At 33.6% G+C, this 54,446-nt stretch overlaps 5 protein-coding genes across 14 annotated transcripts; 3 read left to right on the plus strand and 2 right to left on the minus strand.

The window, feature by feature from the left end:
• Positions 1 to 230: 230 nt before the first annotated feature.
• Positions 231 to 3,455, plus strand: LOC7458065 (uncharacterized). Its single transcript, XM_002318042.4, has 2 exons — positions 231 to 261; positions 2,434 to 3,455. Exons 1-2 carry the CDS (start codon positions 231 to 233, stop codon positions 3,162 to 3,164), a joined length of 762 nt encoding a protein of 253 aa, XP_002318078.3. The 3' UTR covers positions 3,165 to 3,455.
• A 9,937-nt stretch (positions 3,456 to 13,392) lies between these two features.
• LOC7484421 (uncharacterized) lies at positions 13,393 to 21,137 on the plus strand. Of its 2 annotated transcripts, none has more exons than XM_002318043.4 (13): positions 13,393 to 13,779; positions 14,241 to 14,376; positions 14,687 to 14,823; positions 15,382 to 15,583; positions 15,944 to 16,182; positions 16,296 to 16,407; positions 16,627 to 16,771; positions 16,947 to 17,089; positions 17,216 to 17,385; positions 17,829 to 18,131; positions 18,214 to 18,269; positions 18,654 to 18,868; positions 19,607 to 21,137. In XM_002318043.4, the coding sequence occupies exons 1-13, from the start codon at positions 13,570 to 13,572 to the stop codon at positions 20,788 to 20,790; spliced, it is 3,252 nt and encodes a 1,083-aa protein (XP_002318079.3). In that variant the 5' UTR covers positions 13,393 to 13,569; the 3' UTR covers positions 20,791 to 21,137. The 2 variants fall into 2 exon arrangements, with proteins under 2 accessions (XP_002318079.3, XP_024437882.2); XM_024582114.2 differs by having other exon boundaries at positions 13,653 to 13,779; positions 14,245 to 14,372.
• Positions 21,138 to 22,121: 984 nt separating this feature from the next.
• On the minus strand, positions 22,122 to 24,510 carry LOC7484422 (protein NRT1/ PTR FAMILY 1.1). The gene is made up of 4 exons (XM_024582115.2): positions 24,408 to 24,510; positions 23,993 to 24,210; positions 23,274 to 23,830; positions 22,122 to 23,108 (listed from the first exon to the last, which is right to left on the minus strand). The coding sequence occupies exons 1-4, from the start codon at positions 24,508 to 24,510 to the stop codon at positions 22,196 to 22,198; spliced, it is 1,791 nt and encodes a 596-aa protein (XP_024437883.2). The 3' UTR covers positions 22,122 to 22,195.
• A 3,967-nt stretch (positions 24,511 to 28,477) lies between these two features.
• On the plus strand, positions 28,478 to 49,831 carry LOC112323509 (uncharacterized). Of its 9 annotated transcripts, none has more exons than XR_008056864.1 (4): positions 28,478 to 28,908; positions 29,111 to 29,340; positions 49,129 to 49,522; positions 49,687 to 49,831. XR_008056864.1 is itself a non-coding variant. In XM_052445720.1 (4 exons), the coding sequence occupies exons 1-4, from the start codon at positions 28,770 to 28,772 to the stop codon at positions 49,198 to 49,200; spliced, it is 348 nt and encodes a 115-aa protein (XP_052301680.1). In that variant the 5' UTR covers positions 28,478 to 28,769; the 3' UTR covers positions 49,201 to 49,267. The 9 variants fall into 9 exon arrangements, 4 of the variants coding, with proteins under 4 accessions (XP_052301680.1, XP_052301681.1, XP_052301682.1 ...); XR_008056863.1 differs by having other exon boundaries at positions 49,599 to 49,734; XR_008056866.1 differs by lacking the exons at positions 49,129 to 49,522; positions 49,687 to 49,831 and adding an exon at positions 29,897 to 30,614 and having other exon boundaries at positions 29,111 to 29,191; positions 29,285 to 29,340.
• On the minus strand, positions 30,190 to 50,316 carry LOC7458066 (high affinity nitrate transporter 2.5). The gene is made up of 2 exons (XM_002318644.4): positions 49,166 to 50,316; positions 30,190 to 30,755 (listed from the first exon to the last, which is right to left on the minus strand). Exons 1-2 carry the CDS (start codon positions 50,314 to 50,316, stop codon positions 30,380 to 30,382), a joined length of 1,527 nt encoding a protein of 508 aa, XP_002318680.3. The 3' UTR covers positions 30,190 to 30,379.
• Between the last annotated feature and the right edge of the window lie 4,130 nt (positions 50,317 to 54,446).

Consider the following 54,446-nt stretch of genomic DNA (forward strand, 5'->3'; position numbering starts at 1 on the left):
AACAAGGGTAGAATCGTAATTTTACCCACATTCATCTTCTTCTTCGCTACTGCCGGCAATGGGTTCTCTACCCACCGCCGCTAGTTAGCACTGTAAGGGTCAACCCTTCGTGCCATGTAGCTAGAAGATTAGCGATGCCAGCAGCAGCCCTTGGCTGATGTTGGGGAGGCATCGCGTCTGGCGAGGCTGCTGTCTTGCTAGTTAGCTGCGTGGTGGACTGTGTGTCAAGTATGTCTGCAGCTGGTGCCGCCGCTGATGGAGGTGAAACGACCAAAAACTCCTTTTTAAAAAAAAAATGTCAGATTCCGGCCAGAATCAAGGAATCCAACCAGATTTAGCCAAAATAGTACACAATGCATTTTTGGAAATAAATTTTGCACATAAAATTAATTTCTAATTAACATCAATAACAATTAAACATGCGATTAACAATCCTAATTGTTCTAACAATGGCTCTGATACTAATGTTGGGTTCCCAAATATCATACTCACAGCGGAAACAATAAAACAAAAATTATTCGAGAGTCCTTAGGATCGCGTTAAACATATCTAGAGTTGTTTAGGGATTTATCATCTCAATATTTGATCTTCTTCGGCTGTGAATAATTCTTTAAAGGTTGGGTTTTTGCAAACCACAAATCGTCTAATTGTCCGGCCTCCAACGGTAATCCATACGAACCACCAGTGAAAAATCTTCTAAATTCCTATTTAGAAGAACGAGATTACTATACCTAGAGTGTTAGCTCTCTATTATGTGACTTACATAGGTTTTTTGTCTAACAGACAATCTCATGAAAAATAAGAGGCATAACTTTATATTGATATGAAATCCTAAAAGCCCTATAAATGACAAAATATATATATATTTTCCCTTAAATAATATTCATATATTATTTAAGGATAATTTTAGAAATTTAATCAATCAAGTCCTTACTTGATTATTCTAGGACTAAAATTATAATCCCTAGATTAAATACATTATAATGCTTAATTTCTAAAGTTATTTTCAATTAAGTCACACTTGATTAATTATCCTAGTTACTAATGGTTCTTAATATTTGTAACCCATTAGGTTCTAATATGATAGTCGAAATATAAATTATAATTCTAATAAAATAAAATAAATATTTTAATTTATTATCAATTCAATAATTGATTAATTTATATTTTAAGATTAAGTGCATTGTCTAGCAACATGTCAGGATCCCCTAGATATTAAAAAATTCATAAGTGATATGACTTAACCTTTCAATGATTGGTTTCTCAGTGTAATTATTATTCTTTCTTTAATAATGCGATTTAGACATTTTAGCATGAAGTGTGTCTGCCATGTCAAATCATATTTGTTTGCAATATTATAGTTATTGATAATTTGAATAAGATTTAAAACTCTTTTCTAATCTTATTCCACCTTGCGCAAGGATTTAACAATCAATATCATTTGAGAACATGTAGAATATTTTTTCTAATTCACCTAGAGTGATGAATCATTTTTTTTATCACTTAAATACCTTCATATAATTTATGTTATATCTAATGTCAGCTCATTTGTTACCTTTACCAAGATAACATATAACAATATCAAAACATAACACTCATTATATAATATAACCTAATGATTTCAAGTCTAATGATCATTTATATAACCGTTACTTTAGCCTTTTTATAGATACAGATGATATCTCAAGTCTAGGTACCCCTCATACTTCGGTTTATGAGATCAACTGCTTTTTTTTATAAAAAAAATTTATATAATATGTATTAGTCTCAACAACTCTATTCATGTCTATTATTAAAAGAGTATTGATCAGGAACAATACTTTGATGTAATAGGAATCCTATAATTATAACATCTTTATAATTTTTTTTGCAAAATATTTTTGTTTCATGAATTTTATCTTTACTCTAAATTCATTTATCAAACATTAAATTTATAAATTAAATATAAATAAATATTAAAAATAAATAATATTTTTATTAATAAAATCAAATATATTTTACATGAATAAAATAATTAATATCATTTATAACCTGCTGATTCACAACATTTTCTTGAAAAACAAATGATGGTGGTTCTTCTTACATATGCCTTTCTCAAAATTTTTTTTTTATTAATGTATGTATCCAGGTCAGTTTGAGCGCATCTCGACTAATTCTATGAGTTCTGAAGTTAATAATCATATAAACCTCCAGTGGCCCTGAAAAAACTCAAACTCATAACCATTAAAAAACAAACCCAAAACTTGAACATAAACAACCTCATTTACCTTTCTCAAATGTTGATATCACAGGTGATTGTTAAGTTGATAAATTAACTTGGAATTGCCTCAAAAGACCTGGGATAGGGCTTTTTTCGTACTTGTTATACTACGAAATCCATATTCTTGTTATACTATTTGTTTGGTTATTAAAAGTTGTTAATTCTTGATGGAGGGGACTCTCTATCTCTAAGAGGGATAGATGGTGAAAAAATAAGCTCCTCAATGTGTCTTTGTTTGGACTGGAACCCATCAGCCACATCAATCTCAGTGGGGCTTTCTGATAGTTCTGTATCTATAGTCTCCTTTTCGGAGTCCCAGTTAGATGTAATTCAAGAGTGGGAAGCACATGAATTTGAGCTATGGGCTGCTTCATTTGACTTTCACCAACCTCAGTTGGTATACACTGGTTCGGATGATTGCAAATTCAGTTGTTGGGATTTAAGGGATGATCCTTCCAATTTGGTATTTCAGAATTATAAAATCCATAAGATGGATATCTGTTACATTGCAAAGAATCCCAGTGACCCTAATATCTTACTCACTCGTAGTTATGACGAGTATCTAAGGCTATGGGATGTAAGATCAATTTCAAAACCAGTTAATGAAACATTATTTTGTTTAGGGAGCGGAGTTTGGAGAGTCAAACACCACCCATATGTACCAGGCGTGGTCTTAGCAGCTTGCATGCACAATGGCTTTGCAGTTGTGAAGATTGATGAGGAGAAAGGTGAACTGATGGAAATCCATGCCAAGAATGGCTCACTTGCCTACGGTGCAGATTGGCAAGGGGGGGAATTATATCAGAAGGTCAAACAAAACAGCTCTGTAGTGGCTACTTGTTCCTTTTATGATCTGCTTCTTCAGATATGGATACCAGAAAGCTGTATTTTTAAGCGACTTTGATGCAGTTGAAGTACTTCTCCTTACTAAATTCTGAATAAATTCATTGCTGCTACTTCTGGGGATGCTTTATCATATTTTGTTACGCATTTATATATCATTTATGCCATCAAACTGTTACTCCTTTGTATTCTTAATAGCTTCCAATAAAAACTCATAGGTCCAGTATTTTTTCTTGTTTATTCAAAGGAGAGCTCAGACGGCCATCCCTGAAACAAGGGTTCTGGTATGCGTCAATGTTTATTGTTGTGAGCTACCAAGAGCTTTCATTAGGATGCTTACACATAAGAGAATAGCGACATGTCTTTTCATCTGCTCTTATTCAACCACTGAAACTGTTTTTAATTCCTAGGAGCCTATGATCTTTTTATGATTCTGGGTGATTCCCCGCCTGTTCTTGCTCTGTGTTATAGTAGCACTAGCATTATTTGTGGTGTCCACAAACTCTTATGATTAAGTCACTTCTATCATCATCTAATAATAGAAGTCGAGAGCAAGGCATGGACCTATCATTGGTGTTGAAGTGATCGAAATTTTCAGTGGTAAAATGTTTTGACTTTATATTGCAGTGTCGGATGCTGCTTTCCTTGATTTGAAAAGAGAGAGAATCTTTACGACATCACCCAACACTATCGATGGCCATCTAGATTGGTTCACTTTGGTCCGAGTTCTGACCTTTTTTAGAGAAGAGCAACTGCTCTTTTAACGCTTGGAAGTTGCAGTAAGAGCTTCTTGGCTGGGCTGGGCTCCACCATTGCAGACAGCTCTACTTGTGGCCACTACCTATACATTATTCGGGCTTATGGAAATCTGTTTGTGATCAAGGCCTGGTTTGTCGTAGTCTCCTGCCAACCAAATTTTATGGGCTGTTCTATTTATGCTTTGTCGTTATCTGGGGACGATGGCATCTCATGAATCCTTTGTTTTTTGAATGGTCATGTGACTCTGTCTCTTATTTTTGTCCTAAAGAATTTCGTTTTACTGCAGACAAATAAAGTAACTAACAATAAAGGCAGGACATGGGTTTGCTGCTCGTGTTGAAGACAGCTCAATCTATCCTTACCCTTAGTTGCTGCTCCTACACTGCTCAAGAATTCTTCTATGTCGTCCTTTCTTTTATTGGTGTACTATTTTTGTGAGTGTTGTTTTTAAATCTTTAATGTCTATATTCAAGGTTCATAGTAAATGCTTCCAACTGTTTATCATACGAAGTTCACTATTATATACCTGAAAAGTAAGAAAGTGGTTGAGAAATTGATTCTTGAATCCATCCTCTAGGAGGAATTACAGTCAAAACAACAGTCAATATATACCCATAAGACTTAAGAGCACATAATTTACTTTATTTTTGCTTCCCCTTGTGTTTTGACAGGACATGGTGATTTGCTGTGTTGTTGGCGGCATTTTAAAAAAAAAAACACTGGAACGCTCCCACCCAGAAAGAGATTTTGAATGATAACAGTATGATCAAGGGAAAAAAATAAGAAAAGATTGTGGACAAGGACGATACTTGCTTGAGTCACATCAGAAAATGGGCACAGAGGTAGGGTTGGTGGTTCGAATCTGCTGGCAATAAATACAACATATTTGTTAGGGATGCATGATAAAAATAAAATAAAATTTAACTACAATGAAAGAACAACAACATGATGTTTCTCCATGGAAGGTCGTCCATGCACGTGGAACTGTTTTCTTTCTTTCTTTCTTTGAGGAGGAGTTTTTTTTAATCTACTAGCCAAGAAATTGTAAAAAAAAGAAAAAATCAAATAAGATTTTATTTATACTTGTGTGTTTGTGTGTGTGATATTGATTGGTCGACTGAAATTTGAAAATTCCTTTTTTTGTTTTTCCTTTTTTTCTTTTTGAAAAAAAAATAAATCTTAGTAAAGGTTAATGTACAAATAAATCCCACTTATTAGATTTCTTTGTCACCGTTCCATCTCCTTTATGACAAAAGGTTGGTGTAATGATTAACAAAGATGATGCTAGTTCCTAGTGTTTGGCTTATAACCGCAGATAATTTGATTTAAAAAATAATTAATGTATGAAATTTAATATTAACAAAAGCTAATTGATCAGTCATTTCACTGTAGCTTATGAGTTAAATCACTGTTCATAGTTTTTCTTCTAGTTAAAAAAATCTAACGGTGACAATTAGGGGTATTTTAGTTTTTTTACCAGGTTTATTAGTTATTACTAAATTAATTATGAACAAATAAGTATTCTTTCATTTCAATCACTCGGCATAAAGACTAAAACACGTTTGGAATAAAAAAAAAAATTAAAACTAGAGTCAAGAGTCACTTTTGTATTTTTACAATGGTCTTTACATCGTTATCATGTCAGATGAGGGCATTTTGATATTTCATTGGATATAGAAAATAATAAGAGAAAAAACATAGTGAAATGAACAACATGTTAATGGAAACTATCAAATTAAAATTAGTCTCTAGGGGCTTTTCCCTCTTTTTGTCAAGGTTTTTTTTTGTTATTATGTCGTAGGTTGAAGGGAAATTGAGTCTTTTAACAACACAAGAAAATAATAAAAAATAAAAAACTGTTGGTGCGTGCGTAACACGCCCCAAGGTGTGGTAAGTGCTCGCGCACTTTGAGTTGCGCATTCAGCGCCTCCCAGCATCCAAAAATATCATTTTATAAGCACCACGACGTAATCTTCCTATTTGTGTGGTACGTGTCGCCAATGAGCTTTTCTTTCTTTCTTTTCTTCTTTTCTCTCCTCTCCTGAAAATTACAGCTTGACCTCTTTGTTGTTGATTTTTCAACTTTAATTCTTATTCTTTTGATTTTTAATTTTTGGTATCGGCCTCTTTGTAGAAGTTTTATTTATTTTCAATTTTATCATTCAATCCCAATTTACCAAATATTATATTCTCTAATTTGATTTTTATTCTTTTGATTTCTAATTTTTTTTCCTAACCCTTTTGTAAGAGTTTTATTGGTTTTTAATTTCATCATTCAATTCAAATTAATGGTATCATGTTTTCAATTTGGTCCTCATTGTTTTGATTTTTAATTTTTTTTGGTCTTTTTGTAAAGGTTATTGTTCTTTTCAATTTTACACTTCAATCAAAACATTGTTTTTAGTTTCATACGCCAATTTCGATCCTCATTCATTTGATTTTTTTATCCTTTTATTAAATTAATTTTTCCTTTTAATTTTACCATTCAATCAAATATAAAATTTATTTTGTTATTCAATTTTGATTCTCAATCTTTTAATTGCTATTTTTTGAATCCTCATGTATAATCTAAATTATTTTTTTAATTTTATTCTTCAATATTTAATTGATTGAGAATTAGACTTAATTTTTTTAGATTGGGTGATTCGGGTTTAATGACTCGGGTCACGGGTTTGAAAAGTTAACACGTTGTTTTTTTTTAAAGGGCTTTATAATTCTTTTTATTTTTTTATTGGGTTGTTTCAATCGCATGATCTAGGCTGCAGGTTTGGCAGGATATCCCGAGTTGGCTTGACCTTGATTATCAGGTTACAAGTTTATCATGTTAACTCGGGTTGACTAGGACCAAAATTTTATATCTTTTTTACCCCATTTTGTTCTTCCGTGTTTGATGGGCTATTGATTGCAATACATTGTTTGTTCCCTTTTGAATTCCCCCCCAGGTTATCCTAATTACTTTTATTTTTAAATTTGATCCATCTATTATCGTTTCCTATTTTTTTTTCATCTAATTGAAATAAAGTCATCTTATTTGACCTAATCGGGTATATGACCTGAGTCACATCTTTCTCTCTCTTGTTTTTTAAAGAAATGCTTGTGGCAACTTAACATCATTTTTTGCGCAAAAAATAGTTTAACACGTATTTATAGATGAATGAGTTTTTTTTCCACGTTAGCATAATAGCCAAAAGTATTTTCCAAACTAGCACAAATGAAAGAATATTTTCCAATCTAGCATAGTCAAAGAAGTCACAAATATAAGACATGTGCAACCTATTAAGAGACGCATGTAATACATGTGTGATCAAATGGTTGCGTATATGGTACATATGCGACTTATGCATTAAACAGTCACTCATGTACTACATGCATGGCCAATGAAAATATAGTGCATTGACATTTGTCAACCCTTTCGGCCCATGTCAACCAAAACACAATTAAAAAAAAAAGTAACTCAAGCTAACAAGTTGTTGTTCAACACAACAAACTCAATGTAACTAATTCAACACAAATAACAATTTCATAACAAGTAATTTTATAATTAAAGAAACTAAATCACAACACCAAAACAATCCATTACAATAACAATCTCAGTTCAATTACATCATGAAACTACATATAACAAATTAACTCGTCGATGACCTTGTACCATCAAAATCACGAGCATATCATCATCGTGTATGATAAACAACTTCATTCTCCTCTATTGCATTGTCCAAACGCTCAGCCTCCCCAACATCATTAAGTGAAGAACAACATAAAAAGAACCAGGTATTGAATGTGTTATGCACAACATCATCAGTAGTATCACGAACCGCGACCACGACTCTTCGACCCTCACACATTAAGAAAATCACCTAATATATAACAAAAAAATATCATCATTTATAAGATATAAATAAGATTTTTATTATATGCTATAAAAAAACTAATCCATGCATACCAATTTATTATATCTTGGTGTACGAGTCTTATAATTGTCCGGAATACATGTCGGCTAACACAAAGTATCATATGGATGTTTTGTAACACATTTTCATTGTGGTATAATGAATCACCTTGTTATGTTCATATATCAAGACATGTAAAGATAGGACTCAATAGGTGGATATCACTTTGTAAATATGTGATCTCTCTTTGCATGCCAAAGATTGACATATTCTATATGAACCACCGACCAATCATCATCCATTATACCTCGATGATTAACAACATACAAGTCAACAAGTGTGTCAACACCATCAACGATGTGTTGATGCAATCCAAATTGATGCATTAATGCATTACCCAATTAGAGAAATGCACCTCAATAATAGTACAACAATGCATTAGGACCATTGTTGGTCATAAAACATTGCCCTTTATGCATAATAGAGAAGCTATTTTCTATCAAATCCTCAGTGTACAATATTCATATCATTTATGAAACCATAAAATAAATATATTAAAAGAACTTTCACACCAAAAAAATAAAGTCACATTTAGAAATATAATAATTGAGTTCATATATAGCTAGTGAGGCTTATGTGAATCCAACTTGTCCCTATAGAACTCGTGAACATGGGTAAAATTTTGGGTAAAATGCCTAAACCTCTCCCAAACCTATCTAACATGATAGTCAATTTAAACAATTTTTTAATTGAAAATTTATATTTGTAATGTGTTAAAAATTATTATTACCAAGCTCCAATTAAGAGTCTTCTTCCCATAACCATGTCCAGCATCTTATTTCTCCAAACATAAAGATGACTGATGTTAAGATGCTTCCATGACCATAACTCCATATTTATAATTTAAAATATTAGTAAATATTTAAAATAAAAATATTATATAAAATATACTATCAAATTATACATGTAGGAATAATAAATATATGCTATTTTTTCTATATGTATGCGTGACATGGTTGATGGTACAAATAGTCAAGTATCGTCGAGCTTTAACTATAGTTATGAATGACAAAAAAGTTTTCAAGCAGTGATAAAAAGTAACATGACATTGCATTGGCTATCAAACCAGTGAAGATCATGCCCCTAACACATATGCATTATGTATGCTTTAGCATAATAATGCACACACAATCTACGTCGAGCCCTCTAGGGGGTTTCAAAATTCTTCTTTAACCACATCAACCTAATATAATCTCTTATATCCCTCAATAAAAGACACATGTCCCAATAGATGGAGACGCGTTTTATCTTTATTAAAAGTTGTAGGGTCTGTGACAGGAGCTCCATCAATCAAAATACTGACTAGCATGATTACATCTCACAGAGTTAGTGACGTCTCTCTAATATAAACGTGGAACATGTGGGTTTCATGCCTCCACTGCATTACTAATACTATAATCAAATTATGATCAAAATTTATGCTTTTTAGCTGCAATCAAACTGTGATCGATATTTATGTTTTTTAGGTGACTAATCTTGAAAAATCTAGCCTTGATTATATATGAACGAACATGCTTATCTAGATATATGGGTGCATGATGATGAGGTTTAATTGATTCACCCTAAATTTATGTTAATCAAATTTAAACATGATTATTAAAAAGATTTAAAAAATTATCATGTGACTATGTAATATAAGAAATAAAGTTAACTTTTTCATCGAGCCTAGATATCATTGGAACATTTCATGTATGACGGTGAGCTTGCATAACCATTTGATTGTGACATGTGAGAGGCGCTTTCAATTTTGAAATCGCAAATGAACTGGAATTCTCGTGATATCTCCTACACAAATACCATTGACATGCTAGTTTATGCTTACACTATAATTGAACATAAATTATGGTTAAACATTGCACTTTGTATTATAGTGTATTCTTTACATGTAATTGCTTAACTGCATTAATTAAATTAGCCTTAGTTCGGAACATTTATCTAACCTCGAACTCAATAGTTAAGCATGAATTTCTATGACATAAAACCCAACCAAAACTTTTTATATGAGCAGACCCACTAACATCCTCAAATTCAAGAATAAGAGGTCTCATTGTTTGTTTTATTGGCTTATATTGCTCATCTTCCTTATCTTTCTTAACTACATCATCGACATGATAATTATCTTTCTCATCACTTCGTTCAGATTTATTATAACAATATAAAACAGATACCATACATAACTGAGCTTCTATATGTATAATTTCTTAAGTTGATGTTCGGTTCATTTCATCATTATCTATCCTAGAAGGACCTGTTACTCGTGATGCTTGTGTGATCCTTTGATTGTAACTTAGGACCTGAGTGAACTCCAAACTAAATGAGTTTTCTTATTTAGATCTATTATTCAAGTGAGCTCTAACATTTACAAATCATTTACGATGACCAACCCAATCATTGCATTAAAACTTATATCACTAATAATAGGCACAACGACATAACAATTCAGATGGCCTCCACCTAGCATCATCCAAGTAATGTCAACGTTAATTTTAGACAAATTTCAACCAATCCCTTAACATACTAAAACTTTAAGTTCAATAAATGAACTGTCTAATCTTAAACTATAGAACTCAATACTTTCTCCATGGTAAGTGATATCATTATCGATATTGACGATGGTACCACCATAATTACATAATACTCCTACTATAGAAGATATATTATGTGAAAAACACAACAAAACACATGCTAATTTATCAATATAGCAAATTAATTGAATTACAATGCTAGTGATAAATTAAAAAAACCCTAAATTAACAAAAACCCTAAAACCTTAATGTAATCAACACAACATAATTCATCGATTTTTCTCACTAAATAATGAAATTTATACAATTAAATTGACTACTTTTATATCTAATTAAGCTAAATTATAGTTAATTTAAGCAAAATCAACAAAACCCCCAAAACCCTTAATCCTAAAAAATCCATAAATTAGCTTAACAAAATATCAAATTAATAGAGGGGAAAGATGAATTATACCTTAAATTGGTTTAACGGGGCTTTTGTGGGTGGTGGCAGTAACAATGATGAGCTAGAAAGATTGTCGCGGGCAGAGAGATAAAGAGAAAATCAACAATAAAAAGAAAGAGAGAAAGATGAGGTCTGTTGCAATAAAAGGAGAGAAAGGGTTTTTTCACGATGGAGTGAGAGATTAATGGGCTAAGCTTCGAGGGACCCTGTAAGGAGAGAGAAGGAAAATGAAGAAAGAAATAAGGGGAGGGGAAAAGAAAAGAAAAAGTTATGCATTTTAAAATCGAGTAGTCGCGTATGTACTACATGGGTGACTAGTATACGTGCATGTAGTACATATATGTCTTAACTGACAATGAAGAGAGAGAGAGAGAGAGAGAGAGAGAGAGAGGAGAGAGAGAGAGAGAGAGAGAGAGAGAGAGAGAGAGAGAGAGAGAGAGAGAGAGAGAGAGAGATGAGGTCTATCGCAATAAAGATAGATATGGTTTTTTCATAGTGGAGAGAGAGATCTAGAGTTGAGCTTCGAGCGACGCTTAGAGGAGGGAGAAAGAAGGAAAATAATGAAATAAGGGAAGGGGAAAATGAAGAGGGGAAAAGGGTTATGAATTTTGAAATCAAGCAGTAGGTGGTTGCACAATACGTTACATCCGCGACTAGTATATGTACATGTAATACATGCATGTCTTAATAGATTCTGCATGTATTACACAAGGTTGTCAATTATCTTTCTTTCCGCCTGAAATGGCAGATACATCTCATTTTAATTCAAAAAACAGTTTAAATCAAAACATATTTCATCTCGCTCAGAATCTTGGCATGTTCCGGAAATTCCATTCAAATTCTGCCTGGAATGTTTCGATTCTGTCCCGGTCGTTCCATTCCAGTCAAATAGTGTTTTTTTTTTGTTTTTTAAAAAACCTATGTTTTTTTTCTTCAATTTCATCATTCAACACTTGATTTATTGGATATTAGACTTCATAATTTATTGTGATGTGCTTCTATTTTTTTTATGGTTATTTCAGTCTCATAACTCATGTCACGAGTTTGGTGGGTTAACTTAGTTGACTCAAGTTTTTTTTTTTATCTATTTACTTAATTGATTTTTTTTTAGTTTTATTATTCAACATCTTTAATATTTGGTTGAATATAAATTAAGTTTTGTTATTTATTTCAGTTTGTTTTTTATTTTTTTATTCTAATTTTATTATCCGGGTCACAAGTTTTGTAAATTAATCCAAATAGACTATAATTATTTTATTATATTTTTATTAAATTGAATTTTTATTAAATTTTATTATTTAATAATAAATTTATGGGGAATTAAGCTTTGATTTTAATTTGATTTGATTATAAACTGAGCCTCGTAACTGTACTAGTTTTGGAAATACTTTTTCTCCAGATTTCGACAGAAAGCTACTGGCTAGTCTTGAACATTTTCAGTCCCTGACAAGATTTTATGGCAATGATGCTTCTTTGTTATTGCGTTGCCTGTCTTCTTTCAAATATAAATTACTTCCTGAGGAATCCCTCCCTCCCTCCCTCCCTCTCTATCTCACTGACTCTTATCTTTGCTGAAACAGCATTGTCCAACAGTGTCAGTCTCATGTGCAATTTCCTTAAACACAACCTTCATCATCCAATAAAACCTTATTCTAATCCATTCTCTTAGGCCATGTTAGTTTCCGGAAAGTTTTCGGGAAATTATTTTTCAAACTTTTCTATATTTATTTGTCATTAGAAAAGTTGGTCAACGGAAAACACTTTCCGGTCAACGGAAAATACTTTCCAGTCAAAGAAAAATTTGGTTTGGTTTCCAGAAAAGTGTTTTTCCTTTTGACTGTGTTTGTTTTTCGGAAAGTGGTTTCCGGAAAACCAGAAATCACTTTCCAAACTTTCCTGTGTTTGTTTGTCATTAGAAAAGTTGGTCAACGAAAAACACTTTCCAGTCAAAGGAAAAATTGGCTTGGTTTTCAGGAAAGTGTTTTCCTGGAAAATTTGGGCGGAAAACACTTTCTGGAAGTTGTGAAAAATTTAGAAATGTCATTATTTGCTGATTATATCAAATTTGATCCTCAAACTTTTGATTGCTATATATAATTTGTTTTGAATATTTATTTTTTAATTTCATCTCTTAAAATTTATTTTTTATATTAATTTTGGTCCTTATTTTTATAATTGCTATTTACTTTTTCCTTATCATTTTTTTATTAAAAATTTTTATTTATCAAATTTGGTCCTCATTCTTTTGATTGTTACTTATTTTATTTGAAATAATTTATGAAATGTTAATTATTATTATTTTAATTTCTTCATCTTTCATTTTTTTTTAAATTTTTAGATTTGATCTCTATTATTTTGATTATTATTTATTTTATTTGAGATAATTTATGAAATTATATTTTTTTTTCAATTTTATTCTCATTCAACTTTTTAATTTGTAAGATTTGTTCCTCATTATTTTAATAAACTTGAGAAAAATAAAATATTAATAAGTTATTTTCCAGCTCATTTTCCATGACATAACCAAACACTAGAAAATATTTTTCAACTTATTTTTCATTACACTATCAAATATTAAAAAATACTTTTTTAAAATTCACTTTTCTGGAATTATTTCTTATAACCCTTCTCTGTCCTTTTTTACTACATTTTTTCAGTCCTATTTCCATACAATGCCCGTCTCTGATCCTTAACTTCAGACTGTGTCTCTAGACACAAATGTCTCTCATTGTCTTGTAGATTTCAGCCTCTACATGCTACAGTCATCAATTTAGACTCTTTACCGAAATGGGTCGGCCCAAACTTTCATGGCTGGTTCTGCTTTGTTGGGCACTTTTATTTCTGTGCTTTAGAGCTCTCTGTGAAGATGCAGAGGTATTTGTGAAGTTCTTGAAGGCACCTCATGCATTCTCACACTTGAACATAGCCACATTTGAGTTTCAAGTTTTAGTGGGTGGGGATGTGAACTCCTGCACAAACTGTAGCTTCAGTTGCAAGGTTAGTTCATTTCTGAACTTACATTTGTTGCTGCTTTTGCGTACTTTATTTTGGATGATACTTCTTTTTCTTCTTCTTCTTGATTAATAGTTTTTTGGTGCTGCTTTATTCTCTCTTTCCTTTACACAGTTGAATTAGTATCTTAGGCATTATGTTCTTTTGAGGTTAGGCAAGTATTCAATTTGGTGAGTTTGTAAATAAATCTGCACTGGGGATTTGCTGATATGTTGTTGGGTCTTCACTAGTGCTGAGAAGCATCATACCTGTGAATGCAAAAAAAACTAAGACCTTCTTATCAACCATTTGAAGAAAACTCATCCCTGGAAAAAGAACCTGGAGAAAATGTTAGAAAATTCGGCTTTCTTTCTATCTTCTGGTTTAATGGCATTGCTGGTTCATTCGATTGAAACTTTCCCTCTTCTTTGGCTGTAACTTATTGTAACTGAATAACATGCATGCAGCTAGATAGCGGCTCTGAATCTGATTGCGGAGCTACTAAGGTTTCATACCAGGGTTTGCAGGATGGAAACCATACATTTGAGGTCTGCATCAATGGGTCTCAAGGAGTTGGCTGTGCTACGTATAACTGGACTGTTGGTTAAGAAACCTTCCTTCATTCTTTTTGAGTAAATATTGTGAAATTCGTTTATTTTCTTCACAAATGTACAAATTTTTGGCTGATATTTGCCCTGGGAAAGCTTAATCACACTTCAAATTTACAAAACAAGAATACTGAATTAGCTCTTGCTTATAAACAAATGCTGTCAATGAAGAAAGCTAGGTTTATGAAGTTACAAAGCCTGATATTGAGTATGCAAGTCTTTGTAAATTCACAATTGTATATTTAGGAACATGGAAGTTATAGAGACTTTGAATTTCTTGCTAATATCAGTTATCCTTTTTGCAGATACCATACCCCCAACAGCGTATATAACTGCATCAAAATCATTTACAAATGCTCTTAATGTCTCTGTAAATATTTCTTTCACTGAACCCTGTACTGGAGGAGGAGGTTTTGGATGTTCATCTGTGAATGCGTGCAATGTGAGTAGTTGTTCAATGAAATTAGATTAACCTCCCTTTTTTCTGTGTGCTCACTCAATGTTATTGGTATACATTAGCTATTCATAATTATAATTGTAGTATCAGGATAGAAAACTACCTTTTATCTTTCCCACTGCTTAAATATAGTTTTGTTTGATTCACATGAGTGTCTTAAATATAGATTCAAGAAATCCTAAATAATATTGATTGCCAGCTAAGCATTGTTGAAAATGTTGTGTGCTCATCTGCTGATCTATTTTATAGTGAAGTTTCTTACGATCTTCAGACTTAACATGAGTATCTTGGTTCTCATAGAGCAAAATTTAAGGCTCTTGATATTGAGGAGGATTTGATCTATGATTGCATGGAATGGCACAAAGGGATCCATATAGCGATCCCAACTTGTTTGGGATTGAGGCAAGGTTATTGTTGGATGGATCAATATACAGTTAATAGTATTCCTAGGTCTATAAGAAGAGTTGAGATGCTACATACTCTTTGTTCAAGTGAAGTATTGATGAAACTAGTTCTTATGGATTTCTATGCATCTATTTACAGCTGATAGTCTATGGTGCTGGCCAAGTAATACCATCCTCTCTCACTGTTCTGGAACCAAATCTGAAATATACTCTTCTGGTGGGTTTATATCCTAATGTTTTTTATGGACGTGTGGTACTGGTAATGGATAAGAACTTCTGTACTGACGCTGCTGGAAACAGATTTACAAGAGCTGCCAATTCAAGTTTCTTTGTGCATCTTGGTGAGTTTTGTTGTTCATTCCTCAAATTCTTTTTTGGAACCATTATGTGCAGCATTTTTTTGTCAAAACTGTTTTCTGCTTTGAGCTCAACAAGAAGGTTTAAACCAATTTTATATTTTTATGCATGTAACTAACAAAAGTTGAACTGTTAAAATTTTGCATCCCTTTTATATTGGATTCTTGCGTTATAAAATTTTATTTATAGCTATATAGAAGCAGTTTGTTTCTGTATTTCTCACTTAAGAATTGAACATACTGGAAGACTTCAGTCAAGGATCCTTTTCCAGCCTTTTGTTTCATCCATTTCTGTTTCCATGAAAGTTTTCTCATCTCGCTCTGTTCAATTGGTTTATTCTACAGATAGAAGAAGGGTGTTTGTTGACCTGAGGATCCACATTCCAGAGAAGCTACTTCAACTTAATAATGAAATCAGAACAGTCAAGGCAACCAATAATTATGATAACTTGAAGTTTTACTTGTACTTCTCAGAACCTATTTTGAATTCATCTGCCGAAATTCTAAATTCTCTCAACACAAGTGAGGGAGTGCTTCTTCCTATAAGTGGAGAAAACCTTATGAACCGAAAATTTGGCTTTCAGGTCAATCTGTGTCCGCGGTTAATTTGTTTGTCTTGATGCTCATATCTCTGTCTTTGCACCATTTTTTGCTCGTATGTTTTGATGCTTACTGCATTTGTGCTGTCTTCTTTCAGGTTGCAAATTTATCCAGCATTGCAATCATTACAATCAGCCTTCTTTCAATTTCTATTATAAGCAGGCCAGGGACCTCAGTTTCTCCAATTGCCCCATCTACTTTTCTTTATGGTACAATCTACCATAGTTATAAGAGGTTATAAAAAAGGATAAAAAATATGTTATAAAATTTAGGTTTCATATTCCCTCCCTTTCCTGTTGAAATTGAAAACTTTCAGATTGATTATAAGTTTTTTTGTCCCTTTACCATTAATTGAGCTAAACATGTTTACATGAGATATTTGAGATATCATTATAATCTTCTGATATGAGTATTAATGCAAGTTTCAGATTCTCAAAGACCTGTTGTGAGACTGAGTACATTGTCTAATACAAGGACAGGGGAACATAGCATTCCAATATCAATTAAGTTCATGAAGCCAGTATTTGGCTTCAACTCCTCTTTTCTATCTATCGGAGGGGGTCATTTGCAGGGGTAAGCCAACTCTTACCAACTCGTGTGTTGCAATTACGAACCTACACAAAAATGAGCGCATGTGCACACACTCTCATTCTCGCTCACACCACAAACACAATAAAATAGTTCTACAAAATGAATATGTCTAATAGTTTTGCGAAACAGCTTACTCTTTTGTTTTAATGCAATCCAGCTTTCATGAAATAAGTAGGAGCAAATACATTGCAGAGGTAAAAGCAGATGATGATGTTGTTTCTGTCAGTGTTCCTCAAAATGTAACTGGGGATGTTGCTGGAAATAAAAATCTAGGATCTAATATTTTACAAGTGAGACGACGTAAGATATTAATTTTTCTTTATATACTCTCCGTTTCCTATTGCTGTGCAATGTATATATCTTGCAGGTGATTTCCTTGGATCTTTTTGGGTGTTTGCTTATTTATACTCTGAAATATATTTTCAGATTCTGTGCCAATGATATCATCTGTAATCTCTGCTTTTGCAACTGCTTGTTTCCTTGCTACTTCTCTTGCCGCTGGGCTACTCACTCTGTCAACTGCTAGCCTTCTCTCTGCTGGGGCATTTTCAAGACCGTCTCCTTTACTGACAGCTGAACCTACAAGGAATCTTTTTGTATGATACTAACCTAAAAGTTATCTCCTATGGTATTCACATGGTTTTTCATGGCATTTTACAATTTCTAATGGTCTTTTACATTTGGGCTGGAAAGGTTTCCCTCCAAATTTAAAATTTATATTCTGCACTTCCTGATGACTTTATATATCAGAAAGATTTCTAAAAGACAACAATTCTGCACCTCAACTCAAAGTATTTTCAGATACTATGGACATTGTTTCAATATTTTCATAATTGTCTTTTATATTCATGAGATTATAGTTATTACTTGTAATTTGCTAGAGATAAATTGGTGTTGAAATTAGTGGAATGAAATTTATAAAGTGTAAACGCCCATCCTTTATTGAATTTTATATCTGTTGTGAATGGAATAATAGAAGCTTGTGAGCTGTCCATTTCCATCATCATGAAAATTAAGAGAATTTTTTTTATATATACAGAGAAGTGCATGCCATATTCAGGTTTTTGCGCTGTCAAGATGGTTGGCTGTTACGCTGCCAATCGAATATTATGAGTTTGCAAAAGGTTTACAATGGAGCATTCCCTACTTCATTCTCCCATGGGAAACTGGGGGTATTCATCCAATCATGGTGAAATCAAATTCGTTTTCCATATTAAATTCCTACATCTCAAAAACTCATGATATATCCCAGAACATGCAACTGGAAGGGAAGAGTGGGAATAAGTCTTCTCCGGTGTTTGGATTGCCCCTTGCTCCAATGGAGTACATATCATTTTTTGAGGTCAGGAACCATTTTCCAGATACTTGTTTTCAGTTTCAAATAGCTGTTATTATATATGACAGGTTCCATTATTTGTATGCAGAGTCAAAATTTTAAACCAGAAGCAGAACATATTATAGATCCACAACATTCGAATGGGTGAGATTTTGTAATGCTTTTTGTTATTTTTTCAATATGCTCTCCACTCTTCTCATGCTAGAGACATGATGAAAGTTCACTGATATAGAAACAGCCATTATAAATGTGCGTGTTTATCAAAAAGGAAAACTACCAAGAACATACCACATAAAATGCTCATTTATTTGATTATTTTGCATAGGTGCTGCCAAAATTTTTGGTTAACTATCTTGCTTTATTGCAAAACGATGTTCATGATCAAAACAGATAATGTGAATTCCAATTGCTTTATTTTTCCTTCTATTTTTTATGGTATTTTTGTCTTTCTTTTTATCACGAGAAGTTCCTGCTTGGACCTTCTTTCAAGTGCTGCAAGATAATATTTTACTCTTTTATCTCTTGCAGATGGAGGGATTTTGATAGAAGCATGTTCTGGTTAGCTGTAATTGGTGTCAGTTTGGTACTGCTCCATGTCATACTCTTATTTATTATAAAATTAAGGAAAAGAACTGCTGATAAGCAGAGGGACTATGGAGCACTGACCTTCCCAAGATTTGAGATATTTCTCACTGTTCTTGCTTTACCTTGTATTTGCAAGGCCTCAGCTTCTCTAGTTAGAGGTAACCTTCATTTTCATTTTTCTTCCATTTATATATCACCTCGTCTATGCATTCCACTGGAAGCAAATATAAGCTTCCAGAAAAAAATTAGTTGTTTCCGCTCTTGTTATATTTCCAATTAAATCATTTATATCCTTTTCATGTACTTATTTGACCGTCACTTTTTTGGGTGGAAAATATAAAACCATATTTTACTTTCATTTGTTTGAGGTGCTGCATGAGAAATAGTTTATCATTGTTGTAACTTGTGATGCCTTTTCCAATCCCTATATGATTATAGGCCCCTCTTGTTAAACTTTTGCTTAATACTTCAGTGTGGAAACCCATAATGGAATATCTTTGATCTATTGATGATACTAATCTAAACGAATGTTTGGAATCCCACAAATTTATTTCAATAGGTCAGAGTGGTTTTCTTCACAAATGTCAATACCGAAACCCTTTGATGCCATCTTCTAAGCTCCGTCTCCGATTTTTTCTTGTAGTATCTTTCTCTTATAGACTGTTCTTTAGACTATACATCACTACCATTGTATGTACTGCTATACACTAGTTGCATACAAGGTTGAAGATCTACACACTAAACTTCCATTCATTGTTGGAAATGGTGTTGATCCATCACATTGATTGATATTTGTATCTATCACAGCATCCAACTGTATTACACTCTTTACATACCTGTTTCCCCAAACGTATACAACTTGTTACAGTTAATTGATTTTTATTTTATGGTTCAAGGAGGGACAGCATCAGGGATTATAGTTGGCATTTTGCTGCTGGGTGTGGTGGGATTCTTACTGCTGGCCTTGCTCCTGATTCTTTCTATTGGAATCACTTTTGGAAAGCTACTTCAGTACAAGGAAATCCATCAAGAAGGTCAGATATTTCACTGGTATCGAGATATTACCCGAGTAACTTTAGGTCCTGGTAAGAGAGGCCAGTGGACATGGAAGAATAAATCAAACTCTGTATATCTAATCAGGTTAGGTCCTTTATTTGAAGATCTAAGAGGCCCCCCTAAATACATGCTCTCACAAATTGCTGGGGTTCCCCGCAAGCAAGGGGATCATATCATTGCCTCTGATGATGAAACAGAAGATGCAGAAGCACCATTTATACAGAAGCTGTTTGGAATTCTTAGAATATACTACACACTGCTTGAGTCAGTCAAGAGAGTTTCTTTGGGCATTGTGGCTGGTGCCTACCTGGATAACTGGTCCTCTAAAACTCCAACAGTCGTCTTATTGTCCATCACTTTCTTTCAGCTCTTCTTCCTTGTCCTTAAGAAGCCTTTTATTAAGAAAAAGGTCCAACTGGTTGAGATAATCTCTATTACCAGCCAAGTTAGTATTTTTGCTACTTGTTTCATTCTCTTGGAGAAGAAATTATCGACTAGAGAAGAAACCAGAGTTGGAATCTTCATGATTTTACTTTTCTTAATTGGATTCTTGGCACAAATGGTCAATGAATGGTACGCATTGTATAGACAGATAAAGTGGCTGGATCCCTCTGAGCAGTATTTCTTAACAGGTCTGAAAACTGCATCAATTGGATTTCTCTTGTTTTTCATTCCGAGAAGATTGAGCCAAAACCTGGAAAGCAAACTACCAGCTAGACAGCATGGTGATAGAGAAACTGGGGGAGAGACTGGTTCTTCTGTTGACAGAAACAAAATCTCAGGGAGCAAGGGCTCTGGCAAGCCAGATAAACCATGGCAGAAACAACTAAGAGAATTAGCACGGGCCAGCTTCAGCAAAGAAAGAAGTGGATCACAGAATGATCCTTCAACCAGTCGAACTAAATGGAGTGGATTTTGGACAAACAAATGGAGTGGGAGCTCATCTCAAAAGACCTCTTCAGATTTAAAGTCCAAACCGAATCAGTTGTACAAAGATTTAGAAGACATTTTTGCATCAAAATGAGATTAAAGGATTGAGGAACATATCATGGTATTTTAACAGTGACTTCATCCATTGGAAACAGCTGCCGTACACTTGGCGCAAGTTTTCATATTATAATATCTGTGATTCTGGCTCATTGTGCATACCCATCAAATTGGATTGCGCAAGTATTATTGATTAAAGTCTTGAGGAAGCTAGTTTTATTGAATGTAAATCTCAGGAATTTCAGCCAAATTCAAATTCTTCCTTGTCTCCTCAACACTTGAATTCTGCAGATAAACAATAACTACTGTATTTTTTTGAATGTTTTTGAACTCTATTGCAAATTCTTCATTCTTATAAAATTCTGTTTAGTTTTCATGGTATAAGAGCTATTGGCATACACCTAGAGATCTTTCACTACTATTTGCTATGGCTTTAATCTCTTCTGCTGCTACCTCCAATGTGAACTTTGCTCCACCTAACATTGGGCACCTTGTATCAATCAAACTTGAGTGATTCAAACTAGTCATCTCAGATTGTGCCAGTATTAAAAAGTCATGAATTGATAGGCTTCGTGGATGGTTCTGAACCGTGTCCATCAAAGTTCATTGATGATAATCCAGAGGATTCCTCACATTCTCTTAATCCAGATTATATTCTCTGGAATAAGAAAGATCAGTGTGTACTAAGTTGGATCAATGCTACTCTATCTGACAAAGTGTTAGCCTCTGTCTATGATATCACATCTGCACGTGAATGTATGGATAATGTTTTTTAAACGGTTAAAAATAATGTTGTTTTAGTTTTTTACATAATAATATAATGTTTATTTGAAAGTGCTATTTTTGGAACAATTTATAATCATAGAAATGCATGCATAACGGGAAGCTTTGTCATGCTATAAAGTCATTTTCATTTGGCTTGTTTGTGTTACCATTTACAGTAGAAAACATCGACTCTATTTTCATTTTTGGACAAATATTTGTGGACAAGGTTGATTTCCCTCAAAATAATAGAGTATATATTTGTTCGATAGTGTCGATTTTTCTAAAAAAAAGACAGTGCGTAGAATGAATTTCTGCTCTGGTTTTGCTTCTTCAATTGCTTCCTTTTAGTGGAAAAAACCATGATAAAACCCATTTATGTTCTGTACAATCAAGATATTATTCTTGTTTTTAATTACGAGGATCTAGCTCAATTAGTCGGATCTTGAATTTATTTCCCAAAGATCACCAGTTTGAATACCATAAATTTTAGGGCTATTGAAAGCTTACATGATCATCAATTTCAAGATCTTAGAAAATTAGTTAAAATGAGTATAAATTGGTTTGTATATCCAAAGTAAAAAAAAAAAAAGACTCATTTTCACAAATAAAAGAGAGTTCACCATTCATTGTGACATGGAGGACATTAACATCAAGGGTAATCCAATAATGAATAAACATCAAACACCAATATGTCTGATTGGAGATCCCACAGATGGGTGCATTTCTACCTCTTCAATGGCTTCTCCATCATCATATTCCTCCCTATCCTCGCTCCCAAAAGCCCAACTACATAGCAAATAGTAGAAGAAATTCACAAGACTCAGGAGGGAAAGAAGCCAGTAATAATAATCATAGTGACCTTTGTTCAGATTATCTGATACCCAACTGACTTTCCCTCCTCTTCTGGTCACATCATCCACAATTCCTATGATTAGACTGGCCACTAAGTTCCCTACTGCCATACCGAGTGAGAAAAGAGCAACTGCAATGCTTGTCATGGTCTTCGGAAACTGAGAGTAAAAGAAATCTATCTGCCCAACTGCACTGAAAGCCTCTCCTAAACCTACAAGGCAATACTGTGGAATTAGCCAATTTGCAGACATGTCAACGACATCCCTCGGATGATCTGCCAACCCTTGTCTCAATGCAGTAGCTCGTCGCTTGTTCTCCACTGCTCCTGCCGTTGCAGTGGCTATACATGAGATCACTATGCCAATACCCATACGTTGCTTATTGCTTAGTCCTTGAGGTCTATTGGTGAACTTGGCTAACAATGGGACTAAAAGTCGATCATAGACGGCAACCCATATTGTCAAAGCAAGGATTGTAAACACACCATAAGAGCCTGCTGGGAGTTTTTGGTTCCCTATGAAGTGCCTGTCCATGGTGGTGGCTTGGAGTACAGGGAATGCGTGTTGGTTTAGAGTCACTGCGATCATGATGCCAGTGGAACAAATGGGGAGGACTTTGATCAGTGATTTTAGCTCTTCTACTTGTTTAACCGTGCAGAGTCTCCATGGATCTATAGCCAATCCATCACAGTCCAAATCTTTCTCAGGATTTCCAATGACGCATGCTTTGTTCAAAAACCTGTGAAGGGACAGAGATACCTATGACTTCTCGACACTCTAAAGCATAGGGCACCCATATACAGCATCATGATCACTATCATAAATTCAAATTAATGAATGATGACCAAAGAACTTATAGCACTACGAGCACGCATAAAACATATATGATAATATACGATTGTACCGAAGTTTTTCTGTTGGTGCGACAAGCTTTGAGCCCTTGTGATGGTACCATGCAGCATACTCCATTGATGGCAAAGCAAGGTTCTTCTTCTTCCAAGCTGCAACTGTTACTTGGGCGAAGCCAGCTACCAAGCTCTTGTTTGCTTTGACTTTAACGTATAGTGAAGAGCCCAAAAAGAAGAAGATAGTTGACAAGAGCATGAACCCCACCGCAACTCCAAAGCCCACAACCCAACCTGCTGCATCTTGAATTGCTACTATGACTAGCACTGAAATCATGATTGAGATTCCAACAGAAGCATAATACCAATTGAAGAAGGTCTGCAATGTACGCTGGTTTTTTGGGTTGGTGGGATTATCAATCTGGTTTGCTCCAAAGGCCAAGGAACATGGTCTAATGCCACCAGCCCCAATGGCCAATAGAGCAAACGATGAAAATAGAAGCAAAAACTGTCCTAGCTTTGGCGATACACAATCTTTCAAATCATCATCAGTTTGGGCACAGTGGGGAGGCCTTGCATGTGGAATAAGGGCTGTTAACCATAACACAATCATTCCCTGAAAGAAGAAATAGTGACAGTCACATGGGAACGCGCTTATTATAGATCAACAACACAGCAATGACTGTTATTGATACTGTAAGCCACAGTCAACAATTTTCAGATTTATCATAGCAATAAATAAATAAGGTAAAAATAAAAATATATAAAACTTGCTTACAAGAAGGCTGATGACTGTTCCATATGCAATCACACTAAACCGACCTAAGTAAGAATCAGAAATGAAAGCCCCAAGGATGGGCATAAAATATGATATTGCTCCCCACAGAGACAGTATGTAGGCCCCGGAAGCGTTACTCAAGTTGTATTCATTTCGTAAGTACAAGATCATGTTTGCTTGAAGCCCCACCCCTGCAACCTTCTCAAATGTCTCATTTGCTGCATATTCAGTAAGAATTCCACAAAATTCATCAGATGATCCTGTGTTCTCTAAAATCAATTACATAATGTTGTGAATAATGTTGCGAAGATCATTATAATCACACAAACAGAACATGTGCTCGATCAAATTAACATCTTTTGCATTTAAAATAAATTCTAGAGGACTAGTAAAAAGAAAAAAAAAACTAGTTTACCTATAATAAAAGGCATGGTCCTAAGGCCACCCTTTTTGCTTGCAACCTTTTGGGTTGCTTGCTTTTCATCTACTGCAATCTCCATCCTCTCTTCCCCTGACATGAATTGGCATCAGGCAGTGTATATATAATGAAGAATGACACCTAAAAGATGGAGAGATCCTGTTTTGATGCAGACAACAACTTCATTCGGTGGACAAGAACACCATCTCACACTTACTTCGAAATGTATGAAGTTCTGACTCCTGTTTGATTTTTCATGTCCTATATATGACCTGTTCGATTCTTTTGCCTTCTAAAATGAATTCTTAAAAAAAAAAAAGAAGATTTTATGAACGATGTCTTCTGCAGGCATCTTTCTGATACTGCGATGCATCCAATGGTTCAACATTTGTTTTGACATACAAAATAAACAAAAAGTAGTATATATTATTGTCCTAATGAGTTTCTTAATAAATGGATTTATAACACGATTGTAACATGTCTTGAGGCCGACATTTCACACAGAACAATAGCTAGAGATCATGGGACTGATCGAAATTTTGGGAATTGTTTAATGGACTTTATGGACTGAATAATAGAGTGAATATTGGTTGGGAGTTTTTCATGTTTAACATGAACGTCCGTTTGTTTCTAGAAAGTGATTCATTTTAATAATTGATTTTATGAAAAGTAAATTCTAAAAACATATATTATTTTTGATATTTGTTACTGTCATAAGAAATGAGTTGAAAAATATTTTTCAGTATTTGATTATATCATAAAAAATTAACTGAAAAATAACTTATTATTGTTTTAATTTTTTCAAGTTTATTAAAAAAATAAGAACCATATCTGATAGATAAAAAAAGTTGAAGAATGAAATTGAAAAAAATAATCTAATTTCATAATTTTTTTCAAATAAAATATATAGCAATAAAAAAATAGATACCAAATCTAATAGATAAAAAAATTGAAAGAGGATGAAATTGAAAAAGAATTTCAATTTCATAAATTATTTCAAATAAAATAAATATCAAAAAAAAGAATAGGGACCAAATCTGAGAGATAAAACATTTCAATTAAGAAAAGAATAAGAGAAGAATAAATAATAATTAAAAAAATAAGAACTAAAGTTGATATAAAAATCAAATTCTAAGGGATAAAATTGAAATAATAATAATAAAAAAGATACAAAACAAAAGATATAGCAATCAAAAGATTGAGGATCAAATTTGATATAATCAATAAATAATAAGATATTTTTGAATTTTTTTTATAACTTTTGAAAAGTGTTTTCTGTCCAAAATAAAAGGAAAACACTTTCCTGAAAACCAAGCTAAATTTTTTTTTGTCTGAAAAGTATTTTTCATTGACTAACTTTTTTAATAGTAAATAAATACATGAAAATTTAAAAAATTATTTTTAAAATATTATTTTTCATGAAACAAAAGGCCGAGAAGAAATTGAGTTTTTCTAGCATGTGGCTACTTGTTTTACTGTATAAGATGGAATAAGAGTTAATTTCCTAATAAATAATTTCCTTATTTAAGGCTCTCAATGTCAATTATTTTTTTCTATTTTGTAGGACAAGAATAGAGTTGAGTATTTTAAAGAACGCATCTCTTTTTATAATTGTTGGAACCAAGAAAACTCACCCAATATTTTTTTTATGGCAAGGGCAAAACCTAGCTAGTTACGATGCATTACCGAGATGTGATTAGATACATATCAGTATGTGCATCCCATCCTCTTTACACCATAATTTAGCTATCACCACAACTACAATTTTCACTTCTTGGAGTAATATTGGCTCGATCGAATTCATATATACAAACATGAAGAGGATTCTCTACCACAGACCTTATAAGAGTTAGGGGTGAGCAAAAAAATAAAAAAACCTATTAAATCGAGAAAACCGGAAAAAATAACCGAAAAAACCAAACAAAAAAAAAACCGATTAAAATTTTGAAAAAACTGGCCGGTTCAGTTCGGTTTTATAAGCAAAAAACCAAACCGAACCGAACCAAAACCGAAAAAAACTGGAAAAAAACCAAGTAAACCGAAAAAACCGAGCCAAACCGGAAAAAACTGAGCCAAAACCGAGAAACCGAGCCAAACTGGAAAAACCGAGCCAAACCGGTTTGAACCGGTTTTTGCCCTAAAAAACCGAACTGAACCGAAACCGGTCGGTTTGACCCGGTTTCAGTTTTTTTTTAAAAAGATTTCGGTTTGATTACTTTTTTTTATAAAAACCAAACCGAACCGAACCGAAAATGATCAACCCTAACCAGAGTTACTTTTAGGGGCCCTAAAAAAAGGATGATGGTGAAGTTCAAGATCCTATTAAGGACATCAACTTGGGATTGGTCTCTCACTCATGTTCTGTATTTGCGAGCGCATTACTGGAGTAAGCTATAAGAAAAACCTCGTCAGTTTCTGTATAAATTTAAGCACTGGTTTGTGCAGAACTATACCGAAATTCCACGACGGGTAAGAGAATTGTTCAAACACCTTGTTTCCATCAAACCAAAGACTAGACTATTTAAGCAGCCTATGCTTACAATTTGTGCAAAGTTTTTGTAGAAAGAGGGAGGCCAGTCAGCAAAGAAAAGAAGATTGAACCGAAACTGTTTGTGGATTTCTTTTCTGATTTTGCAGGTAACATTGACTCTCATCGTAAGTATTAAAATGCAAAGTGGAAGAAAGGAGCTACCTAATCCACCATGTTTCCTAGTTCAACGGAGACGACGCGTGGAACCACATGTTGTCAGTGATGGTGGAGTGTGGTATACACGCCGTCACTGTTCTGGTGGTATTTTGGTTGATTCTGGCAGATTCATCTGTTCTTGAAGGTGGATTTTGGAGCTTGGATTGATTTTATTAGTCTTCATGTGTTGATGTGTTTATTGTGTGTTTGATTGTGATGTAACTTGTAAATGTGATTGAAGGATGTGTGAGTAAAATAGTAAAAAAAGATGTGTGTGATGCATGAATTTTAATTTTTGGCATGTGTTAGAATATATATCATAAAAATTAAAAAAATATCACAACATATTTTTATTAAATCTTTGTTTTTTTGCAAATTGCATCATGGCCAAAAATCCTAAAAAATATTGGAACATGTCTTAAAATTAAGAAAACATCTAAAAAAAATATGTTTGAATGTTTAAATATATAAAAAGTATTGCATGAATTTTAGTTTGTAAAATTTCAAAGGATTTTAGTCTACATTTCAAAAATATTAAAAATTTATTTTTAGCAAGAAAATATATCATTCATTTTTATTATAAGGATAAAAAAAATCTACAAAAAGGTTAATATTCAAAATATTATTAGGGATAATAATTTATTATTATTCATTTTTAATATAAAGATAAAAAACATGTATGAGGTCAATATTCACTTTTAATATAAGAATAAAAAACATGTATGAGATAAATTTAAAAACGTCTCGAAATAATGTTTTGAACTATAAATCAAGCTTAGAACTCGAATTGCAAATTTTTATAGTTCTAGAAATCCATCCTTATAAGAATCCAATCATTTAGCTGGATTTCTTTTTATCCCTTGTAGTCTTGGCAGCCTCAGTGCCGAATAACCTTTTTGCATCATTGAATGAATTAAGTTGTAAGTCAATTTTATACCTTTCATTTGCATCAGACACCATCATTTCTAAGCATTGATATAATCTAATTTTAATGTAGACATTAACCTTAAAATTAAGATTATAATGATAAAGAAGATTCAAATAATAAGCTGTTGGATGTAAAGGTTTGTAAAATTGAAGTTCTCATCTTGCATTAATAATATTTCATATAGGTATATAACTACAAAATAATAATAAGAATATTAACATTAATATTAACATTAAATTAAATTAAATAATATAAAATTAAAATAAATAATATTTAAATTTTGTGTCTTGAAGGGCAAACTAATATTTATATTGTATATAAAAAAAATAAATGCACTCTTTTGTCTCAAATCATTTTTTTATTGGCAAATGTATTCTATGGAAAAAAAAATCCTATGGGATTAAAAGCTTTTAGTAACAATTTTTATATACAGATAGTGAGTACTATTTTTTCACCAACATAAACCACTTATTTTTCCGTTTTGGAAAGCAAAAAATGAAAGAGAAAATTGTAGAGATCCTCTGAGTCCAAATCTATTAGATGGATACGGTGGTCCTCCAATTGCAGACTTTGGGCTGATGCAGACTTGTTATTTACCTTTCCTATATCTCAGTATTATTTTCCCTTTTTGCTTTCCATGTGCTTCAAGGGATGAAGAAAATTGGTTGCTGAAAATGGTCAAGGAGTTCATTATGGGGAAATGCCAGTGCAAGATCTCCCTGTTCAGGATTTATAGGACTGGGGAATGGTCAAAGGTTCCATAAGGGTTGGGAGGATGGTGAAACCGTCCACAATGCTTTACCTTTCTACACATTTTAGCTTTCATTGCTTTGTAGCTGCTCCAGTATGTGAAGTACATCCTGACCTGGTACTGCTTAGAACAGGTTTGGATTTTGCCTTATTAGGTAGATAGCATAGAATTTCTTGTGTTCATGTGTCAATTTGCTCTTACTTAGCTCATCTTCTAATTAGGGTTGCAGTGGTCATGTTGATCATATATGATTTTAAACACTCCATATGCTGACTGAATTTACTGTGAATGATTGTTAACTTATTTATCTTCTGTAAATCCTTTTCTTCTTACAGGGAAAGGGTATAAGTTGCACAGTCCAAGTGTGAGATATTTGGCTTCTTTGTCGATTTATATGATTCTTCCAACACAACAAAGTGCTGAGCTTTCCCTGAATTAGCAGTTAAATATGCAAGATATCCCCCAAAGAAAATCCGTTGGAAAAAGTGAACCAAGATTGGCCGATCGAGATGCTGATGGGGAGTATATGACTGCTTTACCTGATCAACCCTCCACATCCAAAATGGTAAACTTCTATGACTGAAAGCTTGAATTTTCTATTCAATTGCTTGAAGCATGCATTATCTCGCTATGGTCAAGGATTTGGTGCTATAGCCCATTTAAGTGTGAGAGAAGGAAAGTCACATGGAAAATGTTTGAAAGTCCCTTTTCCAATATAAGTAGAAGAGCGTAAAACCAGTTAAAGCATTGAGCATTCCCAATTTAGCCAGGTCATCTGCAATGCCACCTTGAGCAGCCCTTCGAAGGATTTCATCTCATTTGATAACTCTTGGCATTTAAAGGAAGATGTTTCTGGGTAATATCAGTGTACCCATAGATTTGGTAATAGTGAGCTGATGCTATCAGTTAACCAGAAACACCTAATTGCTGATAGAATAACCTATTAGATTCTTGGTACTTGCATTTTTCCTTTAACTCGTATTAATGGGGTTTGATAGGCTTGTTCTTTCAGATGATCATAAAGATATTATATTTTTTAATTGCCCAGTTTGGTTCGTATGCTAGAATCTTGCTTTTACATGGAACACATCCTGATATAGGTGATGATAATGACTTTCCAGGTTTTATAACTTTCCAGAATGTTCATGAAAATGTTATTGATAAGATGAAGAATGAAAGGTTCGGGTGACCTGTTGAACCAGATATACTAGTAGTCTACTGAACAGAGCAGATGTATAATATCTTCTATGGAATAAATAATTAGCTCCTTCATTGTTTTATACAAATTACCAAATTAAAATTTGCAGTTATATTGTTCTGAAATAATTACCATGCATATGTTGACACTTCTTTGATTGAGGCTTTCTCAAGTAAAGTAAACGTTTTCCATAGAATTGCTTCTGATGACTTTCCTGTGGAAATTAAGCATCATTTTCATACAGACCATGAGGTCTTACTATATCACAATAGGTGTACATGTCCAATGCTTAACTTTTCTTATGTTTTGAGAGCTTGCAGCCTAAAACTTGACCATTATAGACATAATTCACATTACTTGCTCGCCTGGTGGGTTTCTAGCAGACACTAGAGAAGTGAGGCATGCTCTAGACATGTGCTGATGGGATTTCATCTGCTGGCCTGGTTTCAGAATCTGCTCTTCCACCTCTTTCACTTCTGCTGTTATCCGCAAATTTTAAGCTTGCTTGATGTAGGCCTTTCTCCTTCTCCTCCGTACTCCATTCTGACAAATAGTACTCTTCCTCTGTAGCAACTGTTTTAGATGATGGACCACAAAACATTCCACCCCATTGTGGGAAATATACAAAACAAATTGGAAAAGTGCAGCATATAATCATGACACCCATGTGCGTTATCCCTGTTTCTTTTGAGTATTTGGATCCTTTGAAAAAAATTAGCTGAGTTAGAACTGCACCCAGATTTCCACCACCTCCAGTTATACCAGATATTAGCCCTAATGACCTGAAAATAAGATATAAGAATGGAATCAGGAGAATTTTCATAGAAAATGATATGCATTTAATTAACCTGTACAAGCAGATCCATGGATGTTGCTAGTAGAGATGGAAATTCAATAAACATGATGGTACTGGTATTATTAGAAGTCAACCAATGTTCACTCTCCTGTCTAGTTCCATGCAGTACATGCTGTGCAAAATCCAAGAAAACCAAATAATAACACAAAATAAAGGGACATATAACATGGTTTAACAAAGCCTACTCCACAAAACTTCACTATCAAATATTGGGTTTACAAGAACAAATTAATCACATACAAACACCTCAGTACCCAAAACCCGAATTACACCAAAAAAATTACTCACAAGAAAGTACCAAACTAATTCTTTTGGATAAAGGTTTCGACTACTGCTCTACTTTTTGGTTGCCACCACACACCATCTCTATTGGATGCACACATAAACTAGCCACTACATATGCTATTTATACTAGCAACAAGGTTCTTCTTTAGGAAAATAATTTTTTTTTATTAGAAAACTACTTCAAGTCTAGCTTCAACAAGAAAAGTCCTTTTCCTAAACAAAATGCATCAACACATTCCATTCTTGTTCAGACAACTTGGTAGACAGATCTAACGAGTTCAAGCATCAACGTTGTTTTGAAGGGAAGTCAACTGTTTTTTGACAACATCAATGACAACATGCTGATATCAGCACAACATTTGAGCTGTTAATTTAGTAGGAAAAAGTGTTTGGTTTCAACTGTCTTGAATCTTGTGAACCAAAAGTCTGCATATTGGAATAAGTGAGAATGACTATTTGTAATTAAATTAGCCGGGTGGTTATTAGTCAGTGACTAGTTAGGTTTTTGTGGTGGTCAAGATATGTAGTCCTTTGTAGTGTTGGGAATATGACAGGGAAAAGTTTAGCTAATAAAACCAGTCTCCCCTCTGGTGAGAGTAGTGGGAGTCGGGTTGGAGGTGTGAGTGATGGAAATAATTATCTAGCTTGTTTCCAATCATGTTCATTGTTTATTAAGGCATGTGGACTGTATAGGTACATCACAGGAGAAAAGGAGACCAGCAGCTGGTGACTCACTATTTGATCAATGGGAGTTAGAAAACTCTCTAGTCATGTCTTTGCTCATCAACTCCATACAAATTTTGATTGCTTATGGTTATCTTTTATTAGATTCTTCTTTAAAAATCTGGAATGTTGCTTGCTAAATGTACTGAGCAATGATCTACACTTTTATGAGTTATAAAAAAAGATTCATGAAACCAAGCAATGTGATATGTTTGTAGCTCAATACTTTATTGAACTAAGTAGTTTGTGGCAGGAGTTTGACTTCTACTAGGATTTCTAGGCTGATTGTCCTAGTAATGCGGTAAAGTTTCAAAAACTAATTGACAAGGAATGTGTTTATGACTCTCTAGATGGGTTAAACATTAAATATGACAAGATTAAAGTTCAAGTTTTAGTGAGAGAACCTTTCCCTTCCTTGAGGCAAACATATCCTCTTGTTCAACAAGAGAAAAGTAGGAGAAATGTAATGTTGCATCTTGTTATTCATGAGAGGTTAACCATGATAGGTGACTCCAATAAGAAAAACTTTAGAGGATTTACACATCTTAGTGAACCAAGGTTACAAACAAAGAACAATTGAAGTGTGATTATTATGGACGAACCAAACATACTAGAGACATACTTCAAAAGGATGAGGTGGGAAAAAATAGGTTTTCCTAGATCACAAGCACTTGTATTAGAGATAGCCAAGAGTCCAGTTTTTTATATTCAATCAAACACCTCAACTCTGTCCAAGGAAAAAGATCAAACACTTAGGCCCTTTTTGGTATTGCTTCCTAACCTGTTTTTTTTTTTAATCTAAAAAGAAGGTTGAGAAGAAATACCAAACATGCTTTTAAACATCTTAAAGCCAAGTTTGATATTTCCTGTTCATCTAACTTTGCTCATGCATATATGTTAGTGATAACTTTTAGCTTTTAATTCTTCCACCATTTTTGATCCTGATCCTTGGGTTATAGATTCAGTAGCTAGTGATCATATGACTTGGTTTGCAAAAATTTTTTCATCTTACAATCCTTACTCAGGTAAAGATAAAGTTCATATAACTGATGGTTCCCAAGCTCCTATTTTTGGTAAAGGTTCAATCCAATATACTACTTTATCTTTAACCTCAGTTCTTCATGCTTCCAAGTTCTCTTCTAATCTACTATCTATTAGTAAAAAGACTAAAGTTTTAAAGTGTAAAGTCTCATTTTATTTTACTCATTGTGAGTTCAAGGACCTGAAAACAAAGAAGAAAATTGACTATGGTATAGTGGAAGATGGCTTATATTTGTTAAAATCTGGTTTTGTTGGTTTAGGAAACACAAATGGGTTCAAACATGGGTTGATGACTATTTCTAATGATGTTAATCAATAATTACTATTGTGGCATAATTAATTAGGGCATCCATCATTTATAGCTCTAAGAAAGCTTTTTCCAACACTATCTAAGCAATGCACTACAAAAACCTTATCTATGACTTGCAAATTTTCCAAGCATATATGTGCTACTTATTTCTCAACTAATACTAGTAATAAACCTTTTAAGTTGATTCATTCAGATCTTTGGGGTCCTAGTCAAATTGTTTTCTTTTGTAGGTGGATTGTAACTTTTATTAATTGATATAGTCGTACTACTTAGGTTTATTTGATGCATAATAAAAGTGAAGTGTTTTCTTACTTTAAGAGGTTTGATAACATGATCTACACTGTTTAATGCTAAAGTTTAGATCTTGAGGAATGATAATGGTACAAAGTACATGGATGAAGTTTTTCAAAGCTATATGTTGGAACATTGGATTCAAAATTGGACTAGTTGTGTAAATACACCAGATTAGAATGATGTAACCGAGTGAAAGAATAGACACTTACTAGAAGTTGCCAAATCTCTCATGTTCACAAGGAATTTTCCTAAAACCTATTATGGAGATGCAATTCTTATAGCAATATATGTCATTAATAGGATACCAGTAAGAGTTCTTGAGTTCAAAAATCTAATAGAGTTCTTATAAGGAACGTGTTCCTACATTGTCCCACCAAAAACTTTTGGGTGTGTTTGTTTTGTTCGAGATATCAACAAGCTATTGGGAAGTTGGATCATCAAGCATTAAATGTTTTATTGGATACTTTACTACTAAAAAAGAGTATAATGTTATTATCCTCCAGGTAGAAAAATGTTTGTTAGCATAGATGTAACTTTTCGTGAAAATAAGTAATATTTTGTCAACTCACACTTTAAAAAGGAAGTTAATGAGAGTGAGGATATGTTCTTGGTATCCGCTACTCCTCTTCTAGACCATAATTGGAGGGAGAAAATCAAGCAAAGATAAAGGAAGAAGATGAAAATTCAGTAAAAGTTGAGGAGTGATGAGGAACTAGGAGAGAGAAATAGTTTAGGATGATGATAGGGAAACTAGAAAGGGAAAGATAGAGAAAGGTTGACAGGTTTATACTCGCAAGAAAAAAAAACAAAAGAAGTCAATGAATCTACCATACCATGCCATGAACCATCTTCAAATTCAACCTTACAACATACTCCTAACATTAAGTTTCCTAACTCTTCCATTGAAAATGTTATTCCTTCTATTGATTATCTTCCTATAGTTTTTAGAAAGGAGTTCGAAGTTACACTAAATATCCTTGATCTAATTTTTTGTCATATGATCGTTTATCACCTTCATATAAAGCTTTTGCATCCTTCTTGTCTTATAGGTCTATTCCTAATAATTGGATGAAAGTTGTTGAAAATTTTAGATGAAAAGAAGCTACGGTAGAGGAAATGAGAGCTTTGTAGAAAAATAACACATGAGAGCTCACTACTCTTCCTGGTGGAAAGAGAGTGACAGGTTATAAATGAGTTTTTTTTTATTAAGCAAAAACAAGATGAAATTATTAATAAGTACAAGGCAAAGCTAGTTGTTAAGGGATATAATCAAACATATAGAATTGATTATCAGTAAATGTTTGCTCATGTTGCAAAAATGAACTCAATCAAGGTATTGTTATCTATTGCAACAAAACTATGATTGGACTTGCAACAATTAGATATGACAAATGCTTTTCTATATGGTAACTTGTAGGAAAAAAATGTACTTGAAAATTCCTTCAGGTTTGTCTCGTGAGAAGACAAAGGGCAAGGTGTGGAAGTTGAGGAAAACTTTATATGACTTTAAGAAATCTCTCTATGCATGGTTTGATAGATTCAACAACGTAGTTGGTAGATTTAGGTACACACAAAGAAATGAAGACCACATTATTTTCATAAAAAATTACCAAGACAACTACAATTCTCATTGTATATGTTGATGATATTATGATGATAATAAATGATCACAGGAAGGTTTATATGTTGAAAAAGTATCTTTTGCAAAAGAATTTGAAATCAAAAACCTTGAGAGGATGCATTACTTCTTAAGAATTGAAGTTGCACGATTAAGTAAATGCATTTTTATTTCTCCGATGAAGTATATTCTTGATCTACTAGAAATAAGGATGTTGAGTTTTGGGTTAGTTGATTCCTTTATAGAAGGGAATCATCGCCTTGACAATTATGAAGGTGAAGTAGTTGAAAAAGAAATATACTAAAATCTGGTTGGTAGGTTGAACTATTTATTACATACTTGACCCGATATAGCTTATTTAGTTAGTTAGTTATGCTTCGAGCAAAGGTTTTTTGTTCTTCAATAATGGACACTTGAAGGTAAAAGCTTTTATTGATGTTGACCGGGCTGGATTACTAGGTGGTAGGAGATCCACATCTAGATATTGTGCTTTTATTGGTGGTAATTTGGTCTTGTAGAGGGGTAGAAAGCGTGTAATGGCTTGGCCTAATCCAGAAATAATGAGCAATGACACATGGAATGTGTGAACTTTTATGGTTTAAAAATCTAATGCATGAGCTAGGAATAATTATTGATGGTCCAATGTCGTCGTTTTGTGATAATAAAACATCCATCAACATTGCTATGATCCGGTTCAATATGATTGAATGAAGTATTTTGAGGTTGATAGACACTTTATTAAAGAGAAGTTGAATGAGAAGATTATTTGTATCCTATTTGTAAAAACTGAAGAACAATTAGCTGATGTGTTTACGTGTTTCACACTATTACATTCGAGATGGACATGAGAGATATTTATGATTTATTAGGAGCGGTTATTAATTATAGTGTGGAGTCAATGGTAGTATAGTAATCTTATACTTTTTTCTTATATATATAATGTAATGTAGGTTGGTGCTAAAATGAAATGAACTAATATTTGTTGTCACTTCATCTCACATTCTCTCTCTTATTTCTTCTTCCTTGCACTTTTTCACATTCCTTTATCCATTTCTAAATAATCTTAGAAAAACAACTTGAACCATGAGAACATCATTATCATTGCTCTCATCTACCAACCATGACAATTGCAACATCTCTAGACATTTTGCGACTTAGTTTCAACTGTTCTATGTAGACTTTCATCTTCTCACAACGGTATGCGATATGACATTTTCCATGACAATAAAAGCATTCCCTATTATTGTAATCCACTCTAGGTCTAGAATTTGACCATCAAGTCTACCTCTTTGTGCCATATCCATACCATGGTGATCATAATCTTGTTTTCGAGGGTAACTTTTCACAACCAATTCCTTATCAGCACTAGTACTTTCTACTTTCAAAACATATCATTCTCTAGTTAAATTGTAGTCATATTATTCAAACCCAAAGTTGGCCTTCCAACTAGTATTTTTTGTACCAATGACTTGTATGACTTGTGCAAAGACAATAATAGAAGGAGAGCTTGCTTCGCATCCTCAATCTTTTCTCTAGCATTAACTACTTGCATTATCAACCTATTAAATTATGAAAGATGGTTGTGCACACTCATTCCTTTATCCATCCTCAAGGAGTACAAATCTAATTTTAAAAGAAAATGATTAGTCAATGGCATAGAAGCATAAATACTTCAATTTTTCCCATATGTCTCTAGACTTCGACTTGCCTAGGACATTGTACTTAATCTTTGAAACCAAAGCCAATCAGACATGATTCACTGTATTTTTTTGAACTAAGTTCAAATCAACGTCCTTTAATTGTTTAGGTTTAGTATTTTCAAGAGTAATATCAAGTCCTTGAGCTGTTAAAACATCATTCATCGTGCTTTGCTAAAGAATGGAATTGTTTTTCCCGTCAAACAATTTGATTTTAAATTTCATCACATGCATTTGTGTCCTCACTATCTTCAATTATTTTGCACAAGAATTCAATCAACCTCAATATAAGTTATGATACTAATTGTTATGATAGACCAAGACTTTTATACCAGTTGTTGTGCAAAACCTAAGCAAATCAAATAATTACACAAAATAAAAGGGACATGAAATATAACGTAATTCAACATAGCCTACTTTACAAAACATCATTATCAAATATTTGGGTTTACAGGAACAAATTAACCATGCACATAAACATTTCATTATCCAAAACTTGAATTACACCAAAAAATCACTCACAAGAAAATACCACACTAATTCTTAGTATTGCACTACTTTTTGGTTGCCACCACACCATCAATGTTGGAGGCACACAAAAACTAGCCACTACATATGCTATTTATACGAGCATCACGATTATTCATTAGAAAAAGAATCATTTTATTAGAAAAATACTTGAAGTCCAACTTCAACAAAAAAGTCATTTTCCTAAACAAAATGTATCAACACATTTCATTCTTGTTTAGGACACCACACCATGAAACTGCCAATCTAACCTAAACCAACTTACCAATTTAAGCCATAACTCAACAATACAAATATACGAGAACAATTTATATGTCTGTGTGGGTAGCCATGTATTTCCAAGTTGAAAATGACCTTGGAATTATACTTTTATTGTTTTCCAATAAACCATAGGGTCACTAGCAGTTATTTTTTTTTTCTATTATATATTATTATGATTTTTTAAGTTTTTTTTTCCTATTTAAAAGGATTAGTTTTTCTATTTTATTTTTCATATTTAATATTACTAAGATTTTCTAGTTTTTTCTATATAAAAGGTTGCAATAGCCTTCTGACAAGTGAAACATGAATGAATAAAATTAAGTATTTCGAGAGTCCTTTAACTGTTATGGTGTTCTTAGTCTTGAAGGGTTTTGATTTGTAATAAATCTTGTTATCCTCTGCTCTCGTCTACGTAACATAATATTAGAGCCCAACGATTCTTGATGATTTTGGTTAGAGGTTGTAGAGGACGTATATCAGAGCTCAATCATTCCTGGTAGTTAGTTGTTGTGTGTTGTTGAATAACCATGGATGGATAAGGTCGCACAAGAGGACGTGTTTGTGTAAGAAGAGGATAAGGAGGCTCATTTCTGGAAAAGATGTCTAGAAACTAGTTTATTGTTTTTTTTTACGTCATCTACTGTTATTAGAAATCTTGGTGGTGGGATCCATGGTGGGGTGACCTGCACACAAGTGTTGTGTTAGGTATTCACGATAAGGCAGTCTTTATAAAAGTGTTGTGTTAGGGATACACAATGGGGCTCTCATATAAAAGGATGTTTGTAAACCCCTGGAGAAAAAAAAATCATCAGGCTAGTGATAAAAATGTTATGATGAGGGTGTAAATAAATGTTTACACTAAGAGAATGATAATGAATAGGAAAATTTGGAATAAAAAGTTTAGATACTATTTTTTTAAAAAGAAAATACAAAAAATAACCTAAAAGGAATGCGAATAAAAAAATTGAATGTAAATGAGTTACATGGAGAACAAAATATTGAAATGTAATTTGGTGAAATTCAAAATAGCTTAGCTTAGTTTCATATAAACGAGTAATGGAAAATAAGATAAATTACCTAGTAAACTCGAAAGGTTACAAAGAAAGGATCTAATGAGAATTTTTGAAATTGTTATTTATAAATACATGGCTCATGGTCGGCTATACAAGGAGGAAAAAAGAATAAGAGAGAAGCTTAAGAGATCTTAGAAAACCTTAGGAAAAAAATAAGAAATTAAAGGGAAACTTTCCAAATTTGTGAGAGATAAATATCCTAAACACAAAATCAAGAGAAATCAAGTGAGGGGAAGTGAAAAGAAATGGATTTGAGAGAGTGATAGTCACGAAAACAAGGAGGGAAAGAGGAAGAGATAAAAGTGGATGAAAAACTTGTTCCTCTTACAAATTCTTCTTGATTATTTGTGATTTGAAGGTGAGAATCCTTTTTACTAAGAATAATTGTGTTTTTTTTTATGAGATTCGAGGTGTGATAGTTAGGGTTTATAATTGTGATAAATTGAGTTTAATAAGTGAAAATAATATTGATGAAGTTTTTGATATAATTGGTGTTCATGTGGATTTAATTGGTTTAGTGTTAATAGAAAGAAAATGAAGAAAATTGAATATGTTCTTATGCTTGAATTAGGAGAGAATTGTATTTAAGAGAGAATTTTATTGATTTTAATGTTATGAAATTTGTATTTAAATGGGTTAATTGAATTATTTAATGCATGAAAATTAAATGAAATTGCATAAAAATTGGAAGGAATGCATGGATTTCATTTATGAGGAGTTGGGTTAATTGTAGAAATTGTTAATAAATTTATGTTATTAATTATATGTAATTAGAATGGATTGAGGAAAATTGGGAAATTGGGAAAAGAAAAGAAATAAGAAATAATTGAATGTGATTTATAGCGAATCATAATAGAAATTATGATATAGAAATGAAGTTACAAAATGTTGTGGTGACGAAATAATCCTGTATTGATAGGGGATGCCTCAGTAGCTCGATTGCAGGCGAGGATAAGTGCTTAGGCTTCACGAGTAGCAAGTAGGTGCTTAACACCTATTCCTAATCATGTATTATATTGGTAGAATTTTTAAATTAATTGTTGTTGATCTGACTTGTTATAGAAGTAATTAAATCGGTGGAATAAAAATAAGAATTTGTGATTTAACTAGTTGTTTCGAGGATGGAGGCTAATGATGTCAATGGTTTTTTGACATCAACATTTATTGATTAATCGTTCCTGGATAATAAGAAAGGAAAATGATGTCAATACGAGGATATTGACATCGTCATTATTGATTAGTCATTCCCGGATAATAAGGAAGGATAATGATGTCAGTATAAAGATATTTACATCAATATTTATTAATCAGTCATTCCAGAGAGATTGAAAAGGCTAATGATATTAACACGAGTATGTTGATATCAACATTTATTAATTAGCTTACCAGTGGATTGGTGGCTAATAATACTAGGTAATGTGGTATTGATATATTTTTTTATTAATCATACTAAGGTGAAGATGATTAATGATATTAATTCAAAAATTGATATTAACATTAAGTTGTTGATATGAATTTTATCAAGTAAATGATATATAGTAGTATAGAAATGATGAAAGTTAAGATATTGCTTTAATTCTTTGTTGTTGGAATTATTATTATTTACTTGGTTTGTTTATATTATTTTTTGTCTTATTTTTAGGTTCCTCATATTAATACTTGGAACGTTCTGTTTTAAGGGAAAATTTGTCGCAATTTTGGTAGAATTGTAAAAAAAATTTTAAAAATCAAGTTATTATTAATTTTTTGACATGGTCATTTGAAAAGTGTGTTTAACAGTTGAGATGTTACATTTTGGTATTAGAGTTAAGGTGATGGTCCCATGAATTGGTGTATTAATGTTAGAATTGAAAATGATGTTTCAGGATTGTTTGAACCAAGCAAGAAGCCAAGAATGACTCCTTCTTAGTTCAAGAAAGGGAGTTGAGAATTCATCATGAAGATGATTAGAGAGAGGACCTATTAGCTATACTGCATCTCATATACTTGTCGTATCGGTATATTTTAACTATAGTAGTGTTATGATGTAATTGCGAATTGGTATTGTGTTCGATGAAATTGTGTACTAATGTTTTTATGAATTGAATTGGATATGATAAGATTATGTGCTAATATGATTATGAATTGAATTAGATACAATGAAACTGTATGTAAATATGATTGTGAGTTTTAATTGGAAACAATGAGACAATGGATGTGGATTGCATGGATATGCTAAATGTTTGGAATGGAATGAGATTGTGCATGAGAAATATGATGAAACAATTAAATTAGGTAGGTGAAAAGTATGGATTATACTTAGTGACCGTAGTATTGATGACTATGGATAAGAAATGAACGATAGTTAGTGACTATAGTGTCGGTGACTAAGGATAAGAAATGAACAATACATATCGGTTACTAAGTATGAGATATGGAATGATACTTAGTGACCGTAGTATTGGTGACTGAGGATAAGAAAGGAACGATATTTAGTGACTATAGTATCGGTGACTTAGGATAAGACACAAAAGGATACTTAGTAACCGTAGTATCGATGACTAAGGATAAGAAATGAACGATACTCAGTGATTGTAGTATCAGTGACTAAGGATAAAATATAAAATGATACTTAATGATTGTGGTATTGCTAACTAAGGGTATGATATGGATTAATTCTTAGTGACCGAGGTGTTGGTATCTAAGGACAATGCATGAAATGATACTTGATACTTTGTGAAAGTAAGACTAGCAGCTATGAATATGGCATGAGTTGTTACTTAGTAACTAAACAGATGGTGACTAAGGGAAAAGAACAACTTGAAGGACTAAAGGAAATGAATTGTAATACTTAATTATTAAAACGGTAGATAACCAAGAGATATAAGTATTGTTGTTTAGTCTTAAGATATTGACGTAGGTGACGAAAAGAAACTTAAGTTGTCCTAAGAAAAATGATTTTTATGAATGGTAGTAATATAATAAAAATGACCATGATACATACGAAGTTAGAAACACATGGATGATATGAATTGATTTTGTTAAATAATGATGAGGCTATATTAATGATAGAAAAATCGAGTGTGATGTCGTGAAAACTCTTATTACTTAATAGTTGAAAGTACATGAATTAATGAACAAGCATGATTAATCTATATAGCAGTTAAAAGATCAATAATCTACAGAATGGAAGGTGTAATGGTATAGACACCAAATAGGAAATTAAATGTCCTAAGGATGTAAAACTTTTACGAGGAGTAACCATGTGATTAAGGTGATGATGATGTATGGAAATTGAAAATGCATAACTAGCATGTCTTGGTTGCGCTAGGTGATGATGTCATGTGCTTGTTAAATCATTTTAGTAATGCCTTTGGAAATATTAAATATTGATGCTTATTTATGTGTAAAGGAATATTGTCTAATACATTTTACACAAATAATATTGTGAGAAGAATTCTTTACATTGGGTGATTGATCTTGACTGATGTTTCATGATCGATTAGGGATGATGGTTAATTGATCATTGTTGAATATGGCTAGAGGATGATCATGGTCAATTGATTAGGAGAAAAGTTCTTACATAGCTTATGTAAGCTCTACATGATTGTGTTCGAGAATCATGTAATGAAACGATCATTTGGATTTGAATAATAAGTTGTTCCTTGAAATAATATATACATTCTTCTTGAACTGAACGAAGAATTTCCAGCAATGATTTGATTAATAGGCCAATGGTAAAGAGGAGGAATGAATTGTGATTGTTGAATAAAGTGATGAACTCAGCATAAATTGAAGCATGAAAAATGTGTGTTTAATGGACTAATGAACCTTAGAGATTAAACATGAATCATGGATTAAGGAACCATCATTTGACCTTGAGTTTTCTCCCTAGAGGTTACCGGTTCGAGTCCCACAAACCTCAAGGCCACTGGAGGCTTAAATGATCGTTAACTTCAGGGCCTGTGGGATTAGTCGAGGTGCGCGCAAGCTGGCCCGGACACCCACATTAATCATTAATCTAAAAATAAAAGGAACCATGATTTAAATTATTTCTTGAGAGTCAATTGTTGTGTAAAAATGAATGACAACATAACTAAATTATAATATAGGAATTACAGTTACCATGGTGGCCTAATGATCTTATTATTGTGGCAATCTATGTCTAATCATGGAAATGATGAGGTAATTCTCTTGAAGAATAAACGAATTGAAAGAATAGTGCGTATGAAAAGGATCTTGAAAGAATCTATATGTTAAGAAAAGGTACGAGAATTATAATATTTCAAAAGAGATATTGAATTGAATTGGGCGAATGGAAATGAAATATGTTGAATGTATAAAATAGATAAAAGTGACTAAAAAAGTATTGATAATGTGAAGTTTATTTATGATGCTTTCAAAAATACTAGTCTAGTTAATTATAAAATTGTTGAGTTGATAAAATTAAAAATTATATGTGCTTGTAGGTATTTCATGTTTATCGTCGTAGTTCCAAAAATTACATCCTGTTTCCTTTTATCTTATTGAGGTATAATTTGATAAATTCATTGTATAATGCTACAAGTAGACTTAAAATGTAATTTCACCAAATAAGGTGTGGATTGTATATTTAAGTACATAAGTGAAATTTAATAGGGTGTGGATTGTATATTTAAGTACATAATTCCTATAGATTTCTATAGGGTGTTATAGAAATCTTGAATTTTCAAATGAATTGTTGAGCATATTGTCTTATATGGAACATTGGAAATTACCTCTGAGATTGAATTGGGAAAATGTATGTCTAGATTCTGGGTTTTGTCATTACAAGTGTTATAGGGTGGATTGGAAAATTGGGTAAGGTTCTTGTTTAATGACTTAAATGTTGGCGTGAGCTGTTAAAATAGAAGAGTTATCGAAAGTATAGGATTCTGTTATGTAAAGGAAATCCCATATGTCAGGGGACAACCTTAATTTTCGCAGTAGACATTGTGTTGTATAGAATAACATCAACAACCTTTTCTCTATATATAATTGATTGTACTCTGTTCTGAAAAAAGAATGAAATAAAAGAGAACGACCTTCTAAAGTTAACATGGTATCAAAACTGGTTCTTAGAACCTCTGCTCAACCTACCCAGTAATCAGAAGAGAACTCAAACCGGTTGGATTCCATGGCGAAATCAACTGACCTGACACAACAACTCATCCCCTAGATCGAATCAATTCTTACTAGCCTGACGACCAAGATGACTGAAGTCATTTCCAGATCCCAGACCTCACCACACTCACCACCTGTTGATTCTTCGACAACTCCAATCGGCATCAAGTTAGATGGCTCTAATTTTGCCTTATGGTCCAAAGTTACAAAGATGTATATCTCTGGCAAAGACAAGTTGGGATATATTAATGGAAACTCTCCTAAGCCTCCAGAAGCCGATCCATCATTCAGGAGATAACAAACTGAAAATGCCATCGTAAAGGGATGGTTGATTAATTCATTGGACCCTTCCTTGATCGCTAACTTCATTCTTTTCCCAACTGCAAAACAGATTTGGGATTCTGCTGCTATAACCTATTTTGATGGGACAGATACGTCTCAAGGTTATGACCTCTGCCATCGTGTGACTCGCATGAAACAAGCTGGTGGATCCATTGCAAAATACTACAATGATCTTTAAGGCTTATGACGAGAAATTGATTTTCAACGTCCCAACCCAATGGAATGTGCCGGTGACATTCAGAAATATAATTCAATCCTACAGGAAGATCAGGAAGATCGAGTTTATACCTTCCTTGATGGATTAGATGACCGGCTTGATAAGACTCGGAGTGATGTGCTCCAACAAAAGCCATTCCCTATAGTTGAGAAGGCTCACGCTCATGTCAGATGGGAAGATGTCATACATATGGTAATGACATCAGGTACAAAGATTGCTCCTGGAATGGTTATGACATCCAAAGGGACCAAGGCAGACTACTATCATACACAACTGAAAACAGGTTTTCCCTCTCTAAGCAATGGAAAATCAAATCCATCCTCCAAAACTAAGGCTTTATCAGATGGAATGAAATACACCCACTGTGGCAATGCCAAACATACTCGTGAAACCTGCTTCAAATTATATGGATACCTAGATTGGTGGTATGATCTTCAGGCAAGGAAGAAACAAGAGACTCCTATTATTGATGGCAGCATAGGGAGAGCTGTGGTGGTCATAGGGGAACCATCACTATCCCTCACCTCCCAAGTAAACAACACACATAATCTAGGTAACAACAGTAACGCACTCCATAACTCTACTCATAATGATGATGAAAAATGGATTCTCAACTCTAGAGCTACAGATCACATGATATTTAACTCCAATGATTTCTCTCAAACAACCCCGCCAAGATGAAGTCATATTGCTACTGCCAATGGGGTCACTTGTCCTGTTACAGTGGCTGGAACCGTGATCCTATCTCCTTCTTTATCATTATCTCATACATTACTTGTTTCTTCTCTTTCCCATAAACTAATGTCTGTAAGCCAAGTTACCGTTGATCTCAATTGTGTGGTATTAATATACTCTACTTTTTGTCTCCTTTAGGATATTCTCACCAAGGAGATAATTAGGCGTGGTACTAAAAAGGAGGGATTATACTATATGGATGACCTGAGTCCAAACAAAGCCTATCACATGCAACATGCGATTAGTAATAATGAAAGGCAGATTCAGTTGTGGCACCATTGCTTAGGACATCCTTCAATTGGTTATTTGAAGCACTTATTTCCAGATATATTTTCCAATGCAATGCACTCAGATTTTAAGTGTAATACTTGCATTTTAGCCAAGAGCCATATGGTCTCTTATCCTGTGAGCATGAATAAAAGTGAAATTCCTTTTGTATTAATACACTCTGATGTGTGGGGACCTTCCCAGTAACTACATCCTCTGGCATCGTTGGTTCGTGACTTTTGTTGATGATTGCACTCGAATGACATGGTTGTATTTACTGAAACACAAAAAAAAGTATTTGGTGTGTTCAAAATCCTTTCATATCATGGTTCAGACACAATTTTCTGCTAACATTTAGACCCTTTGGTCTGACAATGGAGGGGAGTATGTTAATCAACAATTTCAAGCATACTTTCAAACTCATGGCCTTCTCCATGAGACCTCGTGTTCTTAGATACCACAACAAATGGTATTGTTGAAAGGAAGAACCGGCACATATTAGAAACTGCACGTGTTTCACTAATCGGGGCACATATGCTGAGACACTATTGGGATGATGTTGTCGCTACGGGTGTGTATTTACTGAATTGTATGCCAACAAAAGTTTTAACATTTCAGACTCCCTTGAAGGTTATGTTTAACCATGTCCCATTACCCACTGTGTTGATGATTCCTCCTCGTATTTTTGGTTGTGTTGCATTTGTGCACCTCCATAAGAATCAAAGAACTAAGTTGGATCCATGTGCAGTATGATGCCTATTCCTGGGATATGGTGTACATAAAAAAAGGTATCACTGCCTTGATCCTAACACCAAACACACCTACATTACCATGGATGTCACTTTTTTAGAGTCTAACACCATTTTTCCCTCACCAGCATCCAATTCCACTCTTTAGGGGGAGCTCCAAGATGAAGAGCAAAATTGGTTGGACAATCAACAACACTTACTGGGTGGTGAATGACTGGATGTTGGAAACAGTCCAAACAGCCCATCACCGATGAATGATGGAGATAACAGAATTGAACTGAATGGTCAGAACATTTCAAAAGTTGATATAAATCCAAGAGCTGAGCTCGTTTCATCGATAAATGCAGAATCTGTAGATGAAGTTCCCCACCTCTTAGTATTTGACCCCGACAACCCTCCTTCTGAGAGCATCCTTGAGGTAAGCTCTCCTACAACACCTTTACACACTAATACCATGGATACTTCTACTGGTTATATTCTACCTTTCAGAAATAATAGGGGCAAGCCACCAAACAGATACTCTCCAAACATAGAAGACAGATGATCTAAGTACCCAATAGCCAACTATGTGTCTACTCAAAGGTTATCCAAACCTCTCAGAGCATTCACACATACACTTTCCTCGTGTAATATTCCCAGCAACGTTGAAGAAGCCTTGATAGATCCAAACTGGACTAAAGCTATAAGGGAAGAATTTGAGGCCTTACAAAAAACAAAACATGGGCACTAGTGGCATTACCTAAAGGAAAGAAAACAGTGGGGTGCAAATGGATTTTCTCCATAAAATACAAAGCGGATGGGTCCATCGATCGACACAAGGCAAGGCTGGTGGCAAAGGAGTATACACAGACATGTGAAATAGACTATCATGAAACTTTCTCACCGGTAACCAAACTAAATACTGTTAGAGTTTTACTCTCTCTTGCAGCAAATTTAGATTAGCCATTGCACCAACTTAACGTAAAAAAATGCCTTCCTGCATGGTGATCTCAAGGAGGAGGTTTACATGGAAATTCCTTCAGGATATCCGTCTTCCTCAAAGGAAAAAATGGCATGCAAGCTACAACAAGCATTGTACGGATTAAAACAATCACCCCGTGTATGGTTTGGTCGGTTTAGTTCGGCTATAGGGAAATATGGCTTTCAGCAAAGCAATTCAGATCATACACTCTTCCTAAAACATTGATTGGGAAAGGTGACAACTTTAATAGTCTATGTAGATGACATGATTGTTACAGGGGATGATGCAGAAGAAATATCTAAACTCCAAGAGCAACTGGCAACCGAATTTGAAATGAAGAACCTAGGAGGGCTGAAGTATTTTATTGGGATTGAAACAGCCAGGTCAAGACAAGGCATATTTCTTTCTCAAAGAAAATATGTACTAGACTTGCTATCAGAAGTAGGATTGCTGGAGTGTAAACCAGCCGATACTCCTATTATTCAAAATCATAAACTTGGTGAATATACAGATTAGGTGCCAGCGAACAAAGAAAGGTATCAACGGCTAGTTGGTAAGCTTATCTATTTATCTCATACTCGTCCAGATATTGCCTACGCAATAAGTGTAGTAAGTCAGTTCATGCACCGTCTTAGTGAAGACCATATGGATGTTGTAACTCGGATTTTACGTTACTTGAAGTCCTCCCCTGGAAAAGGACTTATGTTCTTAAAAAATAATCAGTTGAATGTTGATGGCTACACAAACACTGACTGGGCAGGAAATGTTTCTGACAGGAAATCCACATCAGGCTACTTTACATTCGTAAGAGGCAACCTCGTCACATGGAGAACCAAGAAGCAAAAAGTAGTGGCATTATCAAGCGCTGAAGCTGAATTTCGAGGGATGGCTAAGGGTCTTTGTGAACTTCTTTGGCTCAGAAGGCTGCTCATGAATATTGGCTTTACTCCGAGCTTTGAAATGAACTTGTTTTGTGATAATAAGGCAGCCATTGACATCTCCCATCCTGTCCAGCATGATCGAACCAAGCACATTGAGGTGGATCGACATTCTATCAAGCAGAACCTTGACAAAAAATTATTCGGTGCCCATTTGTTAAATCAGAAGACCAGTTGGCAGATATACTCACAAAGGCAGTGTCCACAAGGAACTTCTACGACTCACTTGACAAGTTGGGCATAAGAGATATATATGCACCAACTTGAGGGGGAGTGTTGGTGTGAGCTGCTAAAATAGAGGAGTTATAGAAAGTATTGGAAAAGGAAATCCCACACGTCAGGGGACAACCTTAATTTTCACAGTAGAGATTTTGTTGTATAGAATAACGTCAACAATCGTTTCTCTATAGATAATTGATTGTACTATGTTCTGAAAAAAGAATGAAATAAAAGAGAATGACCTTCTAAAATTAACATTAAATACCCTGTTGAAATTCGTTAACGAAGAAAAATAAAGGTATGAATGATTGGAAAATGCAATTAAAATTAGTAATGAAAGAAAATGAATCTTTCATAGAATGAAAAATTAATTATATTGATAAACAAGTTCATCCAAAATGTTTGAAAGTTTCTAAAATAAAAATTACCACGTTTTACTTATATTTAATGATTAGAAATGTGAAAGTTACATGAGAATTTTCGATGGAATTCTCGTGTCGTTATAGTATTGTAAGGGTTTTCTAGTGTTTTTTTATATAAAAGATTTTAATAGTTTTTTAACAAGTGAGATATGAATAAATAAAATTAAATATTTTTAGAATATTAAAGATATTTCGACATATAACAAACTTTTTTATTCTTCTCCGATGGCTATGTCATCTTGTTATTGAATGAATTCATTAGTGAGTATTGAGTAACTGAATACGTGAGGCCTGAACATAGAGTAATATTGTAGATGTCATGTTTTTATGATCTGGTGAAATTTACACTATGCTAATTCTAAGCTTTGCCGTGAAAAAACTTTTTGCTCTTGTGAAGGTAACCATACCTTGTCTATTTAGTTAAATCGTATGCTTTCTAACAGTTAGAAGACTCTGAACTCCTAAAACTAAAACTTATGGTGTTTACTTGGGCGGCAGATAATATTGGTGCTAACAAGCATGGAAGAAATCTTACCTTCGAGAGACAAACGGCACCACCCCAAAGGTTAGTCCGCATGCTGCTTGGCAGAAGAAAGAGAACACAATCATTACCAAAATAGATGCGCCTAAAGATTCAACTCGTCCAAGAAGGATGCAGAACACACCTCCCAAGGTTTGCACTATCCACAAAGCCCACAACCTACCCCTCATCCCAAACCTCTTTGCCACTGCATCTGAGATCAATCCTCCAGCTGGTCGAGAAACTATGTTTGCTAGACCAAAACTTGCTGCAATGATTCCTGCTGTATGGAGTTTGAGGTCAAATCTGTCATAGAAGTATTCCGCAATAATGTTGTCTACTGTCAGCTCTACTCCAAAACAATACCCGTAAGTGAGTGCCAGGATCCACCCTCTGTAATTTGTGATTCCATGATAGAAGACGTTTGATAGTTTATCTTTTGGTTTAGCCCCTGCTTTCTGCAGCGGCCTGAAGTTTCCATCAGGCAAGTCCTTTCCAAAGATCAACACTGCAAATGCTGATAGTGTCTGAAACAGGGCAGGAATGAAAAACGCAATTCTCCAGGCTGTAAACTTGAGTACTCCAATGTCACGGATGAGCCCAAACACAAGGGGCATGATTAGTTGTGTTGCCCCACCACCAAGGTTACCCCAACCTGCTGCAACACCGTTAGCCGTGCCGACTACTCGGGCAGAAAACATAGAGCTCATCCAGAATTGAGTTGAGACAAAAGTGGCCAGAGAGAAACCTGTGAAAAAACGTACGAGGAGAAAAGAAGTAGGAGATGAGGCAATGGAAGTGAAGTAAACTGCCGGTGCAGTGAGGAGGATCAATGAGGCAGAGGCAAGACGGGGTCCGAAAAGGTCACAAGCAGTCCCCAAAGCAATTCTAGCAAATGCTGCACCAGACACTGATGCAATGCCTGCATTTCCGATGTCAGTGGCAGTGAGGTTGAGGTTGTCACGTATGATAGGAAGAAGGGGTGGAGCAGCAAAAGTAGAGACAAAACAAGCAAAGAAAGAAACCCAAGACAGATGGAATGCCCGCATGTGGGGAGCAGCTACTGAGAACAAACGGAACTCTGTTGCCTTGTGCTCTGAGTCCACCGGAAGAGTGAACTTTGGAGACTGAGATTCCTTCTCGGTGGCTTTCCCTTTTATCTCCATCTTCTTGTCTATTAGAGAAGTTGCAAAGATAGTGAGATGCTCCTAGTTTCCCTTTGTTCAGGAAAGAAATAACTGGTTCCCGTGGTGAGCTTATCATATAGAATCTTCTGGCTCTTCGGAGGTAAGAAAAGCAAGGTTTGGAACATAGAGCTCTAAACTTCCGCCGAGTCCCATTTGGAATTTTGCCGTGCCTGTCTACAAAAGGACGTTGAAGTTAGAAAGCATACAATTCAAAGCTGTGAAAAGGACCAAGGGATCATCTGCCAATGGAAACAGATGTCAAGGAACAAGTAATACTATTACTAAGTGCTGACTAGGGGGTTTTGGAAAGTGAGCGAACATAGAAAGGAAGAAAGACTTAAGGAATCACATTCATCGACTTTGTAAGAGATTCTTTCTTTAAATTTTCTTTCCGGAATAAGAGTAGAAGTACAAATTTGTCCTGAACCTACCGGTGCTCATCCTTCCATGGTTTGCAGTGGCTCTCTATTGAAAAGAACATCTGACCGCCAACTAAGTGAAATGCACCGTGATGTATGCATGAACAATTTTATTTGATTCCGTGAATACTCAGTTATCATATTATAAAATTATAAAATTAATTACTTCCAATCACTATACCTCCTTAAGAAATGTGGGATATCTGTTCTTGCTCATCCTTCAATGGTTTTCAATGGATTCCAAAACGTGACTCAATCCTTTCTAGGGATGATATAATACAACAGAAGATCTGGGACGGTTAAGGTTGTTTAGTCATTTCAGAATTTTTTTACTGTAAAATATACGCTAACAAGTTTGTTTAATTCTGTGTTTCTTCAGTGTTATTAATTATATGAACTGGAATATTCTATGATAGATCAATCAGTCAGCGTCGTTTGGTCATTTCAGAAGAATTTTATTACTGTAAAATATGCACTAATAAGTTTGACTAATTCTTTGATTCCTAGTGTTATAAATGATGTGAAGCGTGGAAATTCAAATTTTCATATTATAAAATTTTTATGATTTTCAATTATTAAATGTGCACCTCATAGAAAATATACACCTCACCCAATAAAAATAATATTGATGTTACATTTCCGTGTGGAAATTTAAATTTTTATATTATAAAATTACTATGATTTTCTATTATTAAATGTGCACCTTATAGGAAATATGCATCTCGACTGATAAAAGTGATATTGATGTTACATTCCCGTGTGGAAATTTAAATTTTCATATTATAAAATTCCTATGATTTTCAATTACTAAATGTGCACCTCATAGGAAATATGCACCTCGGCTGATAAAAGTGATATTGATGTTACATTCCCGTGTGGAAATTCAAATTTTCATATTATAAAATTACTATGATTTTCAATTACTAAATGTGCACTCGGCTAATAAAAGTGATATTGATGTTACATTCTCGTGTGGAAATTCAAATTTTCATATTATAAAATTACTATGATTTTTAATTACTAAATGTACACCTTATAGGAAATATGCACCTCGGCTGATAAAAGTGATATTGATGTGACATTCTCATTTTGTAATACACTTGAAGAAGAAGCCTTTCTAAGAACAATGACTCAAGCATGTTGTTTGGATCTTAGCCCAAATAATGTTCTAAGTGTGTTGTTTGGATCTTGATCCATTGAATTAAATGACTCATGATTCCCAAGTTTATTTTTGTACTTGATGGAATCCAAACATCACTAAAACACAAATTAAGTATGATTGTAATTATTTATTGTTGAAAGAAGAATATTTCAGCTCAAATGAGATAGATTTCTAATTGGCTAGAAAAATAGTAACATTGTTGAAAGAAGAATATTTCAGCTCATATGAGATAGATTTCTAATTGGCTAGCACCTTGGCACAAATATTCACCACTCAAGTAAGCTATTTTTATTGGCTAAATGTAAGGAAACACAAAGAATAATCATCACCACTTACTCAATTTATCAAACAAACTATGATGTGCTACAGTCAAGTAAATAGTGAGTGACATGGTGGATAAATACACTACCACCCATCAAATATGCATTTCCTCTTAACTAGAATTTAGATTTTCATTTGTTTTTTCTCTCCATTACTTTCCTCTCATTTTTTTACTGACTTAGGCATCACATGATCCTTCGAAAACCAATAAAAAATTGCAGATGAATAGTGCTAGATTATTCAAAGTGTTAAATCTAATACTTATATCATTAACTTACCACTTAACTTTGGTCTTAGCTCTATTTTTAATATAAAGGACCCAATTATATATAAAAAGTAACAGTTTATCCTTGATGATTTCTTTGAAACCCTTATTCCATTTCTTTTATCATCAGCACATAAAAAACATATTGATACTATTCTTTTTTTTTTTTTGCACAAGTTGTTTTTAATAAAGATGGTAAGGTTTAACAAATCCTAGCTTATAGACAAAATGACTTGCTTTGGACTCTACTTTGATCATGATTTATAAGAGTATTATTAGAGTCACCTAGAGCTATTCTTGACAGAGTCGAGTTTTTCAACCTTAAGAGAGTTGGTAGGGTAACCAAAATTGAAAACAATTCACATATGTATATTGTCAAAGATGACGGAGGATAGCTCAACCTGTCACTATTTTATTAGAAAATTAAGCACATTCTAGTTCACTTTATTGGACTTTTATTTAGGTATTATTATTGGACTTAGTTTTATTCTATATTGCACTTCATTGTATTTTAATGGGCCTTTAGTCTAATAATTGATTGTGATTAGGGTTTTTATTGTTTATATATAACTTTTCTACATGTTATAGAGTTTTAGCTTAATATGAAAAATAGAACTTGTAGACAAATCTCCTATCTCCTTACTGTCTTTTCCTTTTAGCTTCTTTTTTCTCTTCTCTATTTTCTTTTCCTTCTTTTCTCTCTCTTTTCTTTTTCTCTCCAATTCTTTGTTATCCTGCATCAAAGGTATTGACAAACATGCATAGGGACATATCACCCAAAACCTAATTCAACTCAATGAAAACCTCAACAAATTTTGTATGAAGGTCAATTCAATTGATATATTTTTTAATGTGCCACATAATACTATACCCAATAAAATTATAAGGTACCATCATGACATGCAACACATCAACTCAAATTAAATTTTACTTTCACTCAAATGGCAAATTCCTAGTGAAATGTTGGATCTAGTAGTAACATTCTTGTCGGTCAGGTTAACCCCATAAAAAATCAAATAAAAAAAAGCAACAAGGAACATAGTTAGAGTGAATGGGAGTTAAATACACTTTAAACGAGGCCATATAAATTCTACACAACTGCTGGATCAACATGTTTTGTTTTTTTTACCTTAATCCTCTTTTCTAAGACAAACCAAAGATAAGGTGATTATCCAATGTTCTCAGGCTCGACCAAGCATTGAGCTTAAGTTGTCAGACTCACCATCCTTGAACTCAGTCAAATGTTAAGCCCATGTATACATGCATCTGTCGAGCTGTCAAGCCCACCATCCTAGCCAAGCACTGAGCCCGGACATATATGAGATATTTTTCTCTGATGAGTCAGATATATTTTTCCTTTTTAGCTCCTCCTCTTAATAAAAAGAGTGGTAGGCTATAAATATAGAAAAATCCTTTAAGCACAAGGTGAAATCTCTTCATTCTCTACTGTATATTTATTTTCAGAGTCTTTCTCTAAAATATGATTGCTTTTTCTCTTAAAAGATACTTACTTAGACATCAGAGAGTCCTCAAATTCACAAAAAAAAAACCTTTTACAAGTATTAGGCTCCAACTACCAGCCTCCTTAGAGAAGAAAGATGGATCAAATTATCCGAACTAGAAAATTAACTAATTATCCAAGACATAAGCTTTGCTTTCAAACTACTTGAATTTTTTAGAAAATCACCAACAATATAAATTTCCTGAAAACAGAAGCATATGTATTCGACTTTACCATGAAACAGCCAGGGAAAGACAAAAATAGGTTATCTAGAACAAGAAAGGAAATGTATTTGATACACTGAAGGATAAGATGTTGATAGAAAAAAAATGGTGACTTTCAACGTATTCCAATATACAAGTATGGCTGAGGAAGCTGATCGAAGGGAAGAAGAGCAAACCAAATATAGTTGTGATGGAGGAAGCAAAACAACAAGAATTC

Source organism: Populus trichocarpa, chromosome 12 (genome assembly GCF_000002775.5).
Source record: "Populus trichocarpa isolate Nisqually-1 chromosome 12, P.trichocarpa_v4.1, whole genome shotgun sequence".
NCBI lineage: Eukaryota > Viridiplantae > Streptophyta > Magnoliopsida > Malpighiales > Salicaceae > Populus > Populus trichocarpa.

Bases quoted from the DNA above. Each gene is read 5' to 3' on its own strand.
- LOC7458066 (XM_002318644.4), bottom strand. From the start codon at position 50,316: ATGGAGATAAAAGGGAAAGCCACCGAGAAGGAATCTCAGTCTCCAAAG. The intron at 30,756-49,165 runs GTAAGATTTCTT...TCTTATTTTCAG, and splicing joins GTGCCGTTTGTCTCTCGAAG to GTCATTAGGGCTAATATCTG.
- LOC7484421 (XM_002318043.4), top strand. From the start codon at position 13,570: ATGGGTCGGCCCAAACTTTCATGGCTGGTTCTGCTTTGTTGGGCACTT. The intron at 17,386-17,828 runs GTATGATACTAA...TTATATATACAG, and splicing joins AACCTACAAGGAATCTTTTT to AGAAGTGCATGCCATATTCA. The intron at 18,869-19,606 runs GTAACCTTCATT...TTATGGTTCAAG, and splicing joins CTCAGCTTCTCTAGTTAGAG to GAGGGACAGCATCAGGGATT.
- LOC7458065 (XM_002318042.4), top strand. From the start codon at position 231: ATGTCTGCAGCTGGTGCCGCCGCTGATGGAG. The intron at 262-2,433 runs GTGAAACGACCA...TTCTTGATGGAG, and splicing joins TGGTGCCGCCGCTGATGGAG to GGGACTCTCTATCTCTAAGA.
- LOC112323509 (XM_052445720.1), top strand. From the start codon at position 28,770: ATGGTCAAAGGTTCCATAAGGGTTGGGAGGATGGTGAAACCGTCCACA. The intron at 28,909-29,110 runs GTTTGGATTTTG...TTCTTCTTACAG, and splicing joins CCTGGTACTGCTTAGAACAG to GGAAAGGGTATAAGTTGCAC. The intron at 29,192-29,284 runs GTGCTGAGCTTT...TGGCCGATCGAG, and splicing joins GATTCTTCCAACACAACAAA to ATGCTGATGGGGAGTATATG.
- LOC7484422 (XM_024582115.2), bottom strand. From the start codon at position 24,510: ATGTCAGGGGAAGAGAGGATGGAGATTGCAGTAGATGAAAAGCAAGCA. The intron at 24,211-24,407 runs GTAAACTAGTTT...CTGAATATGCAG, and splicing joins GACCATGCCTTTTATTATAG to CAAATGAGACATTTGAGAAG. The intron at 23,109-23,273 runs GTACAATCGTAT...GTCCCTTCACAG, and splicing joins GCACCAACAGAAAAACTTCG to GTTTTTGAACAAAGCATGCG.